Source organism: Pinus tabuliformis, chromosome 9 (assembly GCF_031772625.1).
Source record: "Pinus tabuliformis cultivar Carrire ecotype Pingquan chromosome 9, CPIR1, whole genome shotgun sequence".
In the NCBI taxonomy this organism is placed as follows: domain Eukaryota; kingdom Viridiplantae; phylum Streptophyta; class Pinopsida; order Pinales; family Pinaceae; genus Pinus; species Pinus tabuliformis.
Window position 1 is genome coordinate 960,029,507 of NC_142307.1, and position 72,089 is coordinate 960,101,595.

The 72,089-nt window shown below is 37.4% G+C and overlaps 1 protein-coding gene across 1 annotated transcript; it reads right to left on the minus strand.

Moving 5' to 3' along the window:
* Positions 1-3,160: 3,160 nt before the first annotated feature.
* LOC149151915 (DEK domain-containing chromatin-associated protein 4-like) lies at positions 3,161-48,700 on the minus strand. The gene is made up of 2 exons (XM_089443313.1): positions 48,565-48,700; positions 3,161-3,993 (listed from the first exon to the last, which is right to left on the minus strand). The coding sequence occupies exons 1-2, from the start codon at positions 48,698-48,700 to the stop codon at positions 3,161-3,163; spliced, it is 969 nt and encodes a 322-aa protein (XP_089299439.1).
* Between the last annotated feature and the right edge of the window lie 23,389 nt (positions 48,701-72,089).

Genomic DNA, 72,089 nt, shown 5'->3' on the forward strand with positions numbered 1-72,089 from the left:
ACAAGAAATTTGGGCATGATTTGAGTCTCCAGGAGGTCAAAAACACCCAAAAAATGACCTCTCTGCCCCTTTTTTGACACACAGGAAGCAGTCTTGGGAGAAAGAATATTTGGAGGGGAAAATGAGCACCAAATTCGGAAATTCCACTTGGGTTAGAGAGTAGCCAGGACATGCTTTCCAACAAGAACACTTTGGCACATTTTGGGCCCCTTCAAGCACCTCAAAACAAGCTCCAAACTGGCGTGGCGCACACAGAAAATGGCACAACGCATATAGGAAAAAAGCCCAATTTTACCTCCGTTTTGTGAAATTTCGATTCACGACTTCTCCAAGTGGGCCCGCTCATCTACATTTCAGTTTTTTGGCACCTAAGGCATCATTTAAAGTATTTTCACTCTAGATTGGCTTCTATCCAAGTGGCGAAGGAAGGAAAACAATCACCCAAGCCATTTTTCATGTTTGTAACGCTACACCTGTAGCTAATGGTTGGCTTTCCACCTCCATTTTGTAATCATTTGAGTAACTCCCCAACCCTTGGGCGTTCTATCTCTTCATGGCACATTCTATATATTGTATGCAAACCATTTGCAAATGGTTGGTTGGCTTGTAACTTCTGGGAGACTGTGGGAAAGAAACTCTGTTTCTGCACTGTATATTTTGACAGAGAATTAATGAAAGGCAACGGATCTGTTTCATGAGATTCATGTGGTTGTGAGTGTAGTAAATGTGTCTCTTATGTTTCATATGTATTTGTAATGTTCATAGTTCAATTCATATTCAATTCCAGTGAAATTTTCTGAGTTAGATAAGGTACAATTCAATTTTATTGCTCTGCTTGTGGGAAAATTTCATGTTCAGTGTTCTTCTTCTATTGAAAAGGATTCATGTACTTATGCCCTTTTCACTCTCCTAAGAAATCTCTCCATTTCGCGTTATTTCGAACTAAATTGCTACACTTTCCGCCTGTCTTGCCTCATGAAGTAATCTGTGCCTTTATATTAAATTCTTTGTTCATTGTTGTCCGTTGGTCCCATACCATCCCAGAAGCTCAGTCGTTCATAAAATTTGTTTCTTGTATCCATATTTTACTTACTAGCCTAAGATCAATATTTCACTGTAAGTCATCTCAGACCGTTTCGTTTATCTATTCACTGAGCGTGACTCGGAGAGAGCCCTCTCCTGTTCTGGTAGGGCTAGGTACCAGACTAAGCGTGGTTTGTGGTTACCCTGAATTTTGACTTCCTTCAGCCTAGGGCAGATTTAGGTGCTAACAGGAAGCTTTGTCCACAAAGCTATATTGCTAGCAATTGTGTTTGCGGTTGTCGTCTCGGCATATGGAAGGCAGAAGGTCTCTGTCACTGGTGGCTCAACGTCTATAATTTGCTAATAAATCTATTTTGAGTCTAAGGTTGCTTTTTTTAATCTAATATTTTTTTATTTGTTTTTTTTTTTTATATATATATATATATATATTTTTTTTTTAACTTGATTTTTTTTAGTAACTCTCTATATATATATTTTATAATATCTATATCTATATATATATATATATATATATATATATATATATATTATTTTTTTTTTTTAACTATAATTTTTTTTAAATATTTTTTTAACACTTTTTATTTATTATTATTATTATTATTATTTTTTAAATTTATATAGTTTTATTAAATTTAATATATTGAAATTATATTTATAACTTTAATATATATAAAACTTGTAATTGAAACCATACTGTGGAAATTTATGACGTTTGGCAGGTAATAAGGCAGCAGGGAGTGGTGGAAACATCAAGAATAGAGGGGGAAGACGGATGGAAGCACAAGAACAGGGAGTGTTGATGTGGACGGCGTGGTTCGAATTTTGAATCGAGAGAAATGGTGCAGTGGCAGGGACACATCAGGGCTTGTTTGGCAGAGGAACCAGGCAGCACCTGTGTGTTTATTCTGGCGTCGGACAGGGATATCTCGTTGTTGGAAATTGTGGACATTAGCCAGAATACCCACCAAAATCTCCACCCAGTGCCACATATCAGTGGTTGATTCCAAAGGGCATCTTACTATGAGCTTACTCAACAATTGATAGCCCTCTTTGGATTCAACAACCGTGTTTTTGCATCTAATTGCAGAAGTGAATTCACAGAGAAATCGCAATAATTTCCGACCTTCCAATTGGTGATCTAATAAAGCATTGACTGCCGCTTCTAGATCTGTGTACGTTGAGATAAAGGAGAAAAGTGGCACCACCAGGTGCCCTGGATGCCATGCAGCGACTGATTTCTGAGAGCATACTTGGGTAGCACTGTTTCGTTTTTCGGTGGCAAAATGGCATTTTCGCCATTGATTATGACCGTCCCCTCTCTGAGAGAGACGAGTGACCTCCGATTGTATGTTCTTCTTCTCTCCACATCATCTTCTTCTTCTCCAAGACTGAGAAACTCTCTATTGAATTTCTTATAAAGAAGTCTCTCAAGAGCTACACTTGTTTTGAGGAGCTCCTCTCCTGTTTGGATGAAATAGTAGCCATCCCCGTAGTATAACCATGTTAAAAAGATTTCAACAACCTTGTCAGACCATTGTATCTCATTGTTACGAATTTTCTCTGCTAGGGTTAGGGTTTTGGGAGGACATATCAAAGGTATGTGATGTGTTAGTATTTTGGCCCATTTTTTATGGGTTTCTATCACTGCCTACCCTAATCGAGACTCCAGTATCCATACACAAAACTTCACATCCTCATCTCCAAAATTTTCCATTTCCATTTCAGAGATGAGGTGCCTCTTCCAAAGACAGTCCCTTGCAAATTTTATATGTAATGGGACTATACTATCTCCATCGTTGGAGGTTGAGGTTGAAGTTACAGATAACTTAGAAAACATATTGACAAGCACACCTTGGTCCTCATTTTCTATATTCATATCAGTTTTTATTTTTTCATCAAAAGAATTTTCTTTTTCTTCTTCTTCATATTCCCAATTGGATTCTGAGTCTGAGTTGTCCTTTTCTTCTTCACATTCCCAATTGGATTCGTAGTCTGATTCTTCTTCTTCAACTTTAGATTCCCAACTGAATTCAAAGTCTTCATCATTTTTTTCTTTGCATTCCCTATTTGGTTTAGATTTAGTCTTTGAATTAGAATCTTTAGAATCTTCTACAGCTTATTCTTCTTCACCTCCGAAAGAGTCATTATCATTCTCATTTTCCCCTTCCATATCATCATCATTTCTTCTTTCTTCTTTAGATACAACACTCTTTTTCTGTTTCTTGCTAGGACTTTTTCCTGGAGTTCCCTTACTCTTTCTCTTCCTCTTTTTAGCTTTCAGTGTCTGAAATTTTTCCTCTAGTAGAACGTCTGTAGTAACATGAGGGGCTTCCAAAAATTCAATCAATTTTGCCACAATCTCTTCCTTCTTATTGCTCGTTTTTGCAACATGAATATCCAGCAAATCACACAAGTTCAACAAGTTTTCCTTATTATATTTTTCAAGTTTTTCCTTGACTTTCCCCTTAAGCTTTTCCTCATTGTCACCCCACACATAACCTGAAAATTGCAAGATGTTATTTTTTAAATGAAAAGCTTTTCCACGCTTCCCATAAAGAACTGCATGAAGAAGTCTCATGTTTTCATCAGCTCTACTCCTTTTGGATAGTTTGTATACCACATTTGGGATGTCTTTAAGCAGCGTCCCTCTGCCCTTTTCAATGGTGAACTCTTTAACGTTTTCCTTTTCATTTGACGCAACGAAGCACTCAATCGTTCTTCTTTCCCTGGAGGGACGATCTAGAGTAGGAGTAGAAAGCTCCCTGATTTTCTGTTTCTTTGATTCTTTTGGTGTTTCTTCTTGTCCTTGTTTACTCTCTCTTTCATCTTCAACTGCTTTAGATTTCTTCGCATCGGTTGAAACACATCCCCTACCTCGTTTCTTCGACACCTTTCCTTCGCTCTTTTCAGCTGCCTTTATTTTGATTTCTTTCAGAAATTCTTTAACTTCTACAAATGATTTTTTTTATATGTTGAAATGTTTCTCTAATTTCATTAAATTGCTCAACACATTCAGGACGCGAATGTAATGGCACATTGTGCAACGAACAACATTCAAAGACCCACATGATTGTATCGTGTGCCATGGCTCTAATACCACTATAGCATAAAAACTTATGGCTGGAGAAAGAAAACGGATAGCTTGTAGACTTAATATGTTAAAATACACACACACATTTGTAATAATAATTTATTAATATATAAAATTGTATAAGATGATATAAGATTACAATGAGGCCCTGCTTTTATACCTCCGCAGGTGACCTTTCGTGATTAGGCATGTCCTTTAGACATGCCTTTTCACTTAATTTAATCACTATTTAGCCTAATTAATATTTAATTATTTAATATTTGTATTTATTTTATTTAATTAATTGTTATGAATTATATTCATAACATAGTTCCAATCAGTTTCAGGAACTAATAGCGAGTAAACAATCAGTTGGGAAAATAGTGACCTAATTAGTGCTACTATAGTTAACTGAAGATTTCACCATCAGAAACTCATGCATGTTGATTATGAGCAAGATCCAGTTGAGACTAGAGTGCAAGGATAGTGTACTATTTTTTTTAGATTTTTTTGAGTTGCACTAATAGTGCATACATTCAGTAACTAATCCTTGAGGGATTGTGCTATTTTTAGAGGTTTTATTTCCCTTTAAATACAAGCTATCCTTCATAGGAATTACACATTGGAATAGAGACTTGGAGAGCTTATGAATTGGCTAAGATTTGGCCTTGAGCTTTCTTATGAGTTGGAGATTGAATTTTCTGAGTTCTAGGATTGTTCTAGAGAGAACAAGCATTGTAATTTCATCTTGATTTTCCAGATTAATACAAAACAGATAGTGGGGTTTTGAGTTGTGGATTTCCCTGGATGTTTATTGTGTTATGTGCCTTTGATTCTCTTCATCTATTGATTATTGTTTGCTCGATGTTTATGGGCTTCCGCTGTAAAGAGTAGAAGTAGATTCTTGTCTCTTGTTTTAGTAGATTACATGAGCTTGTGAATCTACAGGTTATTCTACATGGTATCAGAGCAAGATTGTTTTTTGGGCCGAGAATTTGCAGAGAATTTCTCAGTATTTTTGTGCAAAATTTTCAGAAAAATATTGCATATTTTGATTCTTTTGGAAAATATACCCAAATTCAAAAAAAAAATCGGTCAAATCAGAGTTCAGATGAGGGAGATATCGCTGATTTAAAATCAAATCTCTAGAGGAGATTTCAAAGTTTTTGAGTTTTTGGGTTACAGGTGAAAGTCGAATTGTGCATACCAATGGTTCTATGGGCATATAGGACTAATTGTAAGAAATTGATTGGGAAAACACCCTTTTGACTAGTTTACGGACAAGAAGCAGTAATGCCAATGGAATACATAGTGCCCAACCTAAGGATTGCAACAATAACTGAGATGGCAGATCATGATGTCATGGAGGAACACCTAGCGCAACTACTGGCATTAGAAGAAGACCATGTTTTTGCTGGATTTCATTAGAAGGTACATAAAGCTAGAGAAAATGAATGACACAATCGTTACATCAAGTAGCACACCATAAAAATTGGCAATTTGGTCCTAATGTATGATAACAAGTTTACCAAATTTCTGGGGAAGTTTAAGATGCACTGGCTAGGACTGTATGTAATTAAGGACATTTCATATGGTGCCACAGTTCAACTCGCAAAACTAAATGGGGAAGTATTTCTTGGCAAGATTAATGGGAGTAATTTGAAGGTTTATAGGGACGATCCAACCCCGGGGCAATTACTGCATGGTCGTAGGAAATTCTTAGTGCTTCTGGCAGTTAAAAGAAAGCACAAGACTATAAACTACTTTGGCAAGGAAGAAAACTATCAAAGAAGGAAGGCTGCACGATGTTTTGGAAGATCGCGCTGGTGGAAACTGTGATGAGGTAGTTGCGCCACAAGGAGGATTGCCATGCGTCCTGCCCAGAAAGTGACATTGGAACAACTACATTTGATTTGACAATGATTCTACCATTAAAAGGAATGGGGCAAATGCATTTTGGGCACAAACCTGGACAATATGCTGCCAAAATCACATTTATGAGGAAGACTTGTGGGGGAACAAATAGTTTGAATTCGAATGAGGTTATAAATATTGCACCTCGCTCCACACTTGGACACTTTTCTTCTTGATAAATTGCAATGTGTTGTTGCACTTAAAGAGATGAGTGTGCTGCTGCATGTTTGATTACTTGAGTTGGGTAGAAGTTGAGCAAGAGTTCTTGAGGAGAGGATTAGAAAACATCATGACTGCAACACCACTAGTCCCTACTACAACACCCAGGTCACCGAGGCCAAAGCCTACTGCCTCGTGGTAGGAGAGAAAAAGAAGAAAAAGCCACAACAACCCTTGATTCATCAATCACTGCGGAAGATCCCAACTGAGAAAAGGAAGAAGGGTAGAATGGATAAAAATAAACAACCTATGGAACCTCAGGACTTGAACAAATAAGAGATGAATGTGGGGGTTGAGGATATTAGTGCATAAGATGCAAAGCCAATTTCTCGGTTGCCACCATATATACCACCAAGGAAGCTAATCGCCAAAGTAACTAAGGACCCCAACTTGTACAATTCAAGGTATTCATGCCGTTGCTACTGGAGGAAGTACCTATTGAGGGCGACTTGTTGGCCTAGGTTCCATATCTAAAGATGGAAGATTGTGATTTGGGCGAAAAAGAGAAATTTCCACAACTGGAACCCAACAAGTACTTGAAGACGGTCCACTATGAGGAGACAGGCATTACAAGACTTGAACCAATGAAGTGCACGATCGACATTAAGCACACAAGGTTTCTCAATATGTTGTATGTCTTGCATTTTAGTAGCAGAATTATTAACACTATTTAGTGCAAGAGTTGTTGGTGCTGGTCCATGATGGGTGTCTCTGGATGGGAGGGCCCATCCCAATTGATGACATGTAGATATGAATAATCACAATGCTGCCATATTAGGGCGTGAACCCTGCAAATGCTTTTGTGGGGAAGTCATAGGAGAAAAATCTTGTAGATAAAATGAAAAGTGACTTCGATTTGGTCAAGAAGTCACAAGGATATGCCATCAGTTCCATCTCAGATGAAGCTGTGCGGTTTGCTACACAGATTTTGGCAGGAAAAATCATGAGAAAGTTTCGTGTTGATGAAGTGCCAGTACCAATGGTATCCTTGTTTGCGTAGTGCAACAAAGGGGTCCAATTCAATTGGGCGAAGTACCTATGCCAAGAATTCTTAGATGATTTCCATTAAGCGCAGGAGGAAGGAAAATAATTCCACTATGCATGGTTGCTATTGTTGATTGCGCTGATAGCTTGGAGGACACCAAAGGATTCCTAGTTCCCCTCGAGGGATCCAAAGTTGTGCGAGGCTGCCAAAATTGCCTCGCTATGGGCAACAAAAGACCCTAGTCGTATCATTGAAAATAAGATGTTCTGGTTAATTTTTGAAATGGATTTGTGAGTGGTGATTAAACAGAAGCCACGATTGTCACCAAGTCTATTCATATAATATCTACACATTGCTGATTTTAATTCCGATTTACACCATGTATATATCTACGTGAGGTGTGATTTGACAAAGAAATGGATGATGTCGCTGTTTTTGGTCACTGAAGATGATATCACACATCTAGTCCTTTAGTGGCCGACTGACTGGCTCCTTCCAACATATATTGTAGAAGGTACAACAGGGACTAGTCAAGAAGAAATGGTAGGCACTAGTAAAGCAGCATGGAAGGAAAATAAAATGGTGACCATCGACCTAGAAAAGAATACTGTGTCAGAACCAAATTGTAAGCAAGAAGAAGAGAAACATACAAAAGAACTTAATCAGGGTACTGAAGGCCCCTATGTATATTCTGAGGACGTTGCTTCTCCCTTTATTGTCACATAGCAAAAACATTCAAGTGCGAGAGGCACACGTAAGAAACATAAATCCGATAAGTCTGCCAGTGCAGAGGCCATGGTCCTCATTGAGGGGGACATTGATGAAATTGGAGATACTGTCAGGTCCGTGATAAAAGATATCTGGGGCCACATTGAAGAAAAATACTGGTCTATTTTGAAGAAGGTCCAGGTGGGCCTCAAAGAGTTATAGGTTTAGGGGAGCCAGATTTAACTAATCATGGTTCAAGAGAGCTAGTCTCAAGTAAGCAAGAAAACAACGACATTGGGCAGTGTGTAGTCGGTACTCACTTTGGAGCTCTCCGTTGTACCCCTTCTTGATGGATCCTTACACTTGAATGACGCCACAGAAATGGAGAGTACCAAACCACCTAAGAATGTGAGTATTAACCTTGCAACGCTCCCCTATCCACATTGCATGAGCTACACCAGGGTGTAGTAGATGAGCTTAAGGTGCGAGAGAAAAAAGCTCTCATGGTGATCAAGGATGCGCAGATCACCACTCAACAGATGTGCGATGAAAAAGACAAAGCTATCTAGGATCGTGATGAGGCAGCTACGAGAAGGGCGTAGCTGGAGCAGGCCATTTCCATAGTATGCAGTGAGGTCCCCAAGCTCCAAATTTAGTTTGAGGCCACTTCTAAAGAAAAAGAGAAGCAACTGGCAGATGCATTAAAGAATTAAATGCGCAGGTGGATAAAGTTCACTTCGATCTACAGCTGCAAATTACTAAGCTTCAATTGAAGCTACAACCCACCACACCACCGAAGATCTGAGAGCAGCACGAGGCTACCATCAAAACAAATAGAGAAAAGCTTGATGCTGTAGTCAAGGATTATATCCAGTTGTTTGAAGAGACTCTAGAAATGTGGGCCTCACTATAGGAGGACCCACAAGTGAAAAATATTGAAGTAGTCATCCAGGATAAGCAGCTGCAGTATGACGAGATAAAGGCAACAACACGCACCCTAGCCCCTGTGCAATGGTTCTCCCGGTTGAAAGAGGGCACATCCATGCAAGGACAGATCGAGGAGCTAGGGAAGAAAATGCAGATTACCACTGCATGAATGAAACCATGGAAAGAAGAAGCAGGGCATCTCTGAGAGACTGTGGAAGGCACACTCAAGTGGATGCAACAAGCACAATGAACAATTGTCTTAGCAGCAGAAGGGCCAACTACGAAAAATTTGGTTGAAGAATTTTGACAGGTAGTAGTTCAATGCACGGAGGCACTTCACCTAGTGAAGTATTCGTTCACCAACTTAAAAGCAAAGATCCAAAACGTACCAGTAGAGTGACTCGAGGACGAGTCACATATTTTTTTTGTGGGCCTGTTGGGGTAGGGTCCCTTGGGTGAAGTTTTGTTAAAATATTGTAAGTCTCCGCATTTTGAGGAGTGGAGCATGCAATGCGTAGGTCAATAGAAGTCAAGGGGTTTTAGGAAGGTCAAAATCCCTTAAATTTTGGTATTGTTTTGAGATCCGCCCATGGTTTGTGGACCATGGTATTGTAATAGAAAAGAGTATATAAAAGGGTGTCTTAGCAAGTCTAAGAAAATATAAATGAACATAATGGGATTTTGATATGTTCTGATTTTGTATAATATTTCTGTGTTTTAGCGAAGGGGAAGGCTCCTGCAGCTGAGTGTGTGGGCCCCTGTAGCTGTGTGTGTAGGCTCTGACAAATCCGTATAAGGAATATCTGAAGTAATAAAGAATATTTGAAGCAATTATGTGTCTATTTTTATACACTTGTGTATTTTCTGTATTTATGTGCACTTGAATGATAGTTGTTTGTATTTTCGAATTTAATGCTCCGCGAAGATCTAAATCTACTGTTGTATGTTACTTTATGCATTATTAGATGTTTACACAAAGTTTATAGCTCTCTTTAATTGAAAATTACTTAATTTCATAAATTTCATGAATAAGGGTTCGTGAAGGTCAGATTAGACCCAAAATTGAAGAAAACACCTTATCCCCACATCACATAGCCTTCTGGATGCAAAAACTTGGTTCTAGCATCCACCAATACTGCCTTGGGTGAGACTGTAGCCTGCGCTACGTGGGTTATTTCCAAAAGGGCTGTAGTGTAGGGTTTTGTTGGTTAGCACAATGAACTTTGAACCTGGGTCCAACCCCCCTGAAACTAACAGGGTTTCATGCTTTTTTCTTTGATTTCTTGGTCGAGCATCCATTGTATGCTCTCAGGGTTGTCTTGAGTCAAAGTGTCTTCATAATGATGTAAAAGACCCATTTGGGCTCTTTTATCAAAAGAAAGAAAATGCATTTTTAAGTGTCTAGTTAACTCCCAAGAATAGGGCGGCCAACCTGTGGAATTCGACCTAGAGTGGGCTTGGAGAAGCCACTTGGAAAGCTATTTATAAAGGATAATTCAACGTCTTTTAAAAGTCAAGTAACTCACACATCTTGTAGCATCTGAAGTTTATAGTGGCATACGAAGGTTATCAAGAGGCTAGATAAGCATAGCAAAGAATAAGGAATCTTATATCTTATATTCTTTGGACTATGATTTGGAGAAGGTTTCCATAGGGTCAAAGTTGCAAAAGTGGAAAAAGACAACATTACAAAGATCACATTTGATTGGCTAGCTAACTTGTCTCTTGGTGAGGATGTGAGGTCTTGTTTGGTCCTGGAAGTCTCTGTTGAAAGTTGATAAGAAGAGTGACTTATGGGTTTTCCCTTTTGGAGGGGTTTTTCCCTGGCATGAAGCCTATACCTTATGTTAATATTGGTTTTGGAATTTATTTGATGATGAGAACATAATCATAATTAAGAAGAAAAATCCTAATATCACAAGTAAATTCCATGTAAGGAAAAAATTAATTTAAATATGCTGCCCTAATAAGTTTTCCAACATGAAGGATGCAAATTCTTTTCAATTCGATGAGAACTAGCTAAAGGAAGAGTAGAGAGTTATTTTTCTTTTTCCAAGTAGAAAAATAAACTTCACAATATCTCAATGACCACTTGGTATACTCAAAATATTCACAATAAATCAATTCACAAATCATCTCAATTACTCCAAGATGTGAATGCAAAAGCACCAAACAAAAGAATTCAAAAGCATCAAACTATGGTTCTGAAACAAGGGGATGTGAACTATGGCTCATCAAATGATGATGATGATGATTAACATGCACTAAGTCCAAGCTCACATATATAAAAAAATTGGGATCTCTAATAGAATGCAGATAATGAGTAATCCTACTATGTTCTACAAAGGAAAACAAACCTAAACCTTAACAAAGAAGCAAGAACTAATACACAACAAGATTAGGTCTTCTTTGAAACTCTTCAAATCAAAAGGGAAACAAATACTAATCAAGCACCAAATAAGGCTTACAATGTCATAAAATATATTAGGAGATCAATCACCAAACTATCACTCAATCATAAACCAAACAAGGAAAATCAAAATGAGATGAAAATGTAATCTTATTTTTTTATTAAAAAATAAAATAAAATTTAGAGAAAAAAAATTCAAAGACATCAAATTACTAAATATTTATTAGAAATATACTATACTATATATCAAAAGAAAGCTAAGAAAATTTATTACCTAATGGTTTTGGTCTGATGTAAATTAGAGGCCCTATCAAAAGATATTTTAAGAATCAAATCTACGTGAAATTAGCTAATTTTTTATTAGCCATATCTCCATGATCCATGCACCATTTTTTATGATATTTTTCTAACTGGGCTAATATTTTGAGAATAACTTAGATATGTAGTTGCTTAATTCAAATTTTGTACAAAAAGTTATAGAATTTTATCGGAAAATGGAAACCCTTTTTTCCTCCCTCTCTTTCTTTTAATAAGTTTTAAAATAAGCTTAGATATACAAGATTGCGGGTTGATATGGCTAAATTTTTTTAGAAGGGATATAAATCAATAGAGAATCACTCAATAACAAATAGAATCAAGTAATACTCAAAGGAGAATGATAAAACTAAAGATTTGTCACTACTATGGTCGCTAGTTTTGTTTGCCCCAGTTTTACTCAATGTCAAAGGGATTTTTGTTCTATAGATCCCGCCTTAGGATCTACCAAATGGTGGATAGAAAAAAAATCAAATCCCCTTAGATTTAATGCAAAATAATCCTCTCATATAACTGATAAGATAAAGATAGCGGGGCACCTTTTTATGCTTGCATGTTGGTGCAGGTTGAAGATCTAATCCAACAACTAAAGATCCTACTCCAACTCCTTAACCCTATCACCTACACACATTCACAAACATATGGAGATAATTATTTTTCCTCCAAAAAAGGAAATTTATCATTCAAAAGACCTAATCACAATAAGCACATTATAATCTCATGAAAAAATACCATATAGGCAGGGGAAAAAGATTGACATTCCATATAAATAAAGAGCACAATCTCAAATTATACCTTTGGTGAAGGGTGCTCTCACATGATCCCTTAACCTTCTTCCTCCCTTGTCTCACTCATAGATTGGGCTCATCTATGAAGCATCGAAATAGTTCCTAGTAGTAATCCTCTAGCATAACAAGGCTCTCTAATTACTTTCTCCTCTTCTTCCACCCCTGAGAGGATCTGGTTATATATGATTTTCTAGATTTGGGAGGATGTATCTAAAAACTTAGGTCAAAGAGAAGTTATGCTTGATGGCATGTGAACCAAGCAATTACAAGTCATTCACAAGTTTCATGCTCAATTATGAGCCTTTCCCAACTTACTATGAACTTTCTTCTCAATTATGAATAATTATTATTTCATAATTATGATTTTTTCATAAAATAATTATGAGAAATTACTAAATTATGTAAGTTCGGTCCCATAACATCTAATAAATTCCTTGTAAGATATATATGAGAAAAAACAAGGGTGAAAGGGGATGCATTTCACCTTGCCATTGATGTGAGCTAAGTTATGGCCTATCTCAACATAATGAAATGGAAAATAAGGTTGTAACACTTAACAAAATGGAGTCACAGAAAGGATGAATGGGATGTTGATGGAAATGGAAAGGATCATGCTCAATGACGCTAGGTTGGGATATAAATGCTAGGTAGATCAGGTAGTGGATATTGCATGTAACCTAGTAAATTAATCACCCTCATCAACATTAGTTGATGAAACTATCCATAAGGGATGGACTAGTAAAAAACTCTCTTAAACATCTCAATGATTGGTTGTGAAGCTTATATACATGTCTCAAAATAAAATAGGAGTAAGATAAATAATAAAGCTAAAAAGTGTATAGTTTTTGGTTATAAATATGGCTTAAAAGGGTATAAAATTTGGAACACAATAATTGAAGAATGTTTTTTACAATCATTATGTTTTCTTTAGAGAGGTTAAAAATGTCCTCAGATAGGAATTTATAGCAAAGAAAAAATAACTATAGATAATAGAGTTTGAGTTGGAAGATGAATAATTTGCCTCAATAGAATATTATGAATTACAAGTAGAAGAACCTCATACTTCAATATTGAAGAGATTAGTTTAGGAAATATGCCAACCAAAAAGGTATACTCCACGTGAATTTTTTTTGAGTTTTGTTTTATTTATTATTGATGATAGTCCCAGAACTATTGGGAAGGTAATAGGTGCAAAGGATGGTAAACTTTGGAAGAAGGTCATGATTAAAGAAATGGAAACCTTGGATAATAATGAGGCTTGTGATCTAATTGAGTTGCTAATTAGAAGAAATCATGTTGGTAACAAAATTGTGTTTAAGAAGAAGTTGAATGCAAAAGGTAAAGTGGAGAAGTACAAATCTTCTTAGTAGCAATAGGATATTCCCAACTAGAGGTAATTAATTTTGGTGAATTATTTCTCTTATAGCTAAATTAACTTTTATTATATTTATTTTGTCTATTGCTACTACTTTTGATCTTTAAGTAAATAAGATGGATGCAAAGATAACATTCTTACATGGGGATATTGAAGAATAAATCTACATTAAATAGTGAGAACATTTTGCAATTAAGGGAAATAAAAAGTTGTTCTGTGTTGAGATAGTTATGTGCGATAATTTCCATTACATTTGAGGTAAACTTGGGCTCATAAGCTTGCGATATGCATGTACAATATATGGAGGATCAAAGCTTAGCTATCCTAATTGTAGACAAAATCATGCAAAGAAAGTAAAGCATGAAAGATGATAATCTGTTTGCAATTAAGGGAAATAAAAAGTTGTTCCTTGTTGAGATAGTTATGCACGATAATTTCCATTACATTTAATGTCACTTGGGCTCATAAGCTTGCGATATGCATGTACAATATGTGGAAGATCAAAGCTTAGCTATCCTAATTATAGACAAAATCATGCAAAGAAAGTAAAGCAAGAAAGGTGATAATCTGTTGGAAAGCAACACCAGGGAAAGTATCACTACAACGTGGAGGAAATAAATGCTATAAAGGCTCAAAGTGACAATCTTTCATGTATAAATAATCATGGAACTTTGCAAAAATATCACTAGAACGCGAGGGAAATAAATGCTATAAAGGCTCAAAGTTACAATCTTTCATGTATAAATAATCATGCAACTTTGCCGAAGAAGCTAACTAATGTCAGAGTTCTTCAATAATTATTTCTTGTAACTTGCAAGAAATTAACATACTATATTGTTCATAAAATATCATAAATGAAAAGACTGAAACTCAAAATGTAAATTAAATCCTATAACTAAAATTAAAAGGCAGCGAACACCCTAGTAATGGGTCTTTCTTGCTTCAAGCCTTCACTGCTATGAAAGAACGTGTAAGACTAGACTTTACAAAATCAAAATATATAATTCATGTATATGTACAATAACCATAACTTTGACATATTAATCAAATGGAAATACGAGTTTTAATTCAATTCAATATCATTTTAACTATCCCTTATGAAGGTATAAAATTTCCTATTAATACAGTACATTCAATATCATTTAGATCCAATTCTCACAGATTCTAATACCGGTCACAACAACTTATTTGAGAAAATTAAGTTTAGAGAACCATCCACTCGTCTAGATCTTTCTGTTTTTGGGAAATATGCTCACATGTCACCTAAATGGCCTCATTCTATATAAAACCCATATTTTACCTTTTCTTTTGAGTTTGTCTTCATCTACTCACAAATCGCTCTGCAAAATCACCTCTTGCTATTCTAACCTGGGTTTGAAATTCATATCTAGGATATTGGTGGCTATATGAAATTAACTTTATCATCCATATATGAGATTTTATTATCCATGTCATAGATAAATTCATGACATGTTTCATGAATTTCTCTAATGAAATCTCGTTGATATCTTATGCTCATATTTCTCTTATGTGTTTTTCCATGTGTAGCTGTGTTGTCTCCTATGCTGACCTATAGGACTCTTGGCTTGAGATGATAGGTAGATAAGATTTAGGTTCTGATTGAACATCTTCTCCAAGTCGTGATTCTATCCTGCAGTGTCCACAACCTTGTAGAACTTTAATTTAGTTGCAGAAATAATTTAGTGGCTATAGAATATTAAAAAAAAAAAAACTAATTAAACCAAATTTCATAAAGAATAGTAGAAATGAGCATAAAATTGACAATTTACCTCTAATATTTTTCAACACACAAGTTCATAGCTAAGCATGATATTTATGGCAAAAGGGATAAAATAAGAAAAAAACTTGCTCATAGGTATAGGATTTGGATGGAAGTTTAGGATTAAAAAGTGACAAAGAGAATATGTTTTAAGGACTTAACATATCTTCTATGCAGAAGATGTTGCACGTCCTCTTGGAACCAAAATTTGTACTCTGCTTCCTCCAACGAAAAATCAAAATTCCTGACCCTTTTTCTCCTAGACCCTTTGTGAAACATCAATCAAAATATTTAGTGCTGAAGTTGAGGCTTGTAAATGAATCATTTCCTGATTCAAGTTTGTCCTCAATCTTCTGATTCTGATTCTGCCTTGCCTTGCCTGCTTTGACTGTACCATTTCCTAGCCTTGCTAACATTTTTTTTTATTTGCAATTGTTCATTATCTCTGTAATTGAGCAATGTTCCTTTTTCAACACTTCTTTTTTTAGTTTTAATATGGGCTACCTTTGAAAGCTTCGAATAACTATAGTTGGAGGTCACCAATTCAGGCCTTCGAGCCATCAAAAGATGTGCCAAAGTTTTAATTACTTGCTTATCGTGCCCTTGAAATTTCTATAAGAGAAGCATCCACCAAACTCTAAAATTGCCTTGTACATTTTTGATAAGCTTTGAGGATTTCTCAAAGTTACAGATTTAGAATTTTGACTAAAACAATACTCGTCATCGGGAAAATGGAAAAACAATAGTGAAGATATGGCAAATTTATGAAATCACTTTGTTATACAACCGTTATTTAGAATGTTTGATATATGACGAGGATACATAGGATATGGTTTCAAAGTTATAATTTAAATGTTATAGGTTTTTTAAGAAATTTGGTAAAATGATATGATGAAATTTAGGAGAAATAGAGTAAATATGTTTTGAATTTATGATTTTCGCATCCTTCACACGCTTCATAGATCCAAATGCAGAAATGATTTAAGAAGTTATTACCTTCCGATTTTGAATCCAGAAGTGAAACATGATTGTTTGGATGCTATCTTGTTGCTAAAGTTCGGATATTTATTGCTGCATACTCTGAAAGAAACTTATGGAACTGTTAAAGATTTTATACATGAAGGATTCTGTCGATAAATTTTATGTTTAGACAGGAATTTTTGTAAAACTAAGTAAAAGTTGTCAAAATTCATAATTTTAGGTGTCTTATATGTTTTTGATTGTGCTGAATCCATTTCCGCCATCAAAAACATAATTCAAGCACCGCACCTAAAAGAATATTTTGATTTTTTTTTCCAGAGACCACTTTTGATTATCTGAGCAATTCCTCTGCCTCTGTAAATGACTCCTTGAGATAATGCTAATAAAAATGATTTAAAAAATGTTGGTGCTGAAAAAGTCTTCAAAATTGAATTTCAGGACAATTTGCATGATATTCATGAATTACAGGAATATTGAGCTATGCTAATATTGTGTTACATGCTTCTATATAGAACCATATTCTTTTTTAAAAGCATATGGTTTATCAAAAAAAATTGAATCTTAAAATGTAATGTCTGAGAATAAAAAAGCAAATGTCCACCAAGCTACAATGATTTTGAAAACAACTCCCATAGGAAATATTAATAAAAAATTATCTTTTATTTGTGCTTGAAAATTGCGCTAATTCTTAGAATGCCAGATATCTTGGCTGAGAGGTGATGAACATACGTTCATGATTTTAAACAACCTCCCATACAAGATCTAGTCTTGGGATGCGTACAAATCTGCTACTAAAAAATAATTGTGACTAAATCGGATTTAAAAACATGCATGTGCATACTTTATCGTTCATTTTCTAGAATTTTCTCCAACGTAATACTCAAATTATTATAATCTAGAAAATAACCCGTGTCTTGGATTTTTCAAATTATGTCCTTTCAATTTGCAAACAATGTTTGAAAGTTACTCCTGCAAATAAGCTTCTATAGATTTTTCTATAGCTACAAAAATTGTGTCGATGTGCAACTATCCTATGAAATCTCGCAACTTCAACTTCTCTTCGCAACAAAAAGAAATTGCTGCAGGAACAAAAAAATATTCTTGGATTGTTCTGAGAAGTTAGTACATGAATATGTAACAAAATGATAAAAGGCAAGAAATAATGGATCAAACAGTAAGACGATTACTAGTGTAAAAAGTCTTCAAAATGGAAATCCAATATATTCTATCTTCTCCCCCACACATGTAATGATTTATCCATAATTTAATGATTAGAAGTTGATGAAGATGTGTATGATGGTTTTTTTATAAAGGCGGATCAAAAGGCTATAAATTTGGTTTGTCTTTTATGGGAAGGGAGAACTTTGATATTCTGAAATTGAGGCTTGGATGATTAGGACATTGAAATCATCAGAAGGAGATCTAAAGATGATTATGAAAATTTTGATGATGGACGATGAAAATCTAAAGAATGTCAATGAAAGAACAAAGACAAGACCTAGAAAAATACTGCAACTAGTGAAAGTTGAAACTAATGGAATGCTAACAAAGAATGTTGATATTTATTCATGCTTAAAAACTTGGCAAATTTTGTAAATTTATTGATGGTGGCAATCTAAAAATGTAGACTAAAATTAAATACCCATAAGTTGATGCTAGATATTGATTCTACTACGAAGATAAATCTGTTGAAGATGATGTTATTTGTTGTATTCAATCGGAAATGTTGATCACCATTATTGTGTTAAATAACAAATATTGCTATAAACTACTGTTGATACCATTAAACCATATAGTCTTCACATATAACCTGTACTAGTACAATTCAATCTATGTGAATGGACTTACATGTAGTCGAACATAGAAGAATTCGTTGGATTACCAACCACTGATGAAAATCATTAACCAATGCAAGATAAATCATAGATAATGTAAATAAGTTTCAAGGTACAATAGTGCATTCTAATAAGTACAAATAAATGTGTTGAAGTCTATTCACCTACACAATCTAACAATTAAGAGACACTGAGGTGTTCCCTTGTTGTTAGTGAGAAAATTTGCCATTGATGTATGAAAACTCCAAAGCACTCAAAAGAATCTATAATCTTGGTCCTAGATAAGGTGTTGAAGTTGATGGGACAATATCTATTAGAAGGTGGGCCTTAATGGATCCCATGTTACCCAAATTGAGCATAGAAACAAAATCATTTTGAAGAAACATAAATAAAAGATTGGAACCAACATGAATTTATAGAAATTGTTGTCAACTTTGCTTGATAGTTGCCTAGTTTTTAAGCAAAGCTCGTGTCTAGTTGCGCCAGTGAATTTGTTTTCACAATAGGATTTTTTTTTTTCTCTTTACTATTTTATTTATTTATTCATTATAATATCCTACCCTACTTGAATAACGTAAGTTTTTTTCTCAAGTGTAGGAGTATTTCTAGTAGAGCCATGTGTGTAATAGGATTACAAATGTACTCATATTCATGTTTGGAAAATATACTTTAATGTATACTAGAATATGAGGAACCAATGGCTTTGATTGAGATGATCTCTAGAACAATTGAAGAAGAGGGTGGCGCTTCGACCTGATGGTTATTTGGAACCAAATTTCAATGTAGTCATGATGCCCTTTGCTTGCTTTTTCATTAACACCAATTTGTATGTCCTCCTTTGTCATGCCGTGTAGATATTCTACTGTTTATTGATTAGTCTCCGAATGCATAAAGGATTCGATGATAGGCACGGTAGAAATCCCTCAACTTCAGGTTCTAATGTCTACTCTCTATCAAATATTTTCCATGGTTGTTTGATTTCCTTTACGTCTTCTTCTTGATGTTGCTCATAGAATTTTTGGTCTTCTATCACTTTTTCGAGTTCAGGTATGTTGTTGAATGCTATCAGGATCTTCTCCTCTTGAGTTGAAAATATGTTTCCAATTACTGTCATAGATTTGAGAGATTCCTTGGAGTAGCATTTTTCTTTACTCAATGAATTCTTGAGCATGCTTTAATTATTCTTGTTGGTTGATAATACCGATCTTTACACATGGATTAGTATCTATGGATTCTTACAATAACCAAAACTAATTGAAATATTCTTAATTAAAGCGAATGAATTAAAACTAATTATATAATTAAAACACACCACACTTGCATAAAAACAAAGACACTTGCATGAAAGGAACAATCAAGGCTTTGGAGAAGCCTATAATAGTGGCCGAGTTGGTGCTTTCCACCTTCCATATTTTCATATCTCCTACCCTAAATGGTGTAATTTAAATGGAACGTACCTACCTAGGCTTTAATCCCTTTAACATCTTCTTGGCAATGGTGCCAAAAATGTCAGGAAAATATTATGTGATAATTATTGTTACATTTAATGTCAACTCGGGGCTAGCAATATTGTGAGATGCATGCACTATATACAGGATCAAATCTTAGCTATCCTAATTACCAAAAAAAGCATTCAAAGAAAGTAAATCAAGAAAAGTGACGAACTATTGGAAAGAAACACCAAGGGATGTATCATTGAAACATGGGGGCAATAAATGCTATAAAGGCTCAGAGTTACAATCTTTCATGTATAAATGTGCATGCAACTTTGCAGGAGCAACTAACTAATGTTTGAGTTCTTCAATGATTATTTCCTATAGCTTGTGATAAATTAACACACTAAATTGTTTATAAAATATCATAAATGGAGAAATGGAAACTTAAACTATAAATTAAATCTATAACTAAAATTAAATGGAAGTGAATACCTTAGTAGTAGGCCCTTCCTGCATAAGGTCTTTGTTATTAAGAAAGAACACATAAGACTGGACTTTGTAGACTCAAATATCTAATTCATGTATATGCACAGTAACAAAAACTTTGATATAATATTTCAAATGCAATACAAGTTTTACAACAATTTGATATCATGTCCTTTATCCCTTATGAAGGTCTAAAATATCATATTTATACATTACATTCAAGATCATTTAGATCCATGTCTCACATATTCTAAAACCATTGGCAACAACATATTTGAGAAAATATGGTTTAGGGAATCATCTTTATCATCCATATCTTGGCAATTTTTGAGAAATCCACTTGCTTGTCACTGAAATAGGCTTGTTCTACATGAAAATCATGTTTTATTTTTTCTCAATTCGCCTTCATCTGCTCACAAATCACCCCGCAAAATCACCTCTTTCTTTTTCATTAACACCACTTTGTACGTCCTCCTTTGTCATGCCATGTAGATATTCTATTGTTTGTTGATTAGTCTCTTGAACATATAAAGGATCTGACGATAGGCATGGTCAAAATATCTCGATCTCACGTTCTAATGTCTACCCTCTATCAAATGTTATGGTTGTTTGATTTCCTTTAGATCTTATTCTTAATATTGCTCCTAGAATTTTTGGTCTTCTATCACTTCTCAGAGTTTAGGTATGTTGTTGAATACTCTCAGGATTTTCTCCTCCTTAGTTACATAAATGTTCCAACTGCTGCCGTGGATTTGAGATATTCCTTGGAGTAGCATTCTTCTTTACTCAATGAATTCTTAAACATGCTTGAATTCTTCTTGTTGGTTGATAATATCTATCTTTACACATGGATTAATATCTAGGGTTTCTTACAATAACCAAAATTGATTGAAATATTAATTAAAGCGAATGAATTAAAACTAATTGTAGAATTAAAGAACACCACACTTGCATAAAAACAAACACACTTGCATGAAAGGAACAATTAACGCTTTGGAGAAACCTATAATAGTGGTCGAGCTAGTGCTTTCAACCTTCCATATTTTCATTTCTCCTCCCCCAAGTTGTGTAATTTAAACAAAACCTACATACCTAGGCTTTAATCCATTTAGCATATTTCTAGAAATGGTGCAAAAAATGTCATGAAAATTATATATGGTAATTATTGTTACATTTAATGTCAACCTGAGGTTGGTAAGCTTGTGAGATGCATGCACTATATGTAGGATCAAATCTTAGCTATCCTAATTACTAACAAAACCATGCAAAGAAAGTAAAGCAAGAAAAGTGATGAACTATTGGAAAGAATCACCAAGGAATTTATCATTGAAATGTGGGGGCAATAAATGCTACAAAGGCTCAGAGTTACAATCTTTCATGAATAAATGTGCATGCAACTTTGCAGGAGTAACTAACTAATGTTTTAGTTCTTCAATGATTATTTCCTATAGCTTACGAGAAATTAGCACACTACATCACTACATTGTTCACAAAATATCATAAATAAAAAATGGAAACTTAAACTGTTAATTAAATCTTATAAGTAAAATTAAATAGAAGCGAATACCCTAGTAGTAGGCCCTTCCTGCATTAGGTATTCACTATTAAGAAAGAACACATAAGACTAGACTTTGAAAACTCAAAATATCTAATTCATGTATATGCACAGTAACAAAAACTTTGATATATTATTTCAAATGGAGATATGATTTTTACAACAATTTGATATCATGTCATCTATCCCTTATGAAGGTATAAAATCTCATATTTATACATTACATTCAAGATCATTTAGATCCAAGTCTCACGAATTCTAAAACCATTGGCAACAACATATTTGATAAAATATGGTTTAGGGAATCATCCCTGTCATCCATATCTTTCATTTTTTTAGAAATCCAATTGTTTTCCACCTAAATAGATTTGTTCTAAACAAGAATCATGTTTTAGTTTTTCTTGATTCACCTTCATCTGTCACAAATCACCTCTTGCTATTATAGTGCAGGTTTGAAATTCAGATATGAGATATTCATGACTATATGAAATGAACATTATAATTTATCATCCACATCATAGAGAAGTTCATGACATGTTGCATGAATCTCTCTAATGCAACCTTGTTGATATCTCATGCTCATATTTTACTTACATGGTTTTCCATGTGTAGCTACATTCACCACAACTTTGAATTGTATTTTGAGTTGATATAGAGGATTCTTGCCTCAAGTTGATAAGTTGATAAGCTTAAAGTTTTGATTCAGCATCTTCTCCAAGTCATGATCAAGGCATCTAGTGTGCTCAACCTTGTAGAACTTCAATTCAACTAAAAAATAATTTAGTGACTACAAAACATTTCAAAGAAAGTAACTAATTAAACCAAATTGCATAAAGAAGAATATAAATGAGTATAAAATGGACAATTTACCTATAATATTCTTCAATACACAAATTATGTAGCTGAGCTTGATACTTATGGCAAAAAGGATAAAATAAGATATAAATTGGCTCATAGGTATAGGTTTTGGATGGAAGTTTAGGATAGAAAAGTGACAAAAAGAGCATGTTTTGAGGACTCAACACTCTGCAAACTGAGAAAGTCCCTATATGGTTTAAACCAATCTCCAAGGATGTAGTATCAAAAGTTTGATACTTATATATTGGGACTTTCTTTCGTAGTGATTAAAGTTGATTTCTATGTGTTTCAAATTAGTGGTGATCATTTTATTTATGTGATCTTGTATGTGAAAATATATTGGTGAGTCAAATTTTGTTTTGGGCATGGAAAATAAAAGATATCAGGTAAACATGAAACTCTGGATGAATAAGAGGAAATATGTTGAGACAATATTATGGAGGTTTAATATGCAGAAATGTAAATTGGTTAAGGTACTTATTCCTGTAGGTGTAATGTTAATTGTATATTAGTTTCCAAAGACATGAACAGGAAGAGGAAATGCAAATTTTTTCCATGTGCTAGTGTTATTAACAATTTGATGTATTCATTGGTTTGTACTATAATAGATATTACACATGAAATGAGAGTTTTGAGTAGGTATATGTCAAAACCAAGGAAGGAACATTAGATAATTGTAAAGAGGGTTTTTTGGTATTTGAATGGAACTTGTAACAACCCCAAGTTAAAATTTCATGTAATGTTAATAAAGGAAAAAATAAGACCAAAGTCATGGGGCATGTATTCCAAGCTGAATGTTGGGAAAAACATGGTGATGGGGTATCACTGGTGATTAATTTATGGCTAAGGAAATTGGCAAAGGCAAAGTGGCATTTATTGGCATTTATTTACGAAAATAATGGAAAATAGGAGAAAAGGGAGATGAAAGGTTACATATTTGCATGAAGAGGAAATTGAAGGAAAATAGAGGAAAATGAAGAAAATAGAGGCCTCAATGATAAAAAGGCTTATGAGGATCAACTCACAACCTTTTGTTAGTTGTAGCTTGGAGCTCTCTTCTATTCTCTCTCTCTCTCTCTCATACTCTTGCACACTTAAAGAATTATTGGAGCACTCTAATATACATTGGATTTGGAGAAAGAAGGTAAGGAAAGTGGGAAAGCGCAAGGGAATAGGTGGATCAACAATGCAAGGGAACAGGTGGATCAATAGCTACAGCTGGATCGCTTGCAGGTAAGATGTTGCATGTGTGATTTCCTTGATGATTTATGGATGCATGGTATATGCATGCAATTATTTGGTTATGATTCGTCATTGACATGGAGGATTATGTGGATTGAAAATGGTTTTAGCCTTGGATTTCCATTTCTTGGATAGCCATGGTGTTGTGGGTTTTTCCATCTAGTTGTTTTCTGATTGGTTCTCATAATTTCTTATGGTTGTGGGTTGGAACAAAGGCTCTAGAAGCCCTAGAACAACTTGGGTTGAGTAACTAGTCTTGGAGCCTAGGTTCGAAAAACACTCTGGAGCCCTTGGTGGGTTGAGTTACTAGTCTTGGAGCCAGGTTGGACAAACACTATGGAGCCCTGGAAGGCTGTGGGTTGAGTTACTAGTTCTTGTAGCCCTGGACAACTTGGGTAGAGACTGATCTTGTTGTTGTTAGTGATGTCCAACCATGAGGTGGAATCATTGGTTGAGGGTTGAGGTGGTTTGGCCTCTGGAAGCCCTGGTTTGGTTGTGTTTGGTTTATCCCATGAGATCCCACATTTATGTATGGAATATGGCATGGGGGTGATTGGATGAAAGAGAGATTTTGTTCAGCCAATCTATGGTTGGGTGGTACATGGAAGTCCCTAACTTGGTTGGATTTTTCATATGTTAATAAGATCTCTTTTCCTTTTGTATCTTATGAGTACTTGTACATGAGATTATGTGGCTTTGATGGCTATTCTATCATGGTGTATATGTTGTTCATTTGCTAGTTATATGCTGGTTGTATGATGTATATTAGATATGGCTCTTGATGTGTTTTGATGTGTTAATGAATGGTTAATGAATGCATGAGCTAACATATGTTAGTTTAGCTATTATGAGAGGGAATTATACCTTCTTGGTGATTTTCAGATAAGCATCATACCCCTATGTTCAGATATGCATTCATGATCTGTAGATTACATGTTCGCCATATGTTTGACGAAATGACTGCCATGGTTAGGCCTTGGTAGGTCAAGTCTTTGATTAAGTTTTGTATGAATGGATTTGTATTAATGTTAATTATCATGCTGGAAAGTCTCAATGAGTTCTAGACAGTGGTCTGGAGGTTGACCTAGAATTGAGGCTCAGAATCTGAGACCACACCCTCTTAACTAGAGAAATTGGGTTGCAACTACATGGATTACGTGTGTGCATGTGGTTTGAGGCTCCCAACCGCATGGAGGCCTTGCTGTGGGTCCATTTGTGGGCCCGAGGCTAAAAAAAGGAGGTATAACTCGGCATTTGGCCACCTGGGGTAGTTGGTCAGCCTTTGAGTAGCCTGTAGCCCCTGTAGGATGTGGTGAGTTGTCAATTTGTCGTTAGTAGGTAGACCCACTTCCTTAATTGGATCTAGGAGGTTAGGTCAAGGCATAATAGATCTTCCTCTCATATTTATCCCGACAGGCCAGTGAAATTAGGTAAATGTGGGAGGGGTAGTTACAGATTGGTAATAGAAATCCCAGGTTCAACACTTGGATTGGATGGGTGAAATGTGGTTGTCATGCATGCATGTCAGATGTATATGTGTTCATTATGCATGCATCGTGATAGTAATTTTTGTAGTAGTGTTGTCATGTAGAAGTTGATGACGTTGATGGTTAGATGATTGATGTGTTGATTTTATTATATATACATGTGTCGTGCTAATATGGATTGGTTTTGTAGACAAGATAACCTTCCCTAAACTTCACTGAGGTATGTTTGATTATGTTTATATTTGGTTTATCTGACATGGTATGTTTGTAGGAAGTAAAGTATAAAATATGACAAGAAAAATGGTGGACTACAATTCACGTGATTCTCCTTACAGATCAGATGAACAACATGGTGATGAGTACTCCCATGACATAGCAGATACATTGAGAAGTTTGAAAGCAGAAATCAGGAGTTGTAAGGCGGATAATGACAGGATCATTTAGTCACAGGAAAGACTTTCTAGGGAACAAGAGAAATAGGCAGAGGTTAATGCAATCATCCTTCAGAGTCTATCAGATTTGTAGAGACAAGGACCACTTAGGATCAGTCATGGACAAGAGGAAAGGACCAATGGGGCATATGGTAGCAGGTATCAATCAAGATACATATTTGATAGGGATGATATAATCAAAGATGGTAGGTTTTTGAACTCACCTAACAGGAGGGGTAATGACCATGGGTTCTATTCTAGTTTTGGTTCAGAGAGACAACATCGTAATCACTGTCACCATCCATATATGAGGAGTGAGAAGAATTACTTTCCAGAGGAGTTCAAGAAAACAAAGCCTCCTACATTTGATGGAGAAATGAAGACGTCATTGGATTGAGAAGCTTGATTGATTGGTATGAATAAGTTTTTTAGATTACATAAATATTCAGAAAATATGAGAGCCAGGATAGCTACCTTTAGTCTCAAAGGAAAATAAAACTTTTAGTGGGAAGATATGAAGAATGTCAGAGGCATTCGAGAAGAGGATTTGACTTGGAGCAAGTTCAAGAGAATTTTCATGAAGAAGTATCTATCTGAGAAATACTATGGTAACAGGGCAAAGGAATTTTATGAGCTAAAGATGGGATCTATGAATGATGAGGAGTATACTAATAGATTATTGGAGTTTTTGAGATATGTGCCTTATCTTAAGGAGAGAAAGCAAATATTCAGAGATTCATCAGTGGGTTGTCGGTATCGTTCAAAGATAGGATTTAGTTTGATGTGCCTAGATCACTGGAGGAATCCATTAGAAAGTTGAAGCACTAGTATGAGCAATCGAAGTGTAGCTCTAAGTCTAAGCAGGATTGGAAAAGTAATGATAAGAATAAAGAAAAGTGGGTTAAGAAGAGAGGAAAAACATATAATACAAATGAAAAGGTGCATGCAACATCGCACAAGAAGTTCAATGCAAATGACAAAGGATATGGATTTTAGTCTTAGGAGTAGAACAAGTGTGATGGAAGGAATCCTTTACAATGTTAGACTTGTGGCAAGGATCATTGCATGAGAGAATTTATACAACATCAAGGTGGCAAACCACAGATTTGTAGTGCTCAGGAGGCACAAACAATGGGGGATGTTGGACAAAGTATTCCTCGGATTTATGCAACTTTGAATAATAGGTAGGCTGATCATCAAACACATATTATCGAGATGGAAGATAAGTTTTGTGATTAAGTTGTTTCTATTTTGATTGACCTTGGATCTAACTATAGTTATATCAACCCTGACTTGGTGGATAAGTGTTGTTTGAATAAATAAGTGCATCCAGAGTGTTGGTTAGTGCAGTTGGCTACATGTACTAAGAAAAGAATTCATTATTGGGCAAGATCTTGTGCATTTGAGCTGAACAATATGTCTACATAGACACATCTAAATGTGCTTCCGGTGGGATCATACAATATTCTATTAGGTATGGATTGGTTGTACACTCACATGACTAAGGTGGATTGCTATGATAAGGCTATTTAGTGCTTGGATGGTGATGGAGAGAAGAGAATATTACAGGGTAAGAAGACACCTACAATAATGAGGATGGTTACAACTATGCAGGTCAAGCATAGTAGTAGGAAAGGATGTGTATTGTTTGTAGTTCATATTTCCAGTGACGAAGGGAAGGATATTGAGGATACTGAAGTCTTGAAGACATATCTGGTTTTGTAACAGTTTCATGACGTATTTCCATCAGAGATTTCAAAGTTACTGCCTCACAAGGAAGAAAAATTTTCTATTGAGTTTATGCCAATAATAGCACCAACATCAAAGGCATCGTACATGATGAGCACTCCAGAGTTAGTGGAACTAAAGTTGCAGTTGAAGGAAATGTTTTGCAAGGGATACCTTAGGCCAATTGTATCAACTTAGGGTGCACTAGTGTTGTTCATGAAGAAGAAGGATGGTACTCTTAGGTTATGAATTTATTACAAGTAGTTGAACAAGGTGTCGATTAAGAACAAGTACCCTTTCCTACAGATTGATGAGTTGTTTGACCAGTTGAAGGGAGAAATTATTTTTATCTAAGATTGAATTGAGATCAAGAGATCATCAGGTGCACATCAAAGAAGAGGAAATATACAAGACTTCTTTCCGGACTAGGTATGGACATTATAAGTTTGTTGTGGTTCCTTTTGGTTTGACTAATGCTCCAACTACTTTCATGTATTTAATGAATAGTGTGTTTCATCCTTATCTGGACAAGATTGTGATTGTATTCATTGATGACATATTGATATATTCTAAGAATGAGGAAGAGCATGTAGAACATTTGGAAGCAATGTTAATACTATTGAGAGAGAATCAGTTGTATTCCAAACTTAGTAGATGTAGTTTCTTTTATACATAAGTTCATTACTTGGGGAATGTGGTTTCCAAGGTATAACAGTGGATCCGAAAAAGATTAGAGCTATCATGGAGTGGGAAAATCCTAGGAATGTGGATGAGGTCAGATAATTCGTAGGATTAGTAGATTATTATAGGCACTTCATCGATAATTTATCACAGATTTACTATTACATCATTGCAGATGAAAGGAAATAAATTTGAATGAACAGAGGAATGTGCAACTAGTTTTGAGCAGTTGAATTCGTTGCTTACAAATGCTCTAGCTCTAAAGATTGCAGATAAAAAAAAGAGTTCATGGTATGTACAGATGCTTGCAAGAGAGGACTTGGTGGAGTCCTAATACAAGAAGGATAGTTAGTATTCTATGAGTCAGGGAAATTGAATGAGCACGAGAAAAACTATGTGACACATGATATTGAGTTGGTAGTTATCATTCATGCATTGCAGATGTGGAGACACTATATTCTTGGTAGGAGGTTCATTTTGACGAGTGAGCACAATGGGTTGAGTGTAACACCCTCCTCTCACATCTACCCAAGCAACTGGCCAACCAGGGTAAACATGCGACGAGAGGCCACTATGATATGATTTGACCTCCTAAGTAATTTTAAGGAAGTGGAACCGATGAAAACACACCATGAAAACATTAATCATCAGCTACAGGACCCTCAGGAACCAATCCAATACTTTAGACAACTTTCCTTGGGGTCCCAATAAGCTTTTGGACAATTTAAGGCTCATTCACTCCCATGCTATAGGCATGAGTGCGACCAACAACTCAAAGTTGCTCTTACAGGCTTACCTGCTAGCGACTAGAGACGAAAGTTTCCAGTGCTATGACAACGACTCTAGGATTTGAGACACCTTTTCAGGCCTAGAGCCCAGGTCACTACTCATAATTGAACCATCTCTTTAGATCAATAAAATAACATGGAAATGAAAGTACTAAGAAAATACTTGTTCAAGACCTTGACTGGACCCCTACTAGCCATGACAGACATTTTGTTAAACATATTGCAAATGTGTAATCTACAAGAGTAATTAACAGTTCTAAGCATAGGGGTATCATGCTTCGCTAAGAATCACTAAGAACCATTGATGCCTCAACAAATAAAATTTCATTAATGATGAAAAATCAAAACTTGGGATGGGACTTCTGTGTTCCACCCAATTGTAGAATGGATGAGCCAAAACTCTCTTCATCCATTCACCCCCATGCCATATTCTAAGCATGAATGTGGGATCTCATAAAAAACATCAATCAAAACTCATCCAGGGCTTCTAGAGGCCATCCACCTCAACCCATCAAACAATGATTCCAGCTCACGGTTGGACATCACAAAACCATCATCAGATCAATGTTTATCCCAACAATCTAGGGCTCCATAGCATTTTTCCAACCAAGGCTACGAGAATAGTAACTCAACCCACCAAGGGCTTTAAAGCCTTTGTCCAACCCAAGCTATGAGACTAGTAACTCAACCCAAGATGTTCCAGGGCTCTAGAGTGTTTCTCCAACCAAGGCTATGGGACTAATAACTCAACCCAAGCTAAGGAAACATGAGAGCCAACCAAAAACACAACAAAGAAATAAAACCACAATCACCATGGATATCCAGGAAATGGAAAGGCTAGGAAATCCACTATCAATCCTGGCCAGCCTCCATGTCAATGACATATCACAACTAAAAATCCACATGCATATGCCATGCATGCCAAAACTAGTGAAGGAAACATACACGCAACTCGTTACCTACATGCAAATTTGATGTAGGTGCTGATCCTGATGCCCTCTTGCGCTTTCCTGCTCTTCCTTTTCCTTCTTGCTCCAAGAATCTAAGTTTTCCACACCCTCCAAGAGTGTTCCAAGAAAACTATAAGTCTCCAAGAGTATGAGAAAGAGAGAGAATAAATAGAGAGCTCCAAAACTAAATTGGAAAAAGGCTACCAACTGATCCTTAGAAGCCTTTTTATGAATGAGGCCTCTATTTTCTTCATTTTCCATTACTTTCCTTAAATTTCCTCTTCACATGTAACATGTGACCTTTCACCTTCCTTTTCTCCTAATTTCCATTATTTTCATAAGAAAATGTGCCAAAAATTCCATTTTCCCTTTCCAAAGCCTTAACCATTGCCTTTGCCAATTTCCTTAGCCATAACCAATCACAAGTGATCCCCATCACTAGGATTTTTCCCAACATTCAACTTGGAATAAGTGTCCCATCATTCGTGGTTATTGTTTTTAACTTTTATTACATGGATTTTTCACCAGGACTATTACAAACCCCCCCCCCCCCCCCCCCCCTTGGGGGACATCGTGCTCGGTGTTCAATCACACATACACCTCAGAAACCTGCTGGAAGAAGACATACTACTCATGGATCTTTATAACACAAATTGATGCAGTATTTACAATGAAATATATTCTCAAAAGAAAACATCATGACATCATGACAATATACTGCATAGTGGAGCTTTATAACACAACTCATTACGTATTTACAATGATCGTCCTGCTGAGTGCCAATCCACATGACATCATAACATCATGATAACATAACCACATGATAACATAGTAACATGATAACATAATCATAATAACATGACACCCATACTGCATAGTGGAGCTTTATAACATAGCTCATGGCGATATTTACATCCATATACATGTGTACATATAGAAACATTACCAACAATATATACCAAAACATATACCAAATCATATACCAAAGCATATATTAAAACATATACTAAACACCATATCTAAGCATATATCAAAACATCATATAGCATATACCAAACCATCATAAAGCATATATCAACCACCATAAAGCATATACCAACCACCATAAAGCACATAACAAACCACCATAAAGCATATACCAATTCACCATAAAGCACATATAAAACCACCATAAAGCATATACCAAACCACCATATCGAAGCTGCTTTGCCTCAATCGACAAACAAGGAAGGATACAGAGCTTGCATCTGATCTGCCATCTCCCATGTAGCTTCATCGGGCCCAAAGTGTTTCCATTGCACTTTAACTTACTCGATTGCTTGGTTCTGGAGCATGAGCACCTTTTTCTGCAATACACATTGAGGCTCCGACTGGAATTCACCATTTGGTTCCACCTGTAATACAGACTAGTCAATCAAATTATCAACATCCTTAACATACTTCTTAAGCAATGACACATGGGAAACATCATGGACTTTCACCGTCGGAGACAATGCAATTCAATAGGCTAGTAGCCCAATCCTCTCAATGATATTGAGGGGTAAAAAAAACCGTGGTGTTAGCTTGGCATATGATTCAATTCACAAGGAGCTCTTCTTTGGTTTGATGTGAAAGTACACCTATTCCCCAACCTGGAACTCGAACAACTTGTTCCTATCTGCATAACTCTTTTGACTATCCTGTGTTTCCTTTAGATTCTTCTTGATTACTTGCATTTCTTGTTCCATGTCTTCCAACATATCTGGTCCAATCAATACCTTACTAACCAGATCACTCCAACTAATGGGATTGTTACAACTCTGCCCATAGAATGCCTCAAAAGGACTCATCCTCAATGACTCTTGATAATCGTTGTTGTATGTGAACTCTACCAAAGGGAGATAGTCTTCCCACTTCCTCTGCTGATGCTTCACATACATCCTCAACATGTCTTCCAATATCCCATTGACCCTCTTTGTCTATCCATTTGTCTACGGATGAGAATATGTGCTGAAGGCCAACTTTATGCCCAAACCTGAAAATAACTCCTTCCAAAAATTGGAAGTGAACTTCGCATCCATGTCTGACACAATATTCTTCGGAACACTGTGCATTCTAAATACATCTTTAATGAATACCTGTGCCACATCACTAGTAGAGAACATAAACTTCACTGGAATGAAGTGTGAAACCTTTGTTAACCTGTCCACAATGACCATGATGGAATCATGTTGTTTCACTGTCGTAGGCAAGCTTGTGTAATCCATGGAAATAACCTCCCATTTCCATTCGGGAATGGAAACTAGATGTAGCAGTCCACCTGGATGTTTACATTATGCTTTCACTCGTTGGAAATCAAAACATCTAGCGACAAACTCTACTACATGCCTCTTTAAATTCAGCCAATAGTAAAATCTATTCAATGTAGCTAATGTCTTTTGATACCCTAGGTGACCTGAATAAGGTTTCACATGAAACTCCGTCAAGATCACCTTCTTGAGCTCACTATTATCTGGTACACATATCCTATCTCAGAACTTGACCAACCCATATGATGTAAGACAATAATCCATACCCTATGCACCTGCACCTGTACCTATACCCATACTTGTACCTATACTACCACATATACCTGTACCTATACTTGTACCTGCACCTACACTTGTACCTATACCAACATCGTCTTGATTTGCCTGCAAGATCCTATATTGTAAGTCTATCCCATAGGAGCTCATGAATTCCAAGTGATGTACCTGTACCTGTCTGCTGAGATCATCTGCCACCTTGTTCTCTTTACCTTTGATGTACATGATATCAAAATCAAACTCACTAATCGGGCCAACCATCTAGCCTACATGGAATTCGAATTCGGCTGGTCAAACAAACCTCAACCCAATGTGATCACTCATAACTAAAAATCTCATGCCAAGAAGATAGTGTCTCCACATCTTCAATGCATGTATGATCGCTGCTAACTCCAAATCATGTGTTGGGTAGTTCTTCTCATGCTCGTTTAGTTTCTAGGACTCATAACATACCACCTGCCCATCCTGCATAAGGAATCCATCAAGACCTCTCTTGCAAGATTATATCCATACCACAAACTCTTTGTCCAAATCTGCAATCTGTAGTATCAGTGCATGTATCAACAACTACTTGAGCTGTTCAAAGCTAGCCTCACACTCCTCAGTCCATTTGAACTTCTTACCCTTCCTTTGCAATGATGTGATAGGATAAGTAATCTATGAGAAGTTCCTGATGAACCTCCTATAGTTGTCTACCAAACCCATGACCGAACTCACCTCATCTACATTCTTAGGAGCTACCCACTCAATGATGGCCCTCATCTTCTCTAGATCTACTACAATGCCTTCCTTGGAGACAACATGTCCCAAGTAGTGTACCTCAGTCTGAAAGAAGCTACACTGGCTGAGCTTAGCATACAACTGATGCTCCCTCAACCACCTCAACACTGCTTCTAAATGCTCGACACGCTCTTCCTCATTTTTAGAATATACCAGTATATCATCAATGAACACAATAACAAACTTATCCAAATATGGATGCAACACACTATTCATCAAACACATAAATGTAGCTAGAGCATTATTTAAGCCAAATGGAACAACAACAAACTCATAGCGCCCATACCTGGTTCGGAACGTGGTCTTGTAAATGTCTTCCTCTTTGATGCGTACTTGATGGTATTTGGATCTCAGATCAATCTTCGAGAAAAATGATGCTCCCTTCAGCTAATCAAGTAATTCATCAATCCTCAGAAAAGGCTACCTGTTCCTTATGGTCACTTTGTTCAACTACCTATAATCAATTCATAATACGAGAGTACCATCTTTCTTCTTCACAAACAATACCAATGTGCCCCATGGTGATACACTTGGCCTAATGTATCCCTTGTCCAAAATTTCCTTCAACAGTAGCTTTAACTCAACTAACTCAGGTGTGCTCATCCTGTAAGGTGCTTTTGATGCTAGAGCTACCCTTGGCACTAACTCAATAGAAACGTCTACCTCCCTGTGAGGTGGAAACTCTGTAATGTCCTAAGGAAATACATCCTTGAACTACTGTAAAAATGGGTAGCTGCTCAACACATATGTATCCTCAATTTCCTTACCTTTATCACTAGATATGTGCACTGCGAATAACTTACACCCTTTCCTGCGGCTATGCTTTGCTTGCATAGCTATCACCCTCCTAATTAATGTAGCTTTCTGCTTTCCCTATAAGACTCTTGGTTCTCCATTGTCATCAACACACTCAATGGATTTGTCATAACAATATATCTTAGTTCTATGAAGATACAACTAGTCCATGCCCAACAACATACTGTATGAACCCAACGGTAATACATTCAAATGTTCTATGGTAGGCATACCATTCAGATCAAATGCACAAGCTCTTACCAAATGATGAACCTGCTTCTTTGTACCTATAGCCAACTACACTAACCAAGACTCTGCAAGAAATTCCTTACTCAATCCACACTTATCCACCAAGTCAGGACTAACATAGATATAATTAGATCCAGGGTCAATCAAAATAGAAATAACTTGATCACAAATATTACCATCCATTTCAATGATAGATGCATGATGCTCTACCTTTTTATTATCCAATGTTACATAGATACGTGGAATACTCTGATCAACATCTCCAACAATATGTGCCTCCTGCACACTGTATATCTTAGGCCTACCACTATGGTAATGTGGACAATCCTTCTTGCGATGATCTCCTACACAAGTCCAAAATTGCACGAGCTCCTTATTCTACTCCTAAGATCCATGTCCCTATCCTCTATCTGATGCATTAAACCTCTTAAGTGGTGCACCATTATCCTTGTTATCTGAATCATGTGGTCTTACTTGCTTCTTGTCCCATTTTCCTTTGTTCTTTGCATTACCTCTCCAATATGGCTTTGTCTCAGTTCGATGCTTTGATTGTTCATAGCAATGCTTCATTTTTCTAGGCTCATCGAACTCAATCATGCCTTTGAATGCAACTAATAATCCACTAACAAATATCTGAATATTAGCCTTCTCCTCCATGAGGTAAGGCATATTCCTCAAAAACTCCAAGAATATGTTGTGTACTCATCATTTGTCATGGATCCCATCTTTAACTCATAGAATTCTTTCACCCTATCATCAAAGTATCTTTCTCACAATACTTCTTCTTGAATCCGCAAAACTCACTCCAAGTCAAATATTCCTCATTTATACCTCTGACATTCTTCACGTCTTCCCACCAAATGTCTACTTTTCCTTTGAGACTGAGTGTAGCCACTCTAGCTTTCGTGTTCTCTGAATAGTCGTGCAATCTAAAGAACTTATTCATACCTAGCAACCATGCCTTTGCATCTTGTTATTTTTTTCCCTCTCCATCAAAAGTAGGTGGATTTTCCTTCTTAAAATCATCTAGAAAATACCCCTTATCACTCCTCCTGTAAGGATGATACCTATGGTGATCATAGTGCTTATCTGAATCATAACTAGAATCATACCTGTGTTTATCCCTTCTCCTATCCAGAGTGTCCAATAATCTTCCATCTCTGATTTTGACATCTCTATCTAATCGGTGACCACCATGCGATCTACTACCATATGCCCCATTAGTTCTATCCTCCTACTCATGGTTGATCTGAAGTAGTCCCTATCACTACAAATTTGACAAGCTCTAAAGTATGATTGCATTTACCTCTGCTAACTTTTCCTATGCATGTATGATTCTATCATTATCTGCCTTACAACTCCTTATTTCTTCCTTTAAACTTCTCAGTGTCACTACCAATTCAGAAGAGTTCCCAACACCTTACTACTCTTCGGATTCATATGGAGAGTCTTTGTAGTCAACCATCTTGCTAGCCATTTGATATTTCTTCCTATAAGGTATATCATGTCAGCTAAACCAAATCACAATAAACCAACATACCTTATTAAAGTTCGGGGAGCATACCTCATCTGCAAGATCAACAAATCTGCGTGATACATGTATAACATAATCATGACAACATATCCAATTATAAAACATAAGCATATGACCATGCAACAGTCATCCTAGCTAGGTTCCAATCATCAATGTCTGACCTCAACAACAACACACACCACAACCTCATGCATGACAACCACCATCATTAGGTCACTCTACAGTTGACCACATGCAAACATGAACATCCATAAGTGATGCATAACCATCCACACATATGCATAAACATGAATGATGAAGCACGAACGAAAAATACTTGAAATCAAACCCACAAGAATGATACATGCAACGAAACCTACAAGAATGTAACCAAACATGCAAGAATATAACCAAGCATACTACAATGATACATGTAAGCAACATAAATCAACATGTAACTAGTCATACACTCACAACGATGCATTCCACAATAACACCTCAAATTTCACATGACGACATCAATACAACCATGAACAACATCATGCAAATACAACAAGTAGATGGAATGCAAGGGTGAGAGAAACACATGCAACTGACATGCATGCATGACCAACACATAGCCCATCTAGTCCATGGGGTGAACCGTGCTTTGATACCACTTTGTAACACCCTCTTCCCACATCTACTGAAGCAACTGGCTAGCTGGGGTAAACATGTGACGAGATGCCACTGTGATATGATTCAACCTCCTAAGTCACGTTAAGGAAGTGGAACTGATGAAAACACACCATGCAAACATTGATCATAAGCTACAAGACCCTCAGGAACCAATCCAATACTTTAGACAACTTGCCTTGGGGTCCCATTGAGCTTTTGGATAATTTAAAGTTCAGTGTCTCCCATACTATAGGCATGAGTGTGACCAAAAACTCAAAGCCGCTCTCATAAGCTTGCTTGCTAGCAACCATAAACAAAACCTATAAGTGCTATGCCAGTGAATCCAAGATTTGAGCCACTTTTTCAGGCCCAGAGCCCAGGTCACTGCCTAGAATTAAACCATCTCTTTAGATCAATAAAATAAAATGGAAATGACAATACTAAAGAAAATACTTATTCAAGACCTTGACTAGACGCCTACTAACCATGACAAAGAGTTCTGTGCATAGGGGTCTCATACTTAGCTGAGAATCGCTAAAAACCATTGATGCCTCAACATATCAACTTTCATTAATGATGCAAAATCCAAACCCAGGATGGGACTTCCACGTTCCATCCGACTGTAGAATGGCTGAGCCAAATCTCTCTTCATCCATTCACCCCCGTGCCATATTCCAAGCATGAATGTGGGATATCATAGAAAACATCAACCAAAACGCATCCAGATCTTCCAGAGGCCATCCACCTCAACCCATCAAACAATGATTCCACACGGTCGGACATCGCAAAACCATCATCAAATCAGTCTCTATCCCAGCCATCCAGGGCTCTAGAGCATTTGTCCAACCCGACTATAGGAAAAGTAACTCAACCCATAACTTTTATAGGGCGCCATAGCATTTGTCCAACCAAGGCTATATGACTAGTAACTCAACCCACCAAGGGCTCCAAAGAATTTTTCCAACCCAGGCTAAGAGACTAGTAAATCAACCCGAGCTGTTCCAGGGCTCCAGAGAATTTGTCCAAAAAAGGCTATGGGACTAATAACTCAACCCAAGGTAAGGAAACATGAAAACCAACCAAAAACAAAACAAGGAAATAAAACCGCAATCACCATGGCTATCTAGGAAATGGCAAGACTATGTAATTGACTATCAATCCCAACCATCCTCCATGACAATGACAAATCACAACTAGAAATCCACATGCATATGCCATGCATGCCAAAACTAATGAAGGAAATATTCATGAAACTCGGTACCTGCAATAAAATCTGATGTAGCTAATGATCTCGATGCCCTCTTGCGCTTTCTTGCTCTTTCTTTGCCTTCTTGCTCCAAGAATCCAAGTATGGAACACCCTCCAAGAGTGCTCCAAGAAAAGACTAAGTCTACAAGAGTATGAGAGAGAGAGAATAATGAGATAGCTCCAAAATTGAACTGAAAAAAGGTTACCAACTGAAGCTCAGAAGCCTTTTTATGAATGAGGCCTCTGTTTTCCCCATTTTCCATTATTTTCCTTCAATTTCCTCCTCACATGCAACCTGTGATCTTTCACCTTCCTTTTCTCCTAATTTCCATTATTTTCATAAATAAATGTGCCAAAAATGCCATTTTTCTTTTCCAAAGCCTTAACCATTTCCTTTTCCAATTTCCTTAGCCATAACCAATCACAAGTTATCCACATCACCAGGATTCTGCCCAACATTCAACTTGGAATAAGTGTCCCATCATCTGTGGTTATTTTTTTTAAACTTTTATTACATGGAATTTTCATCAGGGCTATGGCAAAACCATCCCCCTTGGGAGACATCGTCCTCAGTGTTCAATCACACATATACCTCAACAACATGCTGAAAGAAGACATACTGCTCAAGGAGCTTTATAACACAACTCGATGTAGTATTTACAATGAAATATCTACTAAAAAGAAAACATCATGACATCATGAGAATATACCGCATAGTGGAGCTTTATAACACAACTCATTATGATATTTACAATGATTGTCCTGCTGAGTGCCAATCTACATGACATCATAACATCATGATAACATAACCACATGATATCATAGTAACATGCCAACATAATCATAATAACATGATGCCCATAATTCATAGTGGAGCTTTATAACATAGCTCATGGCAATATTTACATCCATATACATGTGTACATATAGCAACATTACCAACAATATATACCAAAACATATACCAAAGCACATATTAGAACATATACTAAACACCATATCTAAGCATATATCAAAACATCATATAGCATATACCAAACCATCACAAAGCATATATCAACCACCATAAAGCATATACCAACCACCATAAAGCACACATCAAACCACCATAAAGCATATACCAAAACACCGTAAATCACATATCAAACCACCATAAATAATATACCGAACTACCATATCGAAGCTGCTTTGCCTCAATCAACAAACAAGGATATAGAGCCCGCATCTGATTTTCCATCTCCCATGTAGCTTCATCGGGCCCAAAGTGCTTCCATTGCACTTTAACTTACTCGATTGCTTAGTTCCGGAGCATGAGCACCTTTTTTTGCAATATAAACTGAGGCTTTAGCTGGAATTCTCTATTTGGTTCCACCTGCAATACAAACCATTCAATCACATGATCAACATCCTTAACATACTTCTTAGGCAATGATACATGGAGAAAATCATGGAATTTCACTGTTGGAAGTAGTGCAATTCGATAGGCTACTGGCCCAATCCTCTCAATGATACTGAAGGGTCCCAAAAACCGTGGTGCTAGCTTGGCATATGATTCAATCCGCAAGGAGATCTTCTTCTGTTTGTTGCACAAGTCCACCTATTCCCCAACCTGGAACTCCTTGAATAACCTGTTCTTATCTGCATAACTCTTCTGCCTATCCTATGTGGCCTTTAGATTCTTCTTGATTACCTTCATTTCTTGTTCCATGTCTTTCGACATATCTAGTCCAATCAATACCCTGCTAACTGGATCACTCCAACTAATGGGAGTTTTACAACTCTGCCTATAAAATGCCTCAAAAGGAATCATCCTCAATGACTCTTGATAACCATTATTGTATGCGAACTCTACCAAAGGGAGATAGTCTTCCCACTTCCTCTATTGATGCATCACATACATCCTCACCATGTCTTCCAATATCTTATTGACCCTCTCTTTCTGTCCATTTGTCTATGGATGATAAGTTGTGATGAAGGCCAAATCTATGCCCAAACCTACAAATAACTCCGTTTAAAACTTGGAATTGAACTTCGCACCCCTGTTTGACACAATATTCTTTGGAACACCATGCAATCTAACTACATCTTTGATGAATATCTGTGCCACATCACTAACTGAGAACATAGACTTCACTGGAATGAAGTGTGCAACTTTTGTTAACGTGTCCACAATGACCATGATGGAATCATGTTGTTTCACTATCTTAGACAAACACGTGATGAAATCCTTGGATATAGCCTCCAATTTCCATTTGGGAATCACAATCAGCTGTAGTAGTCCACCTGTATGTTTACATTCTTCTTTCACTCACTGATAATCAAAACATCTAGCGACAAACTCTAAAGCAAAGAGAGTGGTGGATATAGATGGGTTTGTTGACGTAAATTGGGCTGGATGTCTAGGCGATAGAAGATCTACCAATGGTTATATGTTCAAACTATTTTGAGGAGAAATAAATTAGATCTGCAGTTGCACTCTTAATGAGAAAATATAAACACATGGAAATCACTCATTCAAGTAAGGAAGTTGTGTGGTTAGAAAGATTATGTTTAGGTAATGGGTTTGTATAAGAAGCTATAAGGTTACATTGTGATATTTGGACTGCAATATTTTTGGAAAATAACCTAGATTATCTTTTTAATACAAAGCATATTGATATTTAGTGTGGCTTTGTAAGAAAAATGTTTGAAGACAAGGATACATTGTTGGTGAAGGTGGACAATTAAAAGAATGTTGTAGATTCATTGACAAAGCTTCTTACCACTAATAATATTTTTTCTATTGATAAACAATGGGCATTATTGTCCTAGATTCTTGATAGCGTAATCTTTGGTCTCCTATATGTAAAGAAAACAAGAAGTGGAAGAATTTTGGGAATATGCTATATTCCTTGCATGATGTTTTGGTCCACTTTTGGTTTTTTTCAACACACATTTTTGGCCCACAATTTTCAATTTATAGTTAAAGAATTATGGTTGTAATCTGATATGGGTTAATGTATTAGGGTTTTGGATTCCATGGAATCCTACATATTCTATTATAAATTGGGAATTTAACACAATGAGGGTTAGAGGTGTTGCACTAAATTTTTTCTAGTTTTCCTAGTTAAGGGTGATAAGTTTCTGAGTGTTTTGTGTGAATATTGTTGCTTTCAATTCTATAAAGAATTTGTGTGTGCATTGTGTTAATTTAAAGGTTTAAAACTTACATTTAGGATCAAAGTATTTATTGGATTTATGGAATTGCCTTTTTTCCTAAGTGTTTGATTACCTTGGGTCTGTGATTACCCTAGTTTCATATGGTGATTCTTGGGCTAGAAAAGAATTGTGAATAGTTTCAAAATTTAGATGAAGATAGTTAATGGGAAAATCTTTCAGCTGTGGAAACTCAATATGGTAGAAATTTTGGTAGAAAAATAATTGTGCATCTTTATGCATCATGGTACTACACCTATAGGCACATCAATAAATTCTAGAAAAGGTTGGATAGGAAGGTAAATAACATAATTTTGTTGTCTCTTTCACATTCAATGTTATTGAATGTTATAGGAGATTCCAAAACCATGGAATTATGGGATACATTATGGGATTTTTATCCATCGAAGTCCTTGGTAAACAAACTTTTCCTTTAGAAGAAGTTTTACCTTCTAAGGATGAATGATGGAGACTTGGTGAGAGAACATCTAAATGCCATCAATAATGTGGTAAGTTAATTTTTTTTATCCATTTAAAAATTTATAGTGAAGATAAGTGCATTAGTTTATTATATTTGTTTTCAAATTCATGGCATAGTCTGGTTGTACCTTTTGGTAGTAATGAAACCCCTTTAAATTTTGGTGATATGGTCTCATCCTTTTATTGGAAGAAATGAAGAGGAAAACCATAGATAGTCATAGAATAGATGTATTATCCATAAGAAGATGTCCCATAAACAATTTGAGGGGGCCTTGTTGGCTTAGGGGGTCCTTACCCAGGTTCAGAGTTAGTTGCGCCAACCAAAAAAACCCTACACTGCTGGCCCTTTTGGCAACAACCCGCGTAGTGCAGGCTGCAGTCTCACTCAAAGTAGTATGGGGGGATGCAAGAACCAAGTTTCTACATCCAGAGACTAGTGTGATGTCTTTTAGTGCCTTGGATCTGCCTTTGTGTAGATCAATAAACTCTTAGGGCACGTTACTGCAACTCTGTTAAAACAGCCTTCAGACATTCACGAAGGTTCGTGATCAATCCTTCCAGATCTTTAACAGTCGATTTAACTACTTACGTGAAGTAGAAAACAGTCTTAAATTGTTATTCACACAAATCTACTTAAGTCGTTAATAACCATAAGAGGAATCACCAGAGTCTTTGCGAAAGTAGATAAACACACATTATGTACATTATTAAGACTTATTAAAGAGAATCACGTAGCATTCAATCAATATTTCATAAAGAAAATAATTCATAAACAACATATAAGATAAATATACAAAAAGATACTCAATACTTCTTCAGAAACTTGTCTTTATTGATTTCAATTCACAGATTACAGGCTCAAACTGCCCTGCACACATAGCTGCAGGGGTCCGCGCACTCAGATGCAGACTCTACCTAGGCCTCCATGCACTCACTGCAAAGCCTTTCCTTGTCTATCTAAGCGCAGGAAGTAGAGCATTCCTGGCCTAGCTTATTCAATCAATCCAATCCCTTATCTTAGTTTTCCTTAGTTCTATCTCGTTCTATCCCTTCCTTTCGCTAAGACTCACTATTTATAGACTTTTCCATAAAAGGCCATGGTCTGCGGACCATGGGTGAATTTCAAAAACTGACTCAAAAATTATCCAAAAAAAGGGGCTAAGCCCTTTTGACTCCTAATCATCTATGTGCTTTGCATCCACAAATCGTGGAGACTTTACATTATTTACAAAATTGTACCAAAATTTGGGTTAACTTAACCTCGAACTAACCTAGGGGACCCCATCCCAATAGGCCTAATGGTTAATAACATGTGTTTCCTATCCTTGCATGGAGGGGGTTCCGTTTCCCCCCAAACAAGGGGGTTTCATACACCAATTTGATGTCTGGATTGAATGTGGCCTTAAAATTAGATTATTATTATTAGTAGTAGTATGCCCTTGAGTGGGAGATTTAAATCTAGAAATAGATTTAATCTCTAGGAAAATCCTTAAGGAAAATTTGGAAATGTAGTAAAGTTGGACATTACAAGAAGGATTGTAGATATTAAAGTGTTGATAAATGAAAGGGATCTAATGATGTTCCTTCCATGGAAAGGAACACCTCTTTAGAGGGAAAAGGGGATGTGTTTGTTCAACCCTTCATTTTTTTGAAGATACTTTAGAAAATATGGTTGAAAAGTGGTTGCAGAGAAGAAGTGGCTAGAATTTCCAAAAGTGGCCACCAGAAATCGGGAAGCGACAGAGAAGTTAAAATTCAGTTATATTGGGATTTGAGAAGGCATGAATGAAGGAAGTGCAAACCAATTTTGAATGTATCAAAGCTGATAAGGACAAAAGCATCATAATTCATCAAAGTGGACCCGATCGAGATTGGGAACAAGGAAGTTGCATGTTGATTAGATTGGACCATATAAAGAAAGAGTGATATATAAAAAGAGCCAAAGATGAACCAATTGGGCTGTTGTTAACAATAGAATTGGGTTGTAGTTAGTTGAAGAGTTGAAATTATGTTGGTTCCTCTATGTGTAATGGCTCGATAGAGTCTAAGTATTTTCTCTCCAAGGTTATTTTATGTTCTGGTAATGTAATGCAGTTCGTATTCTTAAGATCTCGCAAGCATGCACAAGGTTCTGGTGTAATGATTTTGGCTAATGAATAAAGGAGCTGTTGTAGGAATGATTTGTGACTTAATGGTTGATGATTGTGTGCCCCCTTTAAAATTTTAGTTGTCTTTGCATGATTATTTTACTGTTTTTAGCTATGAATGTTTAATTTGCTTGTAAGCTTTGTTGCACTGGTTAATAGAAGATTAGAATAAATGTATAATATAATGCTTAAAATTTTTTCACCACCATTCTAGATCCCTTATCATTCATTGTTCTGGCATGCCTCAGTTAAGATGCTCCTTTTTCCCAAAGAGTAGTGAAAGTTCTGGCGATAAGATAGAGTACGATGACGCCTTTTGTTGCCAACCTAAGGTTGAACCTTGGGTCTTTGATATTTAAATTGTACGCCAACAAATGGTTATGTTGCGGGACCCATGAAAATTTTAGAAGGGATCTAGATCATGGTGTCAAGGATTCTTAGTGGAGACATTAAGGATTTGTGGCATGAGAATATTGATCACTTTATTTTGTAACAAGCTCAATTACAACAAAATAATCTAGATTGGGTTAAGGAAAAGGTTTTGTACGCATAACCATCTTGCGATTTGTTAGTCCCTTCAATTTCCTAGGTTGAGGAGGAGATAGAGAAGGGTAACTTCAAACCACTTCAACTCAGTAGCTAGCCCTATTGCAAAAGAGAGGGATCTATAGAAGTTTTTTATCAGTGAAATGACTTTAAAGCAATAAGTTTTAGGCTAGATATGTATGATTGTTTGTGTGTTGGTGAATTTTAGATTTTAGGGTTTGCTGGACTAGGGTTTTGGAGCCAATGATTAGGTCTAGGCTTTAGGAGTGCAGAAGAAAATATAGAAAGGATCTAGGTAATAGAAGCTATGGTGTACTTGGAATATTGTCAATGTAGTAATGAATAGAAAGTTTAGAAGAGACTAATGATCGTAAGAAAATATGAGTTCATTATCTTTTAGAAGACATAAACACAACTATGAAAACCAAATAAACAGAGCTTGAAATCAAGAATCCTCTCTATTTAATTGCAAGGTATCCATAGAAAGAAGACAAAACATGTGGATAAAAATTATTTAACCATTAGAAAACAAATAGAAAGAAGAACAAACACGATGAATTCATTGGACTAGAGTTCCTTAAAAATAGCTGCAATTGTCTCTGTATTAGCTGAGAAGATCATTACATGCAAGCCTCCTCCACAAAAGTCCAACCCCTCTCTATGAAAGAGAAATGATACATATAGAATCACTTATACCACTTCTCCACCTTCAAGATTCGAATTCCTAGGTGGTGTAATTGACTCCAAGGTTCTCTCAACTAACAGGTGAGAGTGAGAAGGTGAAACTCAAACACTTCTTGGAGAGTTTGTTTAGGAGTTTGCTTCCTTAATGAGGCCTATTAAACATCAAAAACAACCTATCATGTACATTTTTTCATTCCTACATCACATATCTTCTAAAAAAGTGCCTTTACATTAATATTTTTCTGACCAAGTCAAATTGAAAGCTAGAAAATTTACACAGTGAAATTTACAATTAAAAACACAGGAAATTGCAGAAGCACAACGCCGAATTTGAGCCAACTTTCAGGTGCCTTTCTAAGGTCCAAATGAATATATGAGAGAATGGTCAACTAGATTCTCAAGTTTAGTTTCCATAACACCTTGAATTTTTGAAAATGACCCATGGGAAGGCTTTCAAACATCCATTATCCCAAGGTCACTCCAGGAGCGCAACACCTGTCAAAAAGAGGTCTAGAAAGCTGATTTTTGGCCACTTTTTTCCACTTTTCTCAAAATTTAGGCCTCCTCTGGAAAATATGAAGAAATGGGTTTTTAGAGGATGCCAAGGGCTTTCCAAAAATGCAAAGTTTTATTAAAATGGGTGCTTGAGGAAAGCTCCTGGAACTGCTGATTTTCTGAATTAGGCATCAAAATTTGCAAAAAACAAAAACTGATCAGAATTTCCTCAAAATTGGCTGAGAGCTGTAAAATAAGGCATGCTAAGCCCTAATAGATGATTTAGAAAACATCTCTAAGTTTCCTTCATCATTTTGGTCATTTTGGGCTTCTTTGAGCTTGTTTTCAAGTAGCTTGACCTTGACATTACAAATCATGTTCTGAGCCTAGTAATGGTGTGCCATGTGCCTTAGTAGCTGACTGTATCTATTGGCTTTCTCTAGAAGCTTCTCCAAATTTTCATTGACCCTGTTCAACCAATACTCTTTGTCTTGAATCACCTATAAAGCAATTATGTCCTCTACATCTAGCTCTTCATTCAGTAGAATGTGTTCTTCTTCTTCTTGTAATGCTTTCTTAAGCCCTTTAGTTCTTGGCCTTTTTCTCTTGCATTTCCCTTGTGTTCCTTTAGGATTATTTGTCTCCATGACTACTTTTCCCTTGCTAACCTACTACAATATTTTGGCTTGCTTTTTCTCTATTATCAATTGTTTTGCTTTCAGTTGACTATTTTCCTGTTCTAGGAATGAGATGATGTATCTTTCTCTTTCCATGTTGACTGTGAGTTCCTTGATCTGATAATCTTTGTCTCTGATCATCTGCTACATGCTAGAAGTCTCATCTTCTACCTCTAATTCAACCAACTCAAACTCATGCTCAACCATGTCCTTATCCTACATTGATGGTCCCTGTTTTGCTGATGTAGAAGGCTTGGCCCCTTTCTCACCCTGAGAAGCAAACACAAGCCTCTTTCCCATCTTGTACATCCTAGTCACTCAGGTTTAGGTGCTTTAGGAACCTCCTCTGATTTGTTTTATAATCCTACTTCCATAGGTTGTGTTGATGTGTCTTGGTGATGGCTTGGTGAAGTAATATCATTTCATTTTTGAAACCCTAGATGATAGGAAAGGGGAAAAAACAGTGAGGGATGAGTGAAAAATGAAATGATGGGTAGGTGGAGTGGAAAAAATGGAAAGGGAAATTATAGGAGGTGGATATGGATAGTGAGCAACTTATGAAAGTGAAATGAGGTGGAATGAAGGAAAGGAGTATTTGTAAAAAATGAAAAATAGAGTTTTTAGGAAAACTGTCCAAATTCTTTAGGAATGAGCTAGGGTTTCACTTTTAGTGAAGTAACTTAATGTTTTGAGGTTGTTTCAGTGGTTCATATAGAATATTAAACATGTGTAGAGGTGTAGGAGGATATTTTACATGTTAACATATGAAAACTAGACTAGCCATCATCAACCCTATCATCATTTCATGGCAAATTCACTAAAAACCCTAAATGAAGAAATCTTTTGCTTGAATTCATCTTGCAAAATAAAAATGTGAGTAAGATGGTGTACTTACTTGTGGATGAGCTTAGGATTGCAAGAAAATAGGTGAGTTATCTTAAAAATTCAATTTGGGTGAGTTTTGGGAAAATTTGAGGTACTCTGGCCCAAGCATAACGCAATGTTCCTTAGCGCAACACAGTGTTCCCGAGCGCAGCGCAATGTCTTTGAGCAAAACACCATCTTCCAAACCACTTTTGGAGGCCTTAAACTGCTCCAAATTGAGAAATTGATAGCGCGTTGGAAATCTATTGAAGTATGCTATAATATGGACTCATCAAGCATGTAATTTGGACACTCCATCAGGGAGAAAAATCGATTTTCCCAAGGCCACTCCAAAAACCCAGGGTGTCTTTAACAAAAGCGTAGCGCCAACTTGCAAAGAACTTTTGGATGCCTTCCACTAATCCAAATCAAGATCTGAAGGTACCATTGGAAATATTAGGATGTCTACTACACAATAGAGTCCTTAAGCACTACCAACACCTGCTCCAAACCCCTGAAAAACTATCTTGAAGTCAAGCTATCCAGAAGTGCAACAACTCTCCCGTAGCAAGTGTAGTTTGGGAATTTCTTTCAAATCATAATACCTATGCATAAACTGAAGGATTTTTTTGTTCCTTGGCCTATCATTGACAAAAACCTCTTTCAATTTTGTAAAATTATTCTCCATTTGGTCAGAAACATATTTTTAAGAAAAAATGTCCCTATGAGGAATGATGAGACGAGGTAGTGTACTGCAGCATTGTCTTATTTGAAATAAAACATTACCTTTACCTTTATTTTTCTTTCCCTAAGCTGCTAACTCCCTTTACCCACTGAATTACATGATGGACATGTTTTGTTTTGACATATGGTATCATGACGACACATGGAGTGAAACCCTAGACCATGACCTAAAATGAGGAATTTAACCATTTCATGACCCAAGACACTTAAATGAAGATATGATACCTCGAAGAAGACAATGACCATAATGAGTGATGAAGAATATGAGTAAGTGAAGGGAGCAACAATGACCTAGACACAACAACCAGTGACCAAATTTTTATTTGAAGATTCACTGAAATGACAAAAATTTCACTTGACACCCTAAAAACACCTTGTAAGAGCATATTTGATCACTGGTGACAGGCTGAACTAGCTAACACTAACATTGGCTCCAGTCAGGGATGGTAGCTCCTTAGAGGTGTCAAGAACACCATAGACCTAGTAGCCTTGTTCACTGGGCATGGAGTCAAAATGTAAAAGAACAAACTCAAACTAAAAACTGACTGACTTGACTGTAAAAACATACTAGTTGAACTTACTTATGGCAACAAATCATCGAGATTTGAGGGCTTCAAATTGTGATGATAACCGCCCACCTTTTGGAGATGTATATACAATCATGTGTAATGATCCCTCCAGTGTAACCAATCCAGTAGATGGCTACCTACTTGAATTTTGCTTGTACTTTCCTCGAGCAAGTGGAAAAAACAAAATCTAGGCAACTCCGAGTGTCCACTGAAGATGTACTCATGATTCATAAATACAAGAAAATTCATCTTTCCAGATGGCTGCAACAAATCAGTGTAAGGATCCTTAAAAATATGAAATGTTACCTTGTCTTGAAATCCAGCAAAAATACAAGTACTCCTTTCATTTTGATCTAAAAGAATACTTGGTTGTTGATCCACAGGAAGGCATAGGGAAATATGACTTTCTACCACCTGAGTGTTGGCTGTAAATTTCTCAAGCATGAGCAACTCTAATTCTATCTCTGGCATATTGTCTATCTCAAACTCATACTCTTCCATTTCATAGTCTAAATCATCCTTGAACAAAACACATTCTTCAAGATTATTAAACAGGTCAACCCTATCCTTTTCATGAAAGAAAACAGTCTTTGTTAGCTGATCTCCTTGCAGGAAATCTACATCACAAATTGGCTTACTCACAACAAATTCATGTATAGTTTCATCAGTCTCATGACTATCATCATTTAAACCCAGATTTTCATTTTCAATAATGGAAGAAATTTCACTCACACAATCTTGACTTTGTGAGCCCTACAAACCTGCCTTAACTTGGGCTATAACATGGTTTTTCAAGAGCTGATCTATTTCATCTTTAGATAGAGGAGAACACTGAGTTTTATAGAGATCAACATTGGCTTGGTGATTTTCATTTTCAAGATCAGGAGTAGGCCTTTCTCTATTTTGATCCCAGTCTGTTTCATCCAAGGAGGAAACTGTTGATTCTTGTTGGGAGGAAAAATCATAAAGGGCTTCTAATATATTGTCTTCCATACATTCTTCATCCCCATATGAATTTTCAAGAAATTGAATAAAATTTTCAGAAATCTCACAACATCTATCCATCATTGATAAGGAAAAATTGCAGCTTTGATAATGTTGAAAGAAAACTGAATGAAAATCCTTTAGAGAATATAAACTAGCAGATGGTAGACTCTCATACCATTTCCTCGCCATTTCCTCCAAGGTAGCCATGAAAATATTCATTAAACAATCTTCAGGAAACTTAGCCTTTAATCTGTGAATATGAAAATGAAATTTGACCAAATGCAAACTAACATCTTCTCCATCCCGACCTTTAAACTTTGGCAGCCCTGTTTGCCAATCTATACAAGGAATTCGATTCAAAAAACCAAGAATATGAGCTCGATTCATAGGAGCATACCTTCGAGCAGTTGAATCCATCTTGAAAACAATTAAGACACCAAGAAGTTCTTCAAACTACTGGTTTTTGATCAGTGGAGTTGCCATGAAATTTCTGAACCTTTGGATTCTTCGACACTGGAGTTGCCAGGTGAAAGATGCACAACCTTTCTTGTGTCTGATCACTGTTCACCATCAGCAATCAAATCTGATCTTTATCATTCTTTCCCACAAAAGATATGATCTTTCGTTCACCGACAACAATGCCAAAAATGTCAATCCCTTACAATTTCCTAGGCTGAGGAGGAGATCGAGAAGGGTAACCTCAAACCACTTTAGCTTAGTAGCTAGCCCTACTGAGCAAGAGAGGGATCTCTCAAAGTTTTTTATTAGTGAAATGACTTTAAAGCAATAAGTTTTAGGCTAGATATGTATGATTGTTTGTGTGTTGGTGAATTTTAGATTTTAGGGTTTACTGGACTAGGGTTTGGAGCTAGTGATTAGGTCTAGGCTTTAGGAGTGCATAAGAAAATATAGAAAGGAGATAGGTAATAGAAGGCCATGGTGTATTTGGAATATTGTCAATGTAGTATACAATAGAAAGTTTAGAAGAGACTAATGAGCATAAGCAAATATGAGTTCATTAACTTTTAGAAGACATAAACACAGCTATGAAAACCATATAAACAGAGCTTGAAATCAATAATCTTGTCTATTTAACTGCAAGGTATCCATAGAAAGAAGACAAATCATGTGGATAAAAATTATTTAACCATTAGAAATTAGATAGAAAGAAGAACAAACACCATGAACTCATTGGACTAGAGTTCCTTAAAAATAACTGCAACTGTCTCTATATTAGCTGAGAAGATCATTACATGCAAGCCTCCTCCACAAAATTCCAACCCTTCTCTATGAAAGAGAAATAATACATATAGACTCACTTAGACCACTTCCCCACCTTCAGGAGTCGAATTCCTAGGTGGTGGAACTGACTCCAAGATTCTCTCAACCAATAGGTGAGAGTGAGAAGGTGAAACTCAAACACTTCTTGGAGAGTTTGTTTAGGAGTTTGCTTCCTTAATGAGGCCTATTAAACATAAAAACAACCTATCATGTAAATTTATTAATGCCTACATCACCTAGCCTTGAAACAAGCTTCATTACATTAATATTTTTGACTTTGACCAAGTCAAACTGAAAGCTAGAAAATTTACACAGTGAAATTTACAATTAAAAACATAGGAAATTGCAGAAGCGCAACGCTGACTTTGAGCCCACTTTTAGGTGCCTTCCTAAGGTCCAAATGAAGATCTTAGAGAATGGTCAACTATATTTTCAAGTCTCATTTCTAAAACACCTTGAATTTTTTAAAATGACCTATGGGAAGCATTTCAAAAATCCATTTTCCCAAGTTTGCTCCAGGAGCACAGTGCCTGTCAAAAAGAGGTCTAGAAAACTGATTTTTTGCCACTTTTTTCCACTTTTCTCAAAATTTATACCTCCTTCGAAAAATATGGAGAAATGGGTTTTTAAAGGATGACAAGGGATTTCCAAAACTGAAAAGTTTTCTTAAAATGGTGCCTGAGGAAAAAGTGGAATTGCTGATTTTCTGAATTAGGCATCAAAATTTGCAAAAACCAAAATTGATCAGAATTTCCTCAAAATTGGCCAAGAGCTGTAAAATAAGGCATGTTAAGCCCTCATATATGCTTCAGCAATCATCTCTAAGTTTCCTTCATCATTTTGGTCCTTTTGGGATTCTTTGAGCTTGTTTTCAAGTTGCTTAACCTTGACATTACAAATCATGTTGTGAGCTTGGTAATGGTGTGCCATGTGCCTTAGTAGCTGATTATCTCTATTGGATTTCTCTAGAAGCTTCTCCAAATTTTCATTGACCCTGTTCAGCCAATACTCTTTGTCTTGACTCACCTCTAAAGCAATTCTGTCCTCTAGGTCTATCTCTTCATTAAGTAAAATGTGTTCTTCTTCTTCTTGTAATGCTTTCTTAAGCCCTTTAGTTCTTAGCCCTTTTCTCTTAAATTTCCCTTGTGTTCCTTTAGGCTCATTTGTCTCCATGATTGCTTTTCCCTTGCCGACCTACTGCAATAGTTTCGTTTTCTCTTTCTCCATGATTAATTGTTTTGCTTTCAATTGACTATTTTCCTATTCTAGGAATGAGATGATGTATCTTGCTCTTGCCATGTTGACTGTGAGTTCCTTGATCTGATAATATTTGTCTCTAATCATTTGCTGCATGCTAGAAGTCTCATCCTCTGCCTCTAAGTCAACCAACTCAAACTCATGCTCAACCATGTCCTTATCTTGCATGGATGGTCACCATTAGAAGCAAACACGAGCCTCTTTCCTCTCTTGTACATCCTATTCACCTCAGTTTTAGGTGCTTTAGGAACCTCCTATGATTTGTTTTATAACCCTACTTCCATAGGCTATGCTGATGTGTCTTGGTGATGGCTTTGTGAAGTAATCTCATTTCATTGTTGAAACCCTAGATGATAGGAAAGGGGAAAAACAGTGAGGGATGAGTGAAAAATGAAATGATGGGTAGGTGAAGTGGAAAAGATGGCAAGGGAAATTCTAGGAGGTTGATATGGATAGTGAACAACTTATGAAAATGAAATGAAGTGGAATGAAGGAAAGGAGTATTTGTAAAAAATGAAAAACAAAGTTTTTAGGAAAACTGTCCAAATTCTTTAGGAATGAGCTTGGGTTTCACTTTTAGTGAAGTAAAATAATGTTTTGAGGTTGGTTCAGTGGTTCATATAGAATATTAAACATGTGTAGAGGTGTAGGAGGAGATTTTACATGTTTAACATATGAAAAATAGACTAGCCATCATCAACCCTATCATCATTTCATGGCAAATTCACTAAAAACCCTAAATGAAGAAATCTTTTGCTTGAATTCATATTGCAAAATAAAAATGTGAGTAATATGGTGTATTTACTTGTGAATGAACTTAGGATTGCAAGAAAATAGGTGAGAAAGCCTAAAAATTCAATTTGGGTGAGTTTCGGGCAAATTTGAGGTACTCTGGCCCAAGCGCAGTGCAGTGTTCTTGAGCACAACACAATGTCTCTGAGCGCAGTGCCATCTTCCAAACCACTTTTAGATGCTTAAATTGCTACAAATTGAGAACTTGATAGCTCATTGGAAATCTATCGAAGTCTAATATAATATGGATTGCTCAAGTATGTAATTTGGATACTCCATAAGGGAGAAAAATCGATTTTCCCAAGGTTGCTCCAAAAAACCACGGTGTCTCTGACAAAAGCGTAGCACCCACTTAAAGAGAACTTTTGGATGCCTTCCAATAATCAAAATCACGATCTAAAGGTACCATTGGAAAACTTAGGATGTTGGCTACACAATAGAGTCCTTAATCACTACCAACACCTTCTCAAAACTCCTGAAAAACAGTATTGAAGTCAAGTTGTCTAGAAGTGCAACAACTCTCCCGTAAAAAGTGTAATTTGGACATTTATTTCAAATCATAATACTTGTGCATAAACTGAAGGAGGTTGTTGTTCGTTGGCTTGTCATTGACAAAAACCCATTTCACTTTTGTAAAATTCCTCTCCATTTGGTCAGAAACGTATTTTAAAAATGTCTCTATGAGGAATGATGAGACTAGGTAGTGTATTGCAACATTGTCTTATTTGAAATAAAACATTATCGTTACCTTTAATTTTTTTTCCTATGCTGCTAACTCCCTTTACCCACTGAATTACATGATGAAAATGTTTTGTTTTGACATATGGTATCATGATGACACATGGAGTGAAACCCTATACCATGACCTAAAATGAGGAATTTGACCATTTCATGACCCAAGACACTTAAATGAAGATATGATACCTCGAAGAAGACAATGACCATGATGAGTGATGAAGACCATGAGTAAGTGAAGGGAGAAACATTGACCTAGACACAACAAGCAGTGACCAAATTTTTATTTGAAGATTCACTGAAATGACAATAATTGACTTGTCACCCTAACAATACCTTGTAAGAGCATATTTGATCACTAATGACAGGCTGAACTGGCTGACACTAACACGATCAATACAAAATTTTTTGGTGTAAGTTTCCTGAAGAATTGCAAGGTTGGTTGAGGAGGATACAAATTAAAGTCGGAGAAGGGAATTGAATTAGGCTTCACAAATATTAAACTACAACCAATTTGGATGAAATGCACCAGTTAGACATTGAACTAACAAGAGCCGTTGATTTTTAGGTTCATGCAACCCTAGAAGGGTACGTTATTGAGTTTGTCACTGAAAAACATGAATCTTTTTCTAAGGCTGAAGTAGTATTTGTTAGGTCCCTATAATACTAGTGTATCCCACTTATTGTTATTTTTGTTCCCATGTAGCCCCCATATTGTTATTTTTGTGCCCCATAAAACCCCACTATTGTTATTTTTTTTCCCTTACATTATTATTGTTATGTAGGCTTTGATTATTTTGTGACCCCTTAGACTCCTATATATACGAAGGAGGTATTTTCATTTGTATCATCCAAGAATTTCTCATTTATGTAATGTAAAGGAGGTTTCCCCTTGAAGAGGATAATTTTCAAGTCATTGATCTATCTTTTTGTGATCTGGTTGCATAACATTTGGTTTAAAAGCTTTGGATTCTATGGTTTTGCTTCTTCAAATAGGTCATACTGGAATTTTTGCTATAAATTGTTTTCTACAAGGCTTCAGAAGTTGAAATTTTGACCATGTAGAGCTAAATTCTTGGTGAACTTCATGTACAAATTTAAGATCTTGGTTCACTATATTTTCTGAGATATGATCCGGGGAAGTTAGGGATTTTGCAAGATCCAAAATTCAGTATCAAACAGGTGATCTAGGGAAAATCGTCATAACTTTCGTTTCAGGAATCAGATTTGAATTCTGTAAAAAGTTACTGAAAATGAATAGACTTTAGTGTTTTTTGTATCAATTTTAGAGACAAGGTTGAAACAGGGACACGTGGCATTCCATACAACTTTTCTCTACTGAACCAATCCATAATCAGGTCATCGTGGGATATTTTTCATAACTCTTTCTTGAAGAATACAATCTCATTTAGACTTGTGGGGTTGGAAAGAATAATCAAAGGGATACCATAGAAAGAAATTTCAAAAATTTGAGATTTGAAATTACAGAGTTACAACCGTTTCAATATCAAGCTCCTAAAAGAAAGAAAAAGGTGTGTATTTTTTTTTGAATTGCATAACTTTTGTTTGAAAAATCAGTTTGACATGTCTCCAAGGGAATATTGAAGCATATATATTAGTATTGGGTTATAAAATTCCTCCCAATAAAAATAATTATACACCCATCAAGCCCTCAGAAAGCTCTACTATGATGCATGAAGAGGAAGAATTACAACATGATATATCAAAATTACGAGACCAAGTGCAACAAATTTCGCTCTCACAAAGAACAACCAAAGATGAACTAAAAGGGGACATTGATGGTTTAAAAGCAGAAATAAAAGGTGACATGATGGTTTAAAAGAAAACATGAATGGTTTAAAAGAAGATATGGGAGGAAGTGGCTGGTTCGTTCGGGAGTGCGCTATGGCGAGTGTTAGGGTTTATTTTTGCAGAGAACTGTTCGCGGCCGCAGCCGGCCCAAAGGCTGTTGCAGGGGCCGATGGCGACCCAGGGCTCGGAGTTAAGGTGAGAGTCGTCCCCTACGACGCTGAAAGGGTCTTCCCCGTGAACCGGCGTAGACAAACGGCCCAATCCCTTCTGGATCACCGCGGCGTATCGGTTCCTAAGCCCGCCTCAAGGGCCGAAGGCGATCCATGTTTTGGGGTGACGGTGATCACTGTTGTAAGGCTTTCTTTAGTACAAGAGCATGCAGAGGAACGGCTTTTCTCCCGCAGCCAAAAGCCTCAAATACACTCAGATCTGCGTGGTTATGCATCCGTGGGGTTTTCCGTCAAGAGAAATCATCCGATACTGGACTGGGAACGATATACAAGGTTCCAACGAGACCACGAGGCGAGGGCATCAACGGAAGCTCACCTTCTGGCGTGGGCACACGAGGAGGGTTTCCTTTTGCGGTGGATCGAGGTCAGAAAATGCGTTTTAGAACAAAGCTGCCTACATGCCGTAAGGCGTTTAGAGGTCTGGTATCGCAAAACCCAGAACATATGGAGAAACGGCAGGGAGGGACTGCATGCAGCAGATCCGATCCCTCCTACAACGCAGATGCCCAAACGTTGTAGATCCGGCTTGGATCTACATGATCTAGACTATATCCGTACACAGCCAGAGTCCAGGAAGCAGATCGAAGGTATAAATAATAGATCGTGCAGAGCTTTTGCAGATCTAGACATGCAAAAGGTCAAATGCTCAAAAACGGGGCCAGATCTGGAAGACTGCTTACAGCCAGAGCAGGTAACATCTAATCGTTTTCAGATTCTGATTAAACCTCCTCAGGGGAAAACTCGTTTAGTGTGGGTACATGCAGGTAGCACTTCCTTGCAGCTGAAACAACAAATATGGGCAGAAATGGGTTACCCAGTTCAGATCCAACATCTGGTCAGTGGTAGGCGGTCCCTCCAGGACTGTAGATCGTTGGAAAACTATGAGATTGGTCCAGGATCAATCATTACTTTAAACTTTAGATTGAAAGGAGGGGCCCTGCCTCAGGGACAGCCAAGCTCCTCAGGGGGAGACAAGGGGAAAAAAACAGCAACCCAGCAACAACCCAAGGGAGGCTTATCCTACAAAAACATTTTACAGGGCAGCAGAGATTTAGGGTCCTCTCCAGACCAAGGCGGACACATACCCAGGCCATACATAGTAGATCAATCAGAGAAAACTCCAGCCCTAAATCTAGATACTTCAGGGCTTGATGATTTCGTTAAGTCCTATGAAACGCAAGCCCTAATATGCCGTTTCAACAGTTTTTGGCCAAAACCTTTGGATCTTTTCCATTGGATCTTCACAAGCTGGACCATGGAATGCGATATTCATCTATGTTCAAAGGGGTTCTTTATAGTAAAATTTACATCCAAGGAAGTAAGAGATACAGTCATCAGTACTGGCCCATGGTTTTGGGGAACAACGGGGCTATTTATGACCCCATGGTTTCCAGATTTTGATCCAAACAAAATGACTGTAACCAAAATGCCGATCTGGGTGAGACTATACAATCTTCCTCTTCATTTTTGGAATGAACGAGTTTTGGAAAGCATTGGGAACAGCATAGGGAAATATATCAAAACAGATCTGGAAAGGGCCGACGAAAGAATCTACACTTTTGCACGTATATGTGTGGAAGTAGACTTAAGTAAAGGGCTGCCGGATAGCATAAGGCTGATCTACAAACAACAAAATTGGTTGCAAGTCCTAGATTATGAAAACACCGCTTTCAGATGTAGGTTCTGTAGGCAAACAGGACACTTGCAAAGCTCATGTCCAGAAGCCAAGAAAGTAAACAGTAAAAAGAAGCAGAAAGGGAAGCAGAGGAAAGGATGGCGATTTTCACCCCCAGATTCAGAGGACGAAGCATCAGAAGCAGAGGAGGAAGAGATCCCCGCAGAGAAGACCGAGGTTTCTCAAGAAATGGAGAACCAGGAAGGAACCACATCAGACAACAAGGATACACAGATTCACACAGAGAAGTCAAGCGAGGGTATGATTATGGGAGGGATCAAAAGGCATCACCACTCAGATACTTCAGATTCAGATAAGGAAACAGCCTCTCAGAAAGCAGAAACACAGCTGGTCATAGCATCGATTGAGCCCACTCAAGGAGAGTGGCGCAAGGTCGAAAAGAAAAAGGGGAGAAAAACCTGATGGGTGAGACCTTACTCACCATCGGAACGCAGTTTTCTCTCCTCCATTCTTCCCTCCTCTCTATCTCTTTCTCTTTTTCTAATACAGTTACTTTGTAATGTTGCATGTGGTGCGAAAGCACTGGAGCCCAATGGGCATCTTTTCAAAAATGCTTCAATGCATCTGCTAGTGTAACTCTTTATTATTTTTTAATAAAAGTTACCGTTTTTTCCTTTGGAAAAAAAAAAAGAAGATATGGGAGGTTTGAAAGAAGGTTTGACAAAGTTGTTGCAAGAAAGGCTTCCCGGTGGTGACAAGGTAATCCATGAAATTCATGATGAGGACAAAAGGAATATGAATTATGATTTTAGAGACTCCAATGTGGGGTTTAAGAACCACCACATTCCAAAGATATATATGAGGAAGTTTAGTGGGAAGGATCCAGTAACATTGATACTACATATGGAGCAATATTTTGATCTACAAGATGTGCTACCCTCACAAAAGGTACATATTGCATCGTTTTATTTAGAACCCAATCAAATTGTATGTTGTAGATGTATTTATTCCTGTAAACCACTTTTCTCTTAGTCAATTTTAACAGAGGGAATGCTAGCACATTATGAAGATACAAATATCAAGACCACCTTTAGCCAATTGATAAATGTCAAACAAAAGGGTTCAATGGCGGAGCACATTGAAGACTTCAAAAAATTGAATATTAGGGTAAACGATATTCCAGAGGAGCATAAGATTGATGTATTCATAGGGAATTTAAAAGATAACATCCAACATGAGGTTCAAATTTGGGAACTTGATTCATTTGAGAAGGCATTCTGAGTGGCAAGGAAAGTTGAAAGCAGAATTATGGCAATAAGGAAGTCTACCACTCACAACTATAAAGATGGAAGTGTTGTTTCTCCTAGTCTTCCACAATCTACAATGTTGACACCACAACAATTGGAGGAAAAAATAGCAAAAGGGATTTGTTACATTTGTGATAACAAATGCACTAAAGGTCATAAGTGTGTTGAGAATAAAATATTCTACATAGATTGTGAAGAGGAGGAAGAAAAGAACAAGAAACATCAAAAGAGGAGGATATACACCAGGAAACAACCCAAGAGAAAGAAGAAATGAATTTGACCATATCTTGTAATGCATTTACAAGAATTACCACTCCTCAAACTCTCAAGATAAAAGGATATATCAAGAAGAAAAAGGTAGTAGTGTTGATTGATTTGGGTAGTACCCATATTTTATTCTTTGTAAGATAGCCAAGGAATTGAATTTCTTCCTATATCCAACACTAGAGTGTCAAGTGATGGTTACAAATGGAGGAAATATAAATTACACTAGGAAGTACCATAATACCAAGCTAACCATGGGGGAATATGTATTGAATAGTTCAATGCTTTCCATTCCAATGGGTGGTGTTGATGTTTTACTAGGAGTCCAATGGTTACAATCTTTGGGGACAACAACTTTCAATTTTCAAGAACTATTCTTGAAATTTTTTTGGGAAGGAAAGGAAGTTGAATTAAGGGGTATCACATGGAAACCATGAAAGATAATCATCTCTAATGACATGACAAATATTCTGAAGAAAGAACAACGGGGTGTAATTGCACAATTATTCTCACTAGAGGTGCAAACATCGAAATCATTTATTTCTCCAGATCTCCAAAAAGTCTTGGAAAATCATTCCAAGGTGTTGAGACTCCCAAAGGCCTCCCACCTATTCGTGGTCATGATCATGCTATTCCCTTGATTCGAGGAAGTGTTACTCCAAACATTAGGCCTTAGAGATATCCATATGATCAAAATAGTGAAATTAAACTTATGGTTGCATAAATGCTAGAGGATGGTATAATTCAACCTAGTCAAATTTCTTTCTCTGCTCTAGTAGTATTGGTGCACAAGAAGGATGGATCATGGCGTATGTGTCTAGATTATAAGGAGATCAACAAGCTCACTATTAAAGATAAATTTCCTATTCCTTTCATTAATGAATTGTTGGATGAATTACATGGAGCAATTTACTTCACCAAACTGGATCTTTGTACAAGATATCATCAAATTAGAATGAAGAATGAAGACATTTCGAAAAAAATATTCATAACTCATGAGGGTCATTATGAATTTTTGGTCATGCCTTTTGGCCTTACTAATGCATCTTCCACATTTCAAGGTTTTCTAGATTTGATTTTCAAACCCTTCCTTAGAAAAATGTTAGTATTTTTTGATGATATACTGATCTACAACAAGTCTTGGAAGGATCATGCTCAACATGTTGACAGGGTGCTCAAACTATTGGAGGAGAAACAATTATATGCAAAAACCTCCAAATGTTTCTTTGGAGTACAAGAGGTGGAATATTTGGGTCATATTGTATGTCATGAGGGTGTTAAGGTAGACCCTAACAAAATTAAAACCATTAAGGAATGGAATATCCCCACAACCATAAAGCATCTTCGAGGATTTATCGGGTTGACAGGGTATTATTGAAAATTTGTTAAGAATCTCTAAAAGCATTATTGAAGAAAGATGCATTTTCTTGGACTCCAGAAGCAATGAAGTCACTTGAACATCTTAAAGAGGTAATGCGCCAAGCACCAGCCTTAGCTACACCAACCTTCACAATTTTTTTTATTGTGGAATGTGATGCTTCAAGAAATGGAATTGGTGTTGTTTTAATGCAAGAAGTAAGACCCATTTCTTTTGAAAGTCATCCAATCAAAGGAAAGTATTTACGTAAACCTATTTATGAGAAGGAAATGTTTGCAATACTACATGCACTAATGCAATGGTGACCTTACCTAATGGGAATACAATTCAAGATAAAAACATATCATAATAGTCTTAAATAATTTTTGAAACAAAGATTATCTTCAGAAGAGAAGAAAAAATGGGTAACAAATATATTGGGTTATGACTTTGAAATCATCTACAAAAAAGGGAAGCAAAATGTTGTTGCAGATGCACTCTCAAGAAAGGATGAGGATGTGGAAGCATTTCTTTGTGCCATTGTATTATCCAACCTAAGTGGATAACCGAAGCAAGAGATGAATGGAAGAATGATGAAGAAGTGTGGTCACTCATTCAAAATTTGCACCAAAATCCCAATACATATGATACATTTAACTGGAAAAATGATTCATTATGGTACAAAGATCGCTTATATCTTTGTAAGAATTCCCAACTCAAACAAAAGATTCTTTTGGAATTGCACACCTCTCCCTTAGGTGGAAACTCAAGATTTTTAACAACTTACCATAGGGTCAAGAAGAAATTTTTTTGGGATGAACTTAAATATAATATTCAGAAGTTTGTGGTAGAATGTTTGGTTTGCCAAAAAAATAAAGTTGAGACAATTAAGACCCCCGGGTTTGTTACAACCTTTATCCATTACAAGTCAGCGTTGGGAGGAGGTCTTAATGGATTTTATCATAGGTTTACCAAAGTTTGAAAGAATGAGTTGCATCATGGTGGTAGTTTATAGACTTGCCAAGTATGAACACTTTGTGCATTATCTCATCCTTTTAAAGCCAATACAATTGCTACTACATTTATGGAAACAATTAAAAAGCTTCATGGAAATCCAAATATCATAGTAAGTGACAAAGATCCCATTTTCACTGGAAAATTTTGGACAAAATTATTTTCTTGTCTTGGTGATCAATTAGCTCATAGCTCATCTTATCATCCTCAATCTGATAGGAAAACTGAGATAGTGAATAAATGTTTGTAAGGATATCTTCATTGCTTTGTATCTAATAAACAAACACAATGGGTCAAGTGGTTACCTCTAGTTGAATGGTGGTATAACACTTCCTTCGATACTGCAGCAAAAATGAACCCATTTATGGAACTTTATGGATATCATCCACCAACCATCACATCATATTTACAATAAAATTCTAATTTTCAAGTAGTAGAATATCACATCGAGCATCGACAACAAGTTCTCTAACTCTTAAAGGATAACCTCACTCTGGTGCATAATCGAATGAAACAACAGGGAGATAACCATCAAAGTGAAAGAAGTTTTGATGTAGGTGACTAGGTATTTTTATGGATACAACCGTACAAACAAATTTCTCTCAAGCAAGATAAGAAGGATAATAAATTATCACCCAAGTACTATGGTCCTTATAAGGTGTTGCAAACTATTGGTACTATGGAATACAAATTGAAGCTACCTGCATCTTCCCGAGTACACCCAATTTTCCATGTTTAATGCTTAAACAAGGTTATCAGTGACAAGCTTCCAGTTCAAATAGTGTTTCCAAAACTTGACAAAGAAGGAAAAATCATATTTGAGCCTAAAGTAGTCACGAAAACAAGAACCCGACAACTATGGAATCAATCAATTTCATAGTATCTCATTAAGTGGAAGAACTTACCTGCTAGATATTCCACATGGGAGGATGAGAATTTTATACAAAAGAATCCAAAACTACTCAAGCGTTGAGGAGAACACTTTTTTGAAGGATAGGGGTATGCTAGGTCCCTATAATACTAGTGCATCCCCCTTATTGTTATTTTTGTGCCCTTACATTATTATTGTTATGTAGGATCTGATTATATTGTGAACCCTTAGAATCCTATATATACAAAGGAGGCTTTATCATTTGTATCATCCAAGAATTGTTCATTTATGTAATGTAAAGTAGGTTTCCCCATCGAATAGGATAATTTTTAAGACGTTGATTTATCTTTTTGTGAGCTGGTTGCATAAAAATATTTAAATATGTGTTGTGGGGAGGACTATTGAGAGAGATTCTTGTATGGATCAAAATTTTGTTGGTCGAAGAAAACATGTTGTCGTTCATAGAAAATAGAATGGACGCTTAAAACCCTTGGTGCTGGGGGTCAGATCTAGGGGGAGGAATGTTGTGCAGTTGTGGAATATGAGGTGTTGTTGCAATGGATCAAGAAGTGTTGTGGAAGGATCGATATTTTAGAGTGATAAAGAGGGCATAAATAGATGACGAGTGGAGGGAGATAAAGTTGCAGGAAATTAGGGTTAGAAGAAGATAATTGTAGAGGATAGGAGAAATGGTGACAAGTCTAGCATTGCAGAGAGAAGGAATGGATAGTCTAGGGTTGTGAGGGAAAGGAGAAAGTGAAGGATATCCTTCTAGAAATATAGGAGGTTCCAACATAAGTGTTGTGGGAACTTTGATTGGGAGAGGTGGACCCCACCTAAAGTCAGGAGGATTTCATATGCCTGAACCCGTCAGATAGATAATTGCAATGAGTGATGAGCATACTCCAGCAGATGATGACATGCATTTTGTAATGAGGATATTATTCTTTGAGGATGACTCGGTCCCTATAAGTAATATTACACAAACTAGTGGCGATACTAATCCTCTCCCTAACCTTCCCCTAGTACTGTATCAAGATCCTGGTAATTTATTTTCTAAATTGTGTAAGACTTTAAAATTTCAGTAAGGTCACTTTAGATATGCAACAAGAATTTCTAGTGGAAAAAATAGTTCTAGTAGTAGATTTTAGTCAAGTTTAGGTAGTTATTCTTAGTTGGGTTCCCAAGGATTTGTAATAGTTCTACCAAGACAAACAACTAGGGCCTAAAATACCATAGGATCACTTACTCGCTATTTGGATTTTTCAAGACAATGTGGTGAAGATGTTGAGCAACATTGGTACTTATGTGAAGCCATTTGGAGGGCAAGATAGACTCCTGACACAATTAAGCTCACTGAATTTCAGATGACTTTGTGAGACCGAGCTTTGCGATGGTTCATTAAATGGTCCAAATTAAATCAAAACACCTCCATGGATCAAGTTAAACAACATTTTCATCAAGAGTTTAAACTTCCTCAGTCCAATAAAAAAAGTTTAGAAAAGTTGTTGGATAGTAGGAAAAGAGAAGGAGAATCTGCTTGGAAATGCATGTAATGATTTAAAGTTGCCATTAGTAAATTGTCTTATCTAATTGACCCCCATCATCAAAGAGATTTCTTTATTAATGCTTTGTTTCCAGTGACTAGGATTCCTTTGTCACAACAAAATATTGGAACTTTGCAAGATGCTTTAGAGTAGGCAATGAAAATTGAAGCGATGACAGGATATTTGTAGGAATATAGACCAAGTAGAACTTCTACTGACCCTAGTATTATGGGACTACAAAATTAAATTACTAATTTGATAGAAAGGTTGAAGGATCTTACTCTTGTGCGATTGATGAGGCCTCATGAATGGTGTACCAATTTTCAAGTTGAAGGACATCATGCCACAAAATGTCCACGGTCGAGGAGTATGGGACCATTTACTGTTATAGACATTTTTGTGCCTCGCGTCAAGGAGCATGGAATGTCAATAATTACAGGGATCCTCAGTCCCTAAATATGTTGTTCTTACCCCTAAAAGAACAAGGTCATCAAACAACAGCACTTCCAATCAGTTCTCCACCTGAAAACACTTCAAAACAGGCTTATTTTGGATCATGTCAGCTGCTTAACTGAGCATCTGCGCTGTATTGCAACTGTCCCACTCTGTACCTGCGCCGGAAGTCAAAAACAATGAAGGCTACCTGCGCTGGGCGAGATTGGCCAAGTGGCACAGTCATCCTGCAAGGTGTCAATTGCCCAGGAAGCTTCCAAAATGACACTTGGTTCATGAGATTCGCCCTGTGATGAGTAAGAGGTACTTGATCACCATGTGTAAGCAAGGACCTCCAAGTGGACACACGAACTGAAGATTAACTGAAGATGGAGAGGACACTAGTCAGCTATATGCCAGCCTCCAGCTGACTCATCCTTTCCTCTTCCCTCCTATATATAGAGCTCTTCTATGAGGTCTAGGGAGGCTGGAATTTTGTATAAGCAAGGAGGTGCTGTTGGTATACCGCCAGGATTATTGGGTGATTGTTTTACTAGAGGTGAAGAGGAGAGTTCTTGCTGCCGAGGAAGTGCTGCTGGATTGGATCCAACATCATTGGTTGTAACTTCCTCTGGAACCCTGTTACTTTCTATCAATAAAGTTTGCATGTTCTCCTATATACTTGTTTTACATAGATGCTTTGTGTTTACATGTATATTTGATGCACCCTAATCCATGCTTCAGTTATGAGTACATGTATCTTGTAGTTCGCTCTCTTGTTTTGTGCAGGATCTGTATGTAGCTGGATCGGCTAGGAGAGCAAAGAGCTGGGAGCAGGATACAAAGAGAGAAGGACAAGGATCGACTAAGCGCAAGACACCGGGTTGGTTGACCTTCTTACTATTCTCTCTGTACTTTCATAAAGTGGAACATGAAAACTTTATCATTCAGTTGTTGCTAAAGACTGTCACCTTTAGAAGGGTTAGTGTCATCCGCATCGGATACTTTTCCCCACAACAAACTGGCGATTGTTACCGTATGGGGGGCAATATGCTTTTTCACTTCCCCTTTCGGGGGGATACCCATACGGCAGTTATCAACCGCATTCAGGTTTGACTGAAGTAACGACGAGTGGTTGGGTGCCTATGTTACCCCAACAACCGAGAGTTGTATATTCTATGCAACAATCTGTACCTATGTCTAGTATCCCGACGACGCCAGCAATTGTAACCGTGTCGCAAGTTCAATCGATGCCTGTTGTATGTCAACCCCAAGTTGTAATGCAACAGCCTATTGACCCCGCAACACAACCACAATCGCCAATTGCCGGGACGACACAGATACAAATAGGGACTATAACCCCGCATCTTGGTCCGTCGGTTAGTGTCGCACAGCAAAACATGGCTTCACAACCATGGATGGTGCAATACCAACAACCTCAGTTTCAACAGGTGTACCAGGGATCTGAGCAACAGATCTTTGCAAATAGTGGGCAACCCTATATTCAGAACGGGTTAAACCAACCACTTTACAGTGGCCAAGCCCACCAGCCATATCAGTCATATCAACATCAGTTGCATTATGCTGGTGTGCAAAGACCTACTGCTCAGGCGATTCCATCATATCCAGGGTACGCCTCGCCAAACCTGAATCAACAGTTGCCATTCGTGGCAACCTTAGAATTACCAGATTTACATCGTTTGATGAACGATCCAATCGCCTATGCCCATTGGTGGCCAGCGATTCCTCACAAACTTCCTTCGGACATTCCTAAATTCAATGGAAATCCGGGCGAAGACCCGTCGAATCATGTGATGACATTCCATCTGTGGTGTTCGTCGAATACCTTGAATGATGATTCGATAAGGCTTCGCCTTTTCCAGAGGACATTGACTGGTCCGGCGGCCAAATGGTATATTGAATTACCTAGAGCCTCTTTCGACAATTTTAGTTCCCTAGCCACGACTTTCTTAACACACTTTCAGTTACCTATAAGGTACGAAACTGGAACAGAGATCTTGACCAATTTCAAGCAGACAACGGCCACACATATATCTGATCATATACATGAGTGGCGTCGTCGTCGCAGAATGGTAAAGACCTATGTTCCAGATCAGCTATTAGCTGAGTGGTTTATAAAGTCGCTTCTGCCGGCAATTACAGAAGATGTGGCCAAGGGAGGCGTCGTAACAGAGGAGCAGGTTATTGCTCGTGCTCAATATTTGGACTTAGTATATACTCAGTCGGGCACGCTCTATGATAAGATACCTGATGCCCCCAGACCGGAATTTTCAATCCCTCCTCCTCCCGGATCGAACAGTGACTCTCATGCCGGTGATGGCGTGATTGGAACTGCAAACGCTAAGTCTACAAGGGATTCGAATAAGAAAGCCCGTAAGACTTCGAATCAAAAAGCAAATCAGGAGATTCTTGCTTCGGAGGTAAACGCTGTATCTACGGATAAAGACAAAAACTCCAATCAACCAGGAAGCAAGAAGAAACAAAACAAAGGGAAGAAGAAGAAACAAGGTGGATCATCCCCTCAAAAAACTTCTTCAAACCCTCCTAGGCAAAAGAAACAATTTCCTCCATGTCAAATATGTGATGAAAATCATTCAACAAAGAACTGTCCGTTCAAAGCTGAGTTAAAGAGGTTCCTAAAAAGTTCCCAAACTTCAGCTGTGTTGACTGATCCGTTTCCTGCCCCAAGTCAGAATATGGTTGATAGTGGAAATGCTTCCCCGTCTCAAGTGCTTATGCTGTCGGTTTCTAAGCAAAGTGATGCTTTGATATCGACTAGGAATAAAGATTATGGGAATCCGCCGGTGTCGAACGACAAAGGGAAAGATCAACCCAGTAGTTCGACAACAACTTCGGCAGAAGCTGTACCCCCCCTCACGCATGAATTAACAATAAAGCCGCCTAAGGGAGTAGTCCACAAGTCGACATTCAACCCTCGCGCCAGAGCGGCGCAACACTATAATGTAGTGGAGGATTTGGCCCAATCGCCATCTGCTATGTCGACTCTTGAGGTACTACAAAATTGCCCATCCCAAAGGCAGGCATTGTTATCAGCAATTGGTGGAGTGGATCCTAAAGATTCCAATCTTGTATCCTCTGATCACAAAGGATATGATCCTCAGTTACCAGCACAATTAGCTTTCCTTATTCAAGTGAAAGCACTCAACAAAACTGTTCATAGAACAATTATTGATGAGGGTGCATCGACATGTATCATGTCGATGAGTTGATGGAAAACTCTTGGATCTCCAACCTTGTCGCGATCTTCGACGACATTAAAAGCATTTGACGGTAGGTCGTACACTCCGTACGGTATCCTAAATAACTTTAAGGTTGAACTAGGAGGAAAAACAGTAGAGATTGATGTTGAAGTCATTGATGGCAATCTTGACTATAACATCCTACTGGGAAGACCATGGATATATGCCATGGCAGCTGTAGTGTCGACATATTTTAGGAAGATCGCATTCCCGTTTGAAGGAGGGATTACGATCGTCGACCAACAGAATTTCCTCCCTAATGGTTCACAAGTTACTGGAAGCATTCCCCTGATCCATGGGAGCGACCATTCGATAAAAGATATAGGAGTAGGCTTGCTAAAAGATCCCACAATGATGGGGACTTTCGCGTTGCCACCTCCTTTCCATGAAGGGAATATCCCGTTTGTAGCAACATGCAACATGGTATCTTCGTCAAAGGTCGCGGAGGACAAAGTCGTCATGGATCATCAAGTGGTATTGCCACCTAGCCCTATTGAAATATTGTAGCAATCAATGTTTCAGGCATGGGAGGCAAGCCCAAATGAACGCTCGTCAAGCGTTTGGGTAGATAGGTCCGAAGAATATGGTACCCCATTAGATCCATGGTCAAAAGTTCATGGGACTGACGAAGGAATCTTACAATCAATGATGATTGAGGGGGCACCATGGAATGATCACCACCATCGTTCCCTTCTTCCAGAGTGTGAAGAAGAAACTCATCACGACCTATACCACCCTTCAGTGTTTGAATTCCTAACAAATACTGTAAATATGGTGGATTCAGAGAGAAACCTATCCAATATTGAAGAGACCGTAGCCATAAACATCTCGACAAAATCTGATGTTGTTGAGAATATTCATGTCGGCAAAAGTTGTTTCCCTTCAGAACTGGAAATATATAGTGCTCTCTTTCGCGAATTTAGAGATGTCTTTGCATGGTCATATGATGAAATGCCAGGCATTGACTCGAGCATAGTTGAACATGAAATTAAAATGTATCCTGATGTCAAACCAGTAAGACAACGGCTTCGGCAGGTACATCCGAAGAAATCCGCTGCCATTAAGGCGGAAGTTGAAAAACTCCTCCATGCTGGATTCATCTACCCGGTTCCTCTAACCGATTGGGTATCGAATATTGTCCCTGTTATGAAAAAACAAGGGACGATAAGAGTGTGCGTCGACTATAGGGATGTAAACAAAGCTTGTCCAAAGGACAACTACCCTACACCCTTCATCGACCAGATAATTGATGAATGCGCCGGATGTGAAATCTTTTCCTTTATGGATGGATTTTCCGGGTATAATCAAATAAATATCCGCCCACAGGACCAGTCTAAGACTGCATTCATCTGTCCGTGGGGCACATTCGCTTATCGAAAATTACCCTTTGGTTTAAAGAACGCAGGGGCGACGTTTCAGAGGGCAATGAATTATGCCTTTCATGACATCAAGAACATTGTTCAACCTTATCTCGACGATCTTCCGGCTCATTCGCGAAAACGGACTGATCATCCGCGGCATTTGAGAGCAATATTTCTGCGTTGCCGACATTATAAGATAAGACTCAATCCGCACAAGTGTTTGTTTTGCGTTGGTTCTGGTCGTTTACTTGGCTTTGTTGTCTCTAAGGATGGGATTCGTCTCGACCCCTGTAAGGTTCAGGCAATCATTAATTTGCCTCCACCTTCAAATTTACTTCAGATTCAGAAACTCCAAGGGAAAGCAAACTTTCTGAGGAGGTTCATTCCAAATTACGCAGAACTTGCCAAAGGTTACACTCATCTTTTGAAAAAGGATGTACCTTTTGTCTGGGACCAGGTTGCGCAAGCTTCCTTTGACGCTCTGAAAGATTGTCTAGTAAGAGCATCATTAATGTACGCCCCGGACTATCAAAGAGATTTTAACCTGTATCTAGCTGCAGCAGATACGACCATTGCGATGGTCTTGGTGCAAGAAGTCGATGGAATTGAACATCCTATATATTATTTAAGTAAAAACTTAAATGATACAGAAAGTAAATATTCCTATGTTGAAAAACTAGCGCTTGCTGCTGTTCAAGCGATTCAAAGGTTTCGACATTATGTCCTCTTTAGGAAAACTACCGTTTTGTCAGATTGCAATCCCATGACATATATACTGTCGCGACAGTTGCTTGGGGGCAAATATTCAAAATGGATAGCCATCCTTCAAGAGTTCGATTTAGATTTTGTAAAATCCAAATCGAAGAAAGCTCTAGTTTTCGCGGAATTATTATGCGATCTCCCATCGTCATCCAACGATGAAACATCAGAAGAGTCAATCGTGGATGAAAATTTGTTTCTGATATCAGTAAGCGATGAGTGGTATGGAGATATCATTGTTTATCTCCAAACCCAAAAATTTAGGCCTAATACCTCACACTCAGAACGGAAACGTATACGATACCAATCAAAAGACTACATGATCGTCGGTGATACACTTTACCGTCGGGGCGTCGATACGGTTCTGAGGAGGTGCCTTACCCATGAGGAGGCCGAAAAAGCCCTGAATGATTGTCACTCAGGCGCGTGCGGGGGACATCAATCTGGATATGCAACAGCACAAAGAATCTTACGAGCAGGATATTTCTGGCCAACTATGTTTAAAGATTGCATAATAGCTGTCAGAAGTTGCCATGCATGTCAGATCTTTGATAGCAAAACCAGAAGACCACCCGCACCCTTACAGCCGATAGTTGCTGTTGGGCCCTTCGCCAAGTTGGGCATCGATTTCATGCATTGTAACCCCACCTCGACCGGGGGGCATGGGTATATTATAGTCGCTGTTGACTATTTTACCAAATGGGCCGAGGCGATGCCTACATTGGATAACACTGGTGAAACAGCTGCCCTTTTCTTTTTCAATCATGTAGTCGCCAGGTTCGGCGTCCCGCAAGCTATAGTGACAGATCATGGATCACATTTTCGCAATCACATGATGGTTGAATTAGCTGCCAAACTAGGGCTATCACACGACAGCTCTACCTCGTATTATCCACAAGCCAACGGACAAGTTGAGGCAATCAACAAGGTCCTGAAGCGTATGTTGCAAAGGATGATCGGGGTTCACAAGAGAAGATGGCATCTAATCCTGTACTCAGCATTATGGGCTTACCGAACCTCGGTAAAGAACGCCACTGGGTTCACACCATTCCAATTGGTGTATGGCCTGGAGGCAGTCTTACCGATCCAGTGCGAAATTTCGTCTCTTAAACTCGCAATTGACCTCCTCCCCGGAACCTCAGAAGAAGAGGCTCGTTTCCTGGAATTGATCCAGTTGAATGAAAACCGTCGTGATGCCGCTTTGGCGAACGAGGCTCATAAGAAACGAGTCAAAGCACAGTTTGACAAGAATGTCAAACCGCGCAACTTCTCTGAAGGTGACTTGGTTTTGCTTTACGACCAAGAATCCGATAAATTAAGAGCAGGAAAATTTCAGTCCTTATGGATGGGTCCCTATATTGTTAAAAGGGTGTTAGCAAAAGGAGCCTACGAGTTAATGGATTATGACGGAATACCACTGGCGCAACCCCGTAACGGGTTGTACCTCAAGCGTTACTATGCCTAAATAGTAACCTGAGTGCTTTTGTTGTATTTTGTTTTCGCTAAAATGTTTGTTTCGGTAGTAATCCACCCTTCTCGTTTGTTGCAGATGTCAAATTATTCTGATACATATGTGGGATATGCCGACGGAGCGAGTCGTAGTACGCGGAATTTGTCCTCCGCTGCCTGGGCCATTTTTGATCCAAGCGGCGAGTTAGTGAGTTTCAGAGGTGTGTGTATTGGACGGTCAACAAACAATATCGCTGAGTATAGTGTGTTGATCGAACTCCTCTCTGATACCATCGCTCACGGTATACGCCGACTAATTGTTAGGCTAGACTCACAACTTGTGATACTACAACTCACTGGTATATATTCAGTCCGCAATCCAGCTATTTATCGTATGTTTCTAAGAGTTAAGATTTTGGAAAGAGAGTTTGATTCAATTCAATACCAGCATATTTCCAGAAACTTGAACACATTAACATATTCATTGGCAAACTATGTATTAGATAGACATTTACAACATATATAAAAAGAGATGCATCGGTGCTATGTAAGTGGATCACAAATAAACTGAAATAAACTCCGAAAATCAAAATATATAAAGCTGTTTATAGTTTGTACATAATGTGCTGTAATCAAAACAAAATTGGTCATATGACCTAGAACTCAAAAAGATGCTAGGGGGCACCCTAGCCTAGTGGTGCTCATGAAAGTACGTCACGGTCTGTGCGATCATGCGCAAGAGACGAGTCCATCGTCTAGGCACGCCGATGGTGTGCCGCTGCAACTGTAAAGGTAACTCGTCAATCTGTACATCCGGAAGACCACGAGTAAGGCTCTCAACCTGCTCCTGCACAGCTGCAAGTATCTCAGTATCACCAAGGTCGCGAATAACAACTCTCCTAGCAGGCTCTGCTGCTGGGGCAGCAACTGGCGATCGTGGATGAGCTACTGGACGAACAGGACCAACATCTGCATGCACCCAAGAGTTCGATCAGTTTTGAACAGTAAACATCATGAATGAAAACAATAAACAGTGATATGGTCAGAGATTTTACCAATAGCACCCCATTGCTCGCCGTCCGGAAGCACCAAGTCCGGATCACCTCGGTAGTCCATACCCACATATGGATACTCAGAAAATGCCATCTCCTGATGCTCAAACCACCTAAAGAAGGACTCAGTGAATGTAATATGAGGTTGACCAGCATGCCGGGACATATGGTCAACCCACCTCTGCATGCGTGGCTCGGTCGGAGAAGGCACATCAAGCAAGATGTACTGAGGTTGCATCAATGGGATTTTCTCCAAGACAAAGGCAGTGAGAATAGAACCAAATCCAAAGTTCTTCAGCCCCCCGTCCTTTACCTTGGTCAATTGACTTTTCATCTGAATAAGTACTGCATCACACCAGTTAAACACTTTCGGTTGGAGACACTCCAAGGCGTGCTGCATATAAGATCTGTTGGCAACATGCAAAGCTGCGCTACCGGCCATCCTGCCAATAGTAAACAGAATGGA

What these genes read in the sequence shown, in the direction of transcription:
- LOC149151915 (XM_089443313.1), bottom strand. Translation starts at nt 48,700, where the DNA reads ATGGAAGAGTATGAGTTTGAGATAGACAATATGCCAGAGATAGAATTA. An exon ending in TCCTGTGGATCAACAACCAA is followed by an intron (nt 3,994 to 48,564) that starts GTATTCTTTTAG and finishes AATCATTTGTAG; the next exon opens with AAGTTAAAGAATTTCTGAAA.